This window comes from Bombina bombina, unplaced genomic scaffold (assembly GCF_027579735.1).
Source record: "Bombina bombina isolate aBomBom1 unplaced genomic scaffold, aBomBom1.pri scaffold_767, whole genome shotgun sequence".
Classification (NCBI taxonomy): Eukaryota; Metazoa; Chordata; class Amphibia; order Anura; family Bombinatoridae; genus Bombina; species Bombina bombina.
In genome coordinates this window covers 121,763-186,050 of record NW_026510922.1, presented here as the reverse complement: position 1 = coordinate 186,050, position 64,288 = coordinate 121,763, and the positions used below count along the sequence as shown (strand labels likewise).

At 38.0% G+C, this 64,288-nt stretch overlaps 1 protein-coding gene across 1 annotated transcript; it reads left to right on the top strand.

Annotated features, from left to right (window-relative positions):
- The first annotated feature begins 23,792 nt into the window (after positions 1-23,792).
- On the top strand, positions 23,793-24,776 carry LOC128643527 (olfactory receptor 56A4-like). The gene has a single exon (XM_053696369.1). It carries the CDS (start codon positions 23,799-23,801, stop codon positions 24,774-24,776), a length of 978 nt encoding a protein of 325 aa, XP_053552344.1. The 5' UTR covers positions 23,793-23,798.
- Positions 24,777-64,288: the final 39,512 nt, after the last annotated feature.

Genomic DNA, 64,288 nt, shown 5'->3' with positions numbered 1-64,288 from the left:
GATACACCAGATATGAGTGGTGGCACTGGCAAGTTGGCCTGGCACTCACGCTGGCAGGCAAATGCAATTAGATTACACTAGCAGACTGATGTTTCAAATCAAAAAAGTTTTTTGTTTTTAAATTTACACTACTGTTACACCAGATATGAGTGGTGGCACTGGGCAAGTGGGCCTGGCACACACGCTGGCAGGCAGGCAACTGCAATTAGATTACACAAGCAGACTGATGTTTCACAGTCAAAAAAGTTTTTTTTTTTTAATTTACACTACTGTTACACCAGATATGATTGGGGGCACTGGGCAAGTGGGCACAGTATACGCTGCGAGCCTGGCACACACACTGGCAGGCAGGCAACTGCAATTAGATTACACTAGCAGACTGATGTTTCACAGTCAAAAAAGTTTTATTTTTTTAAATTTACTCTACTTTTACACCATATATGAGTGGTGGCACTGGGCAAGTGGGCCTGGCACACACGCTGGCAGGCAGGCAACTGCAATTAAATTACACTAGCAGACTGATGTTTCAAAGTCGAAAAAGTTTTTTTTTTTAAATTTACACTACTGTTACACCAGATATGAGTGGTGGCACTGGGCAAGTGGGCCTGACTCACATGCTGGCAGGCAGGCAACTGCAATTAGATTACACTAGCAGACTGATGTTTCAAAGTCAAAAAAGCTTTTTGTTTTTAAATTTACACTACTGTTACACCAGATATGAGTGGTGGCACTGGGCAAGTGGGCCTGGCACACACACTGGCAGGTAGGCAACTGCAATTAGATTACACAAGCAGACTGATGTTTCACAGTCAAAAAAGTTTTTTTTTTTAAATTTACACTACTGTTACACCAGATATGAGTGGGGGCACTGGCAAGTGGGCACAGTATACGCTGTGAGCCTGGCACACACGCTGGCAGGCAGGCAACTGCAATTAGATTACACAAGCAGACTGAAGTTTCACAGTCAAAAAAGTTTTTTTTTTTAAATTTACACTACTGTTACACAGAATATGAGTGGGGCCACTGGGCAAGTGGGCCTGGCACACACGCTGGCAGGCAGGCAACTGCAATTAGATTTTACTAGCAGACTGATGTTTTACAGTCAAAAAAGTTTTTTTTTAAATGTACACTACTGTTACACCAGAGTGGTGTGGCACTGGGCAAGTGGGTCTGGCACACACGCTGGCAGGCAGGGCACTGCAATTAGATTACACTAGCAGAAATCAGAGGAGTCCTTCAGGACTGTAGTGGACACTGAATACACTAGCCTAGCTATCAACTTCCCTATTAAATCACCAGCAGCTACACTGTCCCTCCTCTCACTAACAATGCAGCTTCCGAATAAATCTAAAATGGCTGCTGTTCAGGAGCTGGGAGGGTCTGGAAGGTAGGGTCTGCTGCTGATTGGCCGGAATGTGTCTGCAGACTGTGAGATACAGGGTCAAAGTTTACTCAATGATGATGAATAGGGGCTGATCGAACATCGCATAATTGTTCGCCAGCAAACTATTCGCAACATCACTAATTGGGACCTCTCAACGCTGCTTTTTATGGCTAACACACAACTCATAATCTAGCCGTTTGTTTTGTAATGTTTTGAATGCGTTGTTATGATGCTGGTATCCTTAAAGGGATAATTAACCCAAATGTTTTCTTTTATGATTCAGAATGTCAGTATATTTATGAAAATCTTAGCAGTGCTATCCAAATAATATATATAAGTTATGGCAGGGTTATAAACACAATACAAAGAAATAGAAACCCTTATCAACCATGCACCTACTAGACTATACAATTAATATAAATATCTGAATTCTTTTATTTAGTTAATATCCATAAACATATTGAAGTATATTTGCAATAAAAGGAAATGAAACAAAATTTATATGCGTTAAAACCAACTCTTAAGATATGCTATCCTTCTTACAAAACCCAGAAAAATATACCTTCACAATTCAGCCTTTTATTTATTTAACACAATGGGACTAAAAACCTTTAACATCCAAGCAATACAATTCTAAACAGTGTTTATAAAACAATAGGATAATATATATTCTGCTATTTAATTGCAATTTATCCTAATACAAAATTAACTGACAATATCAGAACTTGCATAGATAAGTTACTTATCCAATCAGACACAGATTTAAACAACAATACAATATATAGGCTGTGACTAGCAATTTGAAATACAATATACACTTCTGAATTATTATTATATATTTGCATAGATAAACAATTTAGGATTGGGATTAGTATAATAATACATAGGCTATGAAATGCTAACTTGAAATATTTCCTTAACTCTGCTAAGTACAGCAATAATAAATGTTTAATTTAAATGCTTGCATATAAACAGGCAGGCTAAGAGCTATTTAAGGTTATATAATACAATCTAAAAGCCCAATTTGTTCTTTCCAATTCAAAAATTGTAATTTTACTGTAGTGGCTATGCTTATAACTTATCTTACAAAAACCTTGTATACATCACCCAAATAAACAGCAATCCAGTTCCAATGTTTTGCAACAGATCCAATTCACCTCAGAAATTCAAAATTGGGGTAAAGCATATGGAGTCCAATGGTAGATGTGTGCTTTTGATTAATAACTGCCGCAGTTACTCCTTTCTGGATCAAAATAACACAACCTTTTTAGTCTCTATGCTGGGGTTTTAAATCATCTGATCTCACCCCTCCCCTTTTTGATTATTTATCAGTCATTGGTGAATATTGGAAACGCCCACGGCCTTGTCTTGGATTAGTTCTTTGCAACTGAACATGGATTGGTTTATTTGGTAAATGTGTTGTCAAGGAAATGCATTCTTTGCAACAACCAATCATCTCATGGTTGCAATTCCGCATCATAACACTAGGTGGCAGCAGACGTACAAACAAACAAATACAACAAGACCATCTCTAACATTTTTAAGCAAGTTAAAAAAAAATTTCTTTCATAAAATGGTTATTTAATCAGATCACACTCTCTGCATTAATCATATATAACCCCAATTACAGATGGTTAATATTAGGTTATTTTTTTCTGATTATTCTGATACCAAATATGTTATATTATTAACATTTTATTATATTAAGGTAATTTAACACTGCCAATTACTAGCCCAAAATGCATCACAACTTTGTCAGCATTCTGGCACTTCTTTGCAAATAACAGCCTATTTTTATTTCAGTATTGTACTGTATTCCAAGTGAATCCTGTCTATGTAGATCTGAAATAAAAAAAATAAATGTCAATAATCACCTCTCCTCAGGTCCACAAACATCCACTCATGTTTTCAAACACACAGAGGCCAAGATATTCATGCCTTCAAAATATACACATATATGTACACACACACATACATATATATATACACATATATATACATATATATATATATATATATATATATATATACATATATATATACACACATATACACATCTCATATCCATTAAAATATATACAGTTGTTTTAAAATCATAATGTAAGTCATGTGCCTTCACTGTATTATCCTAACATAACGTTCTAACTGCCCTTTCAGTAACTTCAGACTCCCTGTCTCCCATTCACTACATGGGGTCCCCTGCATCAAAGGGCAGATGCTGAAAATCTCACATGACTTGTCACCTGAGTTAGATTCCTAGGTATATTGGGAGGGGTAAATAGATTTTATCTCACATTCCCAAGCAATCATACATATGGTCTTCTGAAACTGTGGCTACATTTTAATTAAACCAAATGTTGTATTGTCAAGCTTTTGGAGACATCCTGGAGATGTGTATTCAGAATTTTACCTGTGTTAATTGAAGAAGTGGGGGAAGAGCTGAACATGATTGAAGTCAGTTTGTCTGAGAGGAATGAATCAATTTTTTTTTTCTGATCAGTGAAATATCTGATCAAAAATACAGATTTATTAATCTTGAGATATATGATTAAAATATATATTTATTAACCTCACATATACCATGACATAAATCCCCCTTCCAATTTTAAATAGATGTAGGACACATGTATTTAAATTGGCCTAAAGTCAATGGTATTTGATGAGGATCAACCGTATATCTCAGTTCATTTTATGACACTTCATTCTCCCTCTATAACTTGTAGTTGGGATCTGGGATGACATGCTCGCAGTTGATTTATATGGACCCATTTATCTATGAAACTTTCATTTTTGGGGATCCGTATTTTATAGGCCACTGGAGATATTTTGTCAGTAATGACGAAAGGACCTTTCCATGAGGGAAGAAATTTCTTCTCCCTAACCTGATCTCTTCCAAAGTTATAAAGATAAACTTTATCATTTATTTCATATTCCTTTTTGGATGTTTTGAGATCATAATAGGTTTTAGTGGCAGTTGCGGCTCTTTCTAAATTCCTTTGAGCAAATGCAAAGGCATATTGCAGGTGTTTTCTTAAGTTCTCCACATATTGATGTGTATTGGCAGTGTTTATCAAGTTTTGGTCTGATGTACGGTATAGCAGATGCTGAGGTAGAACCATTCTTCTACCAGTCATCAGTTCAAAAGGTGACATCTTGGTAGCACTACTTGGAGTTGCTCTTAATGCCATTAAGACAAGAGGTAGTTTTACATCCCAGTCTTTACCTGTTTCACTCACAAACTTTTTGAGGATTTTAACAATGGACTGGTTGTAACGCTCTACACCACCACTTGAGGCAGCTCTATAAGCAATATGGAGCTTTCTTTTAACCCCTAGTATTTTCCACATTTTTGTCATCACTTCGCTAGTGAAGTGGGTCCCCCGATCTGACTCGATTCTTTGGGGCAGACCAAATCTGGAAAATACATGGTTGATGAGCAATGCTGCACATGTTTCCGCACTATTGTTAGGTGCACTAATGCACTCTACCCATTTAGTGAACAGGCATGTCACGGTTAACATGTATTTGTTACCTCTTGATGACCTTGTTACCGGACCAATAAAATCAATTTGTATATCTGACCATGGCATTACCATCCCCCTTTTCTGCAATGGCGCTCTATGCATTGGTGCAGTGGGTTGGAGCTGTGGGCAGATTAAACACCCTTGACAGTAGGTTTGAACATCTTTCAACATGTGTGGCCAAAAAGCATAATCACGCAATATTTCATACGTGAGTTTGGCACCGCGATGACCAGATGTGGGAGCATCATGGGCATGTTGAAGCATTAGACCTCTGAACTTGGTGGGTACTACCCACTGCTGGATGCCAGTTTTGGAGGTTCTAATTAACAAACCATCCTGTAACTTGAATTGTGATCTAGATTTTATTATGATTCTCAGATCTTCTTTGCCAATACAATCATCTTTTGAGATGGGGTTGCTTTCAGGATCTTCTATGTGTTTATAGAAGATGCCTACAATGGGGTCTTCTTTTTGACTAGTGATCAGGTCCTCACTAGGAGAATCCTGACTCCATTGTACCAAGTTAGGCTCACTCTGTTGTTTTGCCTGGTTTCTGGTAATGGCTTCTACCTGAATTGCACCCATTAAATGGTCAATATTAAGGAGTTCTCCAGTTATGGCTCCTTGTTTGGCTAATGAATCCGCAAGGTCATTGCCTTCCTTATCAGGACCTAAAACTCTGGAATGACCCTTGGTCTTTTTCCAGTGTATGGTTAAATCATTGGATACTACTTGATTATCAATCTCGCAGAACAACTTGCCATGCTTGACTGGTTTGTTATTGCTTTTCTGCATGCCATTTCTTTTCCAAGTTGGCAGGTATTCAACAAAACTGTCACGCACATAATTTGAGTCAGTTATGATCACAAATTCATGAATACCATGTTCAATAGCCATTCCAATGTGTCAGCCGCTCTGGAATCAATCCGGGATGTAACCCAACTGCTAGCGTGAATTGAAAGCACACGCTAGCACACTGAGAAATATCCAGGACGTGACCCACTCAGGAAGCAGATTAGAAGATAACAAAAATGAATATTGTTCCAGAATGCAGGAAAGCCACAAAGGATAAAACGTCCCTTTAAGTAGTACAAAGAACAAAAAGGAAATGCTCTTACTTTGAAGCTTCTGAAAAAGGTCCTCTTTAGCAGGCTTGTAAAACAAAGGAAAAGTTCTCTTTTGCAGCTTGTAAAAGTATAATGTCCCTTTAAGCAGGTTTATAACAAACAGAAAGGCAAAGTTCTCTTTTGCAGCTTGTAAAAGTAAATGTCCCTTTTAAGCAGGTGTATAACAAACAGAAAGGCAAAGTTCTCTTTTGCAGCTTGTAAAAGTAAATGTCCCTTTAAGCAGGTTTATAACAAACAGAAAGGCAAAGTTCTCTTTTGCAGCTTGTAAAAGTAAATGTCCCTTTTAAGCAGGTGTATAACAAACAGAAAGGCAAAGTTCTCTTTTGCAGCTTGTAAAAGTAAATGTCCCTTTTAAGCAGGTCTTGTTTAACAAAGAATAGGTTTAAAGGTAAAGGCCAAAGCAAGGTCAGGCAGGCAGAAGTCGGCATCCAAATATCAGCAAAAGGTATAGGCAAAAGACAGGGTCAGGCAAGCAGAAGTCGGAACACAGAAGAATAAAACTGATATGGTACTCACAATCCAGGGAAACAAACAAACGGGCCCAGATTCAGATCTCCCGCCGAGATTTAAAGGGCAGGAGCGTAACCGTCATCAGAGGGGTGTGAGAGAAAGCGTCATGTTGCTAAGCAACATGACGTCAGAGACACAGAGGAGTTCCGGGAGCCGCGGCGACACGGCGATGAACGGAAGCGCTCATGACAGCACCCCCTCCTCAAGGGCCCCTCCGGGGGACAGGACCAGGTCTATCAGGATGAGTCTTGTGGAAGGTCTTGACCAATATTGGAGCATTTACTTGATGAGCAGGTTCCCAAGAACGTTCCGTGACTGGATAACCCTTCCAATGAATGAGATAATACAATTTCTTGCCCCGCAATTTGGAATCTAGAATATGGCTGATCTCAAACTCAGGATGTCCATGCACCAATAACGGTGGAGGTTTAGAAAAAGGCTTAGAATACCTGTTAATCATCACAGGTTTTAAAAGAGAAACATGGAATACCGGATGGACTTTGAGAGACTTGGGTAAAGCTACCCGATAAGCAGTGGAACATACCTGACCCAGTATTCGGAAAGGACCCACATATCGTGGTCCCAATTTGTTAGAAGGTTGTTTCAGGCGAAGAAATCGAGAGGAAATCCAAACTTTATCACCAGGGCGATATTTGGGAGCCTTTTTCCGTCGAAGATCCGAAAAGAACTTGTAACGTCTAGAAGTTACAGAAAGAATACGATGTATCTTCTGCCAATGTCGAGTTAATCTTCGGGCTGTAAGATCAGAAGCAGGATTCACTGTGGAGGAAGTATGCAAAGGGAACGTCCTAGGCTGATATCCGTAAGCTGCATGAAAAGGAGAAGTCTGAAGGGAGGAATTGTACCGGGCATTATGGGCCAATTCAGCCAAAGGAAGGTAAGAAGTCCAGTTAGAATGATAATGATCCACATAATGTCTAAGATATGTTTCAAGACACTGGTTTACTCTTTCAGTCTGACCATTCGATTGTGGGTGGTGAGAAGTAGAGAGAGATATAGTAGTACCAAAATGTTTACAAAGTGACCTCCAAAATCGAGAAACGAATTGTACCCCTCTATCTGAAACAATATCAAGAGGAAATCCATGGATTCTTACAATATGTAGAATAAAAAGTTCAGAGAGTCTTTTGGCAGATGGTAATCCTGGCAAGGGTACAAAATGAGCCGTCTTAGTGAACCTGTCGACCACCACCCAGATAGTATTGTTCCCAGTGGACAAGGGAAGATCGGTAATAAAGTCCATGGATACATGAGTCCAAGGCTGGTGAGGTATAGGCAATGGTTGGAGTAATCCTGAAGGAAGTTGGCGTGGAGTTTTGTTCATGGCACATTGTGTGCATACTGAGACGTAATCCTTCACATCTTGAGAGAGTGTAGGCCACCAGACATGTTGTTTGAGGTTTCGAGTGGTAATACTGATGCCAGGATGTCCAGAAAGGGGACTATCATGAGCCCAAAATAAAATCTTGGAACGAAGGCGTTCAGGAACAAAGAGTAAACCATTGGGAGGTTTACAGGACAAAGGAAGACGCTCTTGAGCGGACTGTAATTCTTGTAACCAAGAAGTTGTTAACTGGGCAATGACTTCATGAGGTTGGAGAATGGTACCAGACTCAGGAACTGGGGTATCTTGAAATTGTCTGGAAAGTGCGTCTGCTTTAATATTTTTTGAACCAGGTATGTAAGACAAATTATAGTGAAACCGAGAGAAGAATAAGGACCAGCGTGCTTGCCTGGAATTTAGTCGTTTGGCTGTTTGGAGATACAGAAGGTTCTTATGATCAGTAAGTATAGTAAATGGCAAAGAAGTACCTTCCAGCCAATGTCTCCATTCATCCAATGCCATCTTGATGGCAAGCAACTCTTTATTCCCTACGTCATAGTTAAATTCGGAAGGAGTGAATTTTTTAGAGAAAAAAGCAACAGGATGAATCCTTCCAGTCTCTGGTATTCGTTGAGACAGAACCGCTCCAGCAGCAACAGAGGAAGCATCCACCTCCAGAATAAATTGAAACTCAGGATTTGGATGACGAAGGATAGGAGCTGAGGAAAAAGCTTCTTTGAGAGATTCAAAAGCTTCTATAGCCTCAGACGGCCATACTTTACAGTTTTGTCCTTTTCTTGTGAGAGAAGTAAGAGGAGAAGTAATAGTAGCAAAATTCTTGATGAACTTTCTGTAATAATTGGCGAAGCCTAGGAAACGTTGTAAAGCCTTCAAAGAATCAGGTCTAGGCCAATCCAAAATGGCAGAAAGTTTAGTAGGGTCCATTTCGAATCCAGATGCCGATATTACATAACCCAGAAAGGGTATGATTTTTGATGGAAAGAACATTTCTCCAGTTTAGCAAACAGATGGAATTCTCTTAGACGTTGAAGTACTTTCTTGACGTGGTGCACATGATCTTGGTGGTTCTGAGAAAAAATTAAGATGTCGTCCAGGTATATGATAACAAAAATATTCAAAAAATCACGAAAGATCTCATTTACAAAATGCTGGAAAACCGCCGGAGCATTGCATAGCCCAAAGGGCATGACCAAATATTCATAATGCCCAAATCGAGTGTTAAAGGCAGTCTTCCACTCATCTCCTTTGCGTATACGGATCAAGTTGTATGCACCACGTAGGTCGAGTTTGGTGAAAATGGTGGCTCCCTGAAGATAAGTAAAAAGTTCAGGAATAAGGGGCAGAGGATAACTGTTCTTGATGGTAATCTGATTCAATCCACGATAATCAATACAGGGTCTTAATCCGCCATCCTTTTTTCCCACAAAAAAGAAACCAGCCCCTACAGGGGAAGAGGAGGGTCGAATAAATCCTCTAGCCAGATTGTCTTTTATATATTCTTCCAGAGCCATGTTTTCTGGTTTAGAAAGTGGATATGTTTGCCTCGAGGATAGGCAGCCCCAGGAAGGAGGTCAATGGGACAATCAAAAGGGCGATGAGGAGGAAGACGTTCCGCTTCTTTTTTGGAGAAGACATCCACAAAGTCATGGTAATGCATAGGTAAGGATTCCGGAGTTTCAACTGTGAGAGCAATAGTGAGTGGTAACTTAGTAATCTCTTGAAGACATTTAGTCTGGCATGTAGATCCCCAGGAAGTGAGTTCACCGAAAGTCCAAGAAAAAATGGGATTGTGAATCTGGAGCCAGGGTAATCCCAAGATAATGGGAAATTGCGGAGTGGGAATGACATCGAAACAAATTGTCTCAGAATGAAGTATTCCTACGGTGAGGATTAAGGGTTGAGTAGAAAACTGAATGTATCCAGAACCCAAAGGATCTCCACTGACCGTAGAGACTGAAATGGAATACTCCTTCTTTAGTAAGGGTATAGAATGAGTAGAAACAAATGTAGAGTCAATGAACACACCTCCAGCACCAGAATCAATTAGGGCTTGGGTATAGATCTTCTTTTGTCCAATTAGAAGAGTTACTGGAACAAAGAGTTTCTTGTATAGGGAATGACCACTATTTTGGCTTAACTCAGTTCCCTGGACTAGAGTTAAGCCCTGGCTTTTACTGGCCTAGTAGGACAATCCCTTAATAAATGTCCTTTAAGGCCACAGTACAGACATAAGCCAAGAGTCCGTCTTCTTAAGCGTTCAGTCTCAGTTAATTTTATACTTCCTACTTCCATGGGTTCAGCCTGATCAGTAGTAGGAGAGGCTGGAGTGACTGGACTAGAAAAACGAGGAGCTAAACGAAAAGGAGTTCGAGTGGCAGTCCTCTGTGTTCTATCCTTTTCTTGTTGGCGTTCACGAAACCTGGCGTCGAGACAGATACAGAGATTTATTAAGGCTTCTAAGGACTCTGGAAGTTCACGATACACCAATTCATCCTTGAGACGCTCAGAAAGTCCTTTACGGAAAGCGGCTCTGAGTGCTCCCTGATTCCAAGTGGTTTCAGAGGCAAGGGTGCGGAACTCAATTGCATATTGAGAGACTGGTTGATTTCCTTGACGTAAATCCAGGAGAGTTGCTTCAGCAGCGGATGACCTTCCAGGTTTATCGAATACGTTTGAGAATGTAGATAGAAATGTATCAACATCCAACAGTATAGGATCATTCTTTTCTAGCAAAGGTGACACCCAAGCCAAGGCTTTTCCTTTCATTAAGGAAATAAGAAACGTGATTCTAGAAGAGGCAGTAGCAAAGAGAGTAGGGCTATTTCGGAAATGAAGACGGCATTGATTCAAAAAGCCTCTACATTCTTCAGGATTCCCATCATATTTATCCGGAAGAGGAATCCTGGGACTTAGTTGTACCTGAGACTGATTGTTAGGAATCGGAGGAGGTAATGCCTCAATCGGATTTGGATTGGGATTAGGATTGGGAGGTGCGGTAGCAACCAAATTTTGTAATAGAGCAGTAATTTGATCAAGTTTAGTGTCCAGAGACTGCAAGTGAGTGGCATGAGAACCCAAGAGCTGTCCCTGGTGAGCCACGGCCATAGATAATTCAGTGGGGTCCATTTTTATGGCCCGTTTGTAATGTCAGCCGCTCTGGAATCAATCCGGGATGTAACCCAACTGCTAGCGTGAATTGAAAGCACACGCTAGCACACTGAGAAATATCCAGGACGTGACCCACTCAGGAAGCAGATTAGAAGATAACAAAAATGAATATTGTTCCAGAATGCAGGAAAGCCACAAAGGATAAAACGTCCCTTTAAGTAGTACAAAGAACAAAAAGGAAATGCTCTTACTTTGAAGCTTCTGAAAAAGGTCCTCTTTAGCAGGCTTGTAAAACAAAGGAAAAGTTCTCTTTTGCAGCTTGTAAAAGTATAATGTCCCTTTAAGCAGGTTTATAACAAACAGAAAGGCAAAGTTCTCTTTTGCAGCTTGTAAAAGTAAATGTCCCTTTTAAGCAGGTGTATAACAAACAGAAAGGCAAAGTTCTCTTTTGCAGCTTGTAAAAGTATAATGTCCCTTTAAGCAGGTTTATAACAAACAGAAAGGCAAAGTTCTCTTTTGCAGCTTGTAAAAGTAAATGTCCCTTTTAAGCAGGTGTATAACAAACAGAAAGGCAAAGTTCTCTTTTGCAGCTTGTAAAAGTAAATGTCCCTTTTAAGCAGGTCTTGTTTAACAAAGAATAGGTTTAAAGGTAAAGGCCAAAGCAAGGTCAGGCAGGCAGAAGTCGGCATCCAAATATCAGCAAAAGGTATAGGCAAAAGACAGGGTCAGGCAAGCAGAAGTCGGTACACAGAAGAATAAAACTGATATGGTACTCACAATCCAGGGAAACAAACAAACGGGCCCAGATTCAGATCTCCCGCCGAGATTTAAAGGGCAGGAGCGTAACCGTCATCAGAGGGGTGTGAGAGAAAGCGTCATGTTGCTAAGCAACATGACGTCAGAGACACAGAGGAGTTCCGGGAGCCGCGGCGACACGGCGATGAACGGAAGCGCTCATGACACAATGGTTTTGAAAACAGCAGTTAGTTCAGCAACTTGACTGGATCTTGGTCCAATGTTGAAACCTATAGATATATTTGGGAATCCATTTGCCCCCGTTATACCAATGCCAGCGACTAATCTGCGCTCATTATCAATAGTGGCATGGTAAGAACAACCATCAACATAGACCCAAGGTAATGTTTGACAATGGTCCTCATTGTACCATTTTATATGGGGGAAAGCAATTGTTCTTCCCAGAAAATCATCTTCTGATAATTCTTCCCCAGGAATCTCTAGCAGTACAGTCGTGGAGCTCAGCAAGCCCTTGTGCGACTGGATTCTTTTTATTCTGCTTGTAGCGAATTTCTAAGGGCCAGCCTTGTAAGGAAAGAGTCCACGGCTGTTATGCGGCTATTAGACAAATTCCCATCTCTTATTCTCTCACTTGCAAATATAGCAAAGGCTGGTGGGCCGTTTCCACAATAATTTTCTCGCCCTGTATATAGCTGCGGAAATTTTGTAGAGCCCATACAGTAGATAGAGGGCCTTTTTCGCAATCGCTAATTTTTATTTCTACTGGGGATAGATTTTTGCTCGCATAAGCAATGGCTGTTGTTCAAATTTCATGCTTTTGGTATAACACAGCACTTCATGCTTATATCTGTGTAACCCTGTCTCTAAGAAGAAAGGTTTGCCACCTTCAGGGTACCTTAAGCAAGGGTGCTTGAGTGGAGTTTTCTCTTCAGCTCTCTGATGGCTGTCTCTTGAGACTCATCCCAGTGCCATTTCACATCTTTCTTCAGAAGAAGCAGTAGTGGTTTTAGCTTAATTCCGCATAATTATCAATGAATTTGCGAGAATAATTTGGTCATACCCAGGAATGATCTCAATTCCTTTAAGTTAGTTGGGGTTTTTAGAATTCACTATAGCTTCCACCTTTTTTCTTTTGGGGGATTTAATCCTTCAGAGGGTAACTTCATGTCCCAAGAAGTTTACAACGAGTGCGGCACCATTGAGCTTTTTGCAGGATAATTTGACACCTGCCCTTTTAAGTTGGGCTGAGGACGTGTTTAAGCTCTGCGATGTTGTTTTTCAAAGTCTGTGCTTTTGATTAAAACATCATCAACATAAGGTAAGGTCCCCCTTTCAGTGCATCAGGCATAGCCCTTATGCCTGAATACAGCAAATTCTTGTCCAGAATTTATGTATCCAAAAGGAAGTCTTTGAAATGCATATTGGACCTTTTGGAAGGAGAATGCTAGCTTATATTGGTCCTCCTTCATGTACCCTTTATGGTCCAATATCCCTGTGCACAATCAATGGCAGTGATTATTTTGGATCCTTGCATTTGTGCTAGGCACTGGTCAATGTATGGTACAGGGCCACGCAGACATGGTATACTCGTTTGTTTAGCTGTCTTAAGTCAGCACACAAACGCCATTGGTCCATTTGGGCTTAAGGACACCCTAGAATAGGATTATTATAAGAGCTGTGCACCCTGTCTGATAATACCTCTTTCTTCCAAATTCCTTATGATCTCCTGCAAGAGAATCATATGAGGCCTAAGGTAAGTCTGTATTGTTTGACAATACAGGTGGGCGCATTAGGATCTGTTTGTATTCTTGCAATGTGCAAGTCAGTAGTCCCACAGTCATAAGATCATTTAGCGAAAATATCCTTGTATTCCATTAGGAGTTCTCGCAGCTGTTGGCGTTCGTCATCGGCTGGAACAGCCCATTAGCTAAGGATATTTGCTCTTTGACTATTTGCTGAAATCCCTGGAAAGATTTCAGGCTGTCCTATTTCTTAGGCTTCTTCCAATCTAGAGGTGAGATCCCCTTGATTATAGTTTACATTGCTCCCATGACTCTGGGTATTGGGGTATCTTGCTGTTTGATTGGCTGATCAAACACTAGAGAGGCTTCTTCAATTTTACAGATGCCATCCCTCTGAGCTGAAGGGTAAATAGACTGAATATTAAATGAACCCTCTGGCATAGATGCAAAGGATTGTTCTATTAATTGTTCTTCAGTTAAATATCCTTCAGGTATTAGCCCAATTACATTATTCTGGAATCCAAAAGTGTAATAACTTGATTCCAGAGCATATCCTATGGTAGTTCCCTTGGATAAGGTTATATCCTGTGGGGTCATGTTAGTGTACAATAATATGTATTGGAATAGTTCAATATTCACCATAGGAGTGTAGGTCACTGTGACAACCCAGATTTTTGTATTCTATGGGAGAGGCAATTAGTGTTCAGAAGTTTTTAATTTCTGACCTCTCTTTACCTGTAAGGGTAACAGAAATTTATCAGCCCAGCAGGAATTATAAACATCGCTAGATACCTGCATATTCACAGCATATGGCAATTGCTGGTTTGATTTCAGGGCTGCATTTTCATCCTGAAATACTTCAGGGTCCCCCTTTAACCTGCTCCAGAGGCAAGAATTAATCAAATCTATTTGTATGGCATATCTATGTAAGATATCATTGCCAATGTATATTTGATTATGGGGAGTATTTTAAAACTAAAAAACAGGTGCTTCACTGACTTATTACCGATAGAGATAGATAATAAGCACTTAGCTGTGATGTTATAGCTTTCAGACCTGTCATCCAGGCCGTTGACACTGTGGTCTTGGGGAGAAAGATATTTAATCACTTTAGGTTCAGCTATTTGCGCTAATAAACCTTCGCTTATATAGCTAGCTTCCTGTTTTAAGTTTATTTTAGCATACTTGGTTTTACCAAGGTCATGCACTTGTATAGGGATAAATAGATCCTCTTTAACTCTCTCAATCCCTGTGAGGTATTGAGCGTGGCCTCCCCCCTTAGGGATTTTATGATCCCCCTTGTGGAGTGATATGGTTAATACATCGCCATCTAGGGAAATATTCGCTATCTTTCCAGGCGAAATTTTAAAAGTATTACCATCAGAGCCACTAAAAGGAGTCTGATCATCTATTTGTAGAATAGTGATTTCAGGTACAGAGTTATTTCTGAAATGAATCTCCAGAGCATCTGGTTTCTCTTCCACCACGTGACAGCTATGTCGGGCGTGAGATATACCAGATTTTTCATAATTGATAGGCCGTTTAACTTGTGACCAAATTACATTATTTATGCAATCAATTATGGTGCTTAATCGTTTCAGGAGATCACTACCAATAATTAAACGATCAGTTGGCAGATCCACTATAATGACAGGGTGTCTTATGACCCTGTTCCCCAATTTAAATTTTAACCAGGCAGTACCGTAGACTTTTAGGGAGTCACCCCCAACACCTATTAGAGAACCGTCAAATTCTTTTATTTTAGGTTTGTGGGGTGTTAGCTCATTTAGCTGTGTGTAGTACCTGTGGGATAAGATAGTTGCCTGTGACCCAGTGTCCAATTAATCCCCTGATAGGGTTGGAGACTGAATCTTGCAGCTCAACTAGTACATAATATCTTCCTGCAGTTTCTATCATTTCACACATAAAATTTGCATTCTTGTACATCTGTGGGCTTCGCCACGTTTTACCTGGATCCGCTGTGTCATTCGATTGCAGAGGAAATTTCATACCTACCTGTTTCCCCTATGACAAGGTCAGCTGGGTTCTTGTGTACTGCATCTGTGGAAATAATGTTAAGAGAACACTGCAGAGGAAAAGTTTGGTTAATTTTTCCCGGCTGATGTCGCTCATTGTCACAGCTAATTTGTCCGTTTCCGGTCTGTGGGGAGATAACATGATTAGTATCATTGATATTTATTACTACATTTTGTATATCTCTCCCCTCCCCTTCAGGTGATACTGCAGTATTTATGACTCTGCCTGTGGTCCACTGCTGACCACTGGCTGTACCCCTAAAAAAGTATTGTTCGGTTGCTGAGCCGTAGATTTTTGACTCATATTAGCGATTTGTTCGCTCAACCGATTTAATTGGGTAAACAGCATATCTACCTGATTGTACAAGTTACCTCTACCCCTGGGCCTATCTCTTGGTGCCCCATTGTACTGATTCCTGGACCATTGGGTTCCCTCAGAATCAGGGCCCACTATTTATATTCTGGCGTGGTTGCCCCTGGGGTTCAGCTTGTTCAGCATTAGTACTTTGGGGAGCATTATATACCTGGGGTGTCTGGTTATCCTGAGAATATCTTCGCCGTCTATTGTATCTACCCTTGCGCGGATACCAATTATTTGGTGAGTATTCTCTTTGTGAGTAATTATTCACCTGATTATGTCCCCCGCTTTGGTTATAGTCTCCCTGCGCCTCAACCTGTGTAGGGGGAGGGGCAGAATTAAACCTCTGCTGGAGATGGCCTGTTTTGACTGGCCACCTCTGCAAAAGTCCTCTTGTTAGACTCCAAATTGAGGGGGCTAGGTGACACCCTAGTTTCTGCCACAATTTTGGGTTTTGACTCCTTTTTAACCCCCTGCTCACTGGACTGCTGAATAGAGTATAATTTTGTACTCTCTTTGATCAGCCATTCCAATGAGCAGTCCTCATCAAAATCTCTAGCTAAGTTGATTTTGATGGGTGTAGGCAATGCTTCAAAAAATAAATTTACAAATTCTGAGCCATCAAATCTGGGATTATCTTCAGCCATACTGTACGCATTTTTCAATACAGAAAGGAATTCGATTGGACTCTGATTCGCACGACACTTTAAACCATATACCGCTATCTTCGCGGCAGTTTTAGTGCGATATTGCCCGAATTCTTTTCTGCATTGTTGTTTTACCCCATTCCAGGAATGTGAAGCAAAGAATTTGTGATGCTTACTGTCAAATACCCAAGGCAGAAATTCAATTTTTCAATTTCTCACTTGTAACATTCATTATAGCTAACGCATTTTCAAAAGCCTGTAAATGATCAATTACAGATGTTGTTCCCTTATTGGAGAATATAGGTACTGCGCGTTGTACGAAGGTGATTATTTTTATGGGAATCATAGACTTTATCAGACTTATTTTGGGATTCTCTGTTAGAGTTTCCCTCCCCCGCATCAGCTGCAATACAGCTGTCCTCTGGATTTACATCCTGAGGGGATTGTCTATTTGGGAAATCTACTTCTGACCAGTTAGGGGTCATTTGTCTATGTTGTTCTATATATTTTCGTACCTCGTCCCTGACGCGTTCGCTAAAGGAGTTAGCATTATCTGTATTATTCTCACTGCTAATATAGGGGTTTTCATTATGGCGATATGACCTTTTTAAATCGCTTAATTCTCTCTGGCTTTGCGCAAGCTGTTTATTTAAATCTTGTATCTGCGCAATTAAGTCCATATTGTGCTTATCTAAGGTGGCTAGGTTTTGGGCAAATTCATCCATTTTATTTTTGGCTGTTTTTAAACCCTCTTCGCGTCTGCGCGAGGAACGAATACTATTTTCTAGCTCCTGTATTTGCAATCGTTTGTCTGTGACACAAAACGACATTTCGTCAATTATGCATATTAAAAGGGGCCAAGATTTTAGTATTAGTTCTTCTCGCTTTTTGGGATCTTTGCATTGATTAATCATTAATAATTCCTGGAAGAATTCATTCTCTTCATTCCACATATTATTATTAACGGTAATATTTTTAGCCCTAGTTTCAAGCGTATCCATAAAATCATTTAATTCACCCGCAATATTAAACTTCCCTTTAAGGTAACTTAAGATATCTTTCTTAAGGACCTGACCTTTAGTAATAGGTATGGTTATGGGACCAATTTCATTGCTATGTATAGAATTAAATGAGTCACTTCTGGCTACAGACATTATTATATTGGTTTAGTACTTAGTTAAACTAAAACGCTAATACAATTTTTGCCAATAAAAAGAGAGAAGGAAAATTTTTATATTTAAAAAAAAATATATATTATTAATTTTGAAATATGAAAAATTAATATTCCAAAATATGAGAAATTCATATTTTTGATTAACTTTGAAAATATGAAAAATCAATATTTTTGATTAATTTTGAAATATGAAAAATTAATATTTTTATTAATTTTTTCAAAATTAATCTTTAATAATATTTCAAGATATTAATGTCAATCTCGAAATATGAAAATTAATATTTCAACTTTTCAAAAAAAAAATTATATCTTCAAAATATTAATATCGAAATATGAATTTTTTTTTTTCTCTTTTATAATAATTTCTATTTACTTACAAATATATTATATCAATTATGATGGAATATTAATAAATCTCTGCAGTGCCTCCAATTATTATGTCAGTATATTTATGAAAATCTTAGCAGTGCTATCCAAATAATATATATAAGTTATATGGCAGGGTTATAAACACAATACAAAGAAATAGAAACCCTTATCAACCATGCACCTACTAGACTATACAATTAATATAAATATCTGAATTCTTTTATTCAGTTAATATCCATAAACATATTGAAGTATATTTGCAATAAAAGGAAATGAAACAAAATTTATATGCGTTAAAAACCAACTCTTAAGATATGCTATCCTTCTTACAAAACCCAGAAAAAATATACCTTCACAATTCAGCCTTTTATTTATTTAACACAATGGGACTAAAAACCTTTAACATCCAAGCAATACAATTCTAAACAGTGTTTATAAAACAATAGGATAATATATATTCTGCTATTTAATTGCAATTTATCCTAATACAAAATTAACTGACAATATCAGAACTTGCATAGATGAGTTACTTATCCAATCAGACACAGATTTAAACAACAATACAATATATAGGCTGTGACTAGCAATTTGAAATACAATATACACTTCTGAATTATTATTATATATTTGCATAGATAAACAATTTAGGATTGGGATTAGTATAATAATACATAGGCTATGAAATGCTAACTTGAAATATTTCCTTAACTCTGCTAAGTACAGCAATAATAAATGTTTAATTTAAATGCTTGCATATAAACAGGCAGGCTAAGAGCTATTTAAGGTTATATATTACAATCTAAAAGCCCAATTTGTTCTTTCCAATTCAAAAATTGTAATTTTACTGTAGTGGCTATGCTTATAACTTATCTTACAAAAACCTTGTATACATCACCCAAATAAACAGCAATCCAGTTCCAATGTTTTGCAACAGATCCAATTCACCTCAGAAATTCAAAATTGGGGTAAAGCATATGGAGTCCAATGGTAGATGTGTGCTTTTGATTAATAACTGCCGCAGTTACTCCTTTCTGGATCAAAATAACACAACCTTTTTAGTCTCTATGCTGGGGTTTTAAATCATCTGATCTCACCCCTCCCCTTTTTAATTATTTATCAGTCATTGGTGAATATTGGAAACGCCCACGGCCTTGTCTTGGATTAGTTCTTTGCAACTGAACATGGATTGGTTTATTTGGTAAATGTGTTGTCAAGGAAATGCATTCTTTGCAACAACCAATCATCTCATGGTTGCAATTCCGCATCATAACACTAGGTGGCAGCAGACGTACAAACAAACAAATACAACAAGACCCTCTCTAACATTTTTAAGCAAGTTAAAAAAAAATTTCTTTCATAAAATGGTTATTTAATCAGATCACACTCTCTGCATTAATCATATATAACCCCAATTACAGATGGTTAATATTAGGTTATTTTTTTCTGATTATTCTGATACCAAATATGTTATATTATTAACATTTTATTATATTAAGGTAATTTAACACTGCCAATTACTAGCCCAAAATGCATCACAACTTTGTCAGCATTCTGGCACTTCTTTGCAAATAACAGCCTATTTTTATTTCAGTATTGTACTGTATTCCAAGTGAATCCTGTCTATGTAGATCTGAAATAAAAAAAATAAATGTCAATAATCACCTCTCCTCAGGTCCACAAACATCCACTCATGTTTTCAAACACACAGAGGCCAAGATATTCATGCCTTCAAAATATACACATATATGTACACACACACATACATATATATATACACATATATATATACATATATATATATATATATATATATATATATATATACATATATATATATATATACACACATATACACATCTCATATCCATTAAAATATATACAGTTGTTTTAAAATCATAATGTAAGTCATGTGCCTTCACTGTATTATCCTAACATAACGTTCTAACTGCCCTTTCAGTAACTTCAGACTCCCTGTCTCCCATTCACTACATGGGGTCCCCTGCATCAAAGGGCAGATGCTGAAAATCTCACATGACTTGTCACCTGAGTTAGATTCCTAGGTATATTGGGAGGGGTAAATAGATTTTATCTCACATTCCCAAGCAATCATACATATGGTCTTCTGAAACTGTGGCTACATTTTAATTAAACCAAATGTTGTATTGTCAAGCTTTTGGAGACATCCTGGAGATGTGTATTCAGAATTTTACCTGTGTTAATTGAAGAAGTGGGGGAAGAGCTGAACATGATTGAAGTCAGTTTGTCTGAGAGGAATGAATCAATTTTTTTTTTCTGATCAGTGAAATATCTGATCAAAAATACAGATTTATTAATCTTGAGATATATGATTAAAATATATATATTTATTAACCTCACATATACCATGACAAGATAGAACATCTAATTTTAAGCAACTTTCTAATTTACTCCTATTATCAATTTTTCTTAAGTTCTATTGGTATCTTTATTTGAAAAAGCAGGAATAAAAGCTTAGGAAACGGCCCATTTTTGGTTTATACCCTGGAAAGTGCTTGCTGATTGGTGACTACATTTAGCTTCCAATCTGTACCCAGGTGCTGAACCTAAAATGGGTTGGCTCCTAAGTTTCCATCCTGCTTTTCAAACAAAGATAATAGGATTACATTTAGAAAGTTGCTTAAATTTGCATGCTCTATCCGAATCATGAAAGAAAAAATGTGGGTTTAGTATTCCTTTAAAAGTGGAACACATTTCATGTGCCAAGAAGTTTGCAGGTCCATGATATTTGCAGCTCTGTTGATTATAATGGAGCTAATCTCATAAATCTGCAACTAGGTGTTGGTATGAAGAAAAAAGATTTGTTCCAAAACCCAATGGCAAATAAATCCGTACTGCTGACACTCTGGTTGTATAAAAAGATTTAAACTTTATTGTGGTAATCCATAGACATACAGCTTGACACCAGGATTAAAACAGGGTGAAAAACAGCGTTTGACCGGTTTCGGTCCTTAGACCATAGTCATAAACCTGAGGTTTATGACTACGGTCTGAGGACCGAAACCGGTCAAACACTGTTTTTCACAACAGTGTTTGACCGGTTTCGGTCCTTAGGCCATAGTCATAAACCTGAGGTTTATGACTACGGTCTGAGGACCGAAACCGGTCAAACACTGTTTTTCACCCTGTTTTAATCCTGGTGTCCAGCTGTATGTCTATGGATTACCACAATAAAGTTTAAATCTTTTTATACAACCAGAGTGTCAGCAGTACGGATTTATTTGCCATTGGGTTTTGGAAAAATTTCTGGGACTCCTCTTCAGCGCACACAGGTTCCTGTATACCCTGAAGGTAGTTGACAAGGGAGCTGCTAACACCGGATGCTGCAAGGAGGAGCTTAGGGACCGAACAGAGTGAGTGTGTGTGTGGCAAGAAAAGTCAGTGAGGACACCGGTACTGCTAGCCGCAAACTGCAGTGGATTATCGTTGGTACAAAAAGGACTACGCACAATTGTGAGTATTCACTGAACTGTGACTGCCATTTTCTACGAATTTAGCCTGTTTGTGGGAGCGGAGCCTTAATATCAGGAGCACAAGTTACAGGTGGCTTTCTATGTCCTACGCCAATAAGATCATGCTAAAGTGTGAATTCCAATAGGACTAACAGTACTGTCAATGGTGCCACTCATTTTCCTTATCGTTTACATTATCTACTGGCCAAATTCCAGTGGTGTGAGCGGTTTATGTTTTTAGAGCGAGCAGTACTGTGGGGATGTTTTGCTACTAGTAACAATAAATTAAAATAAATTAACTCTGCACGGCTGCCTGGTCAGCGGGGAGTGTGGAGCGATTGTGTTTTGCTACTTGTAATAATAAATTAACTTTGCACGGCTGCCCGGTCAGCAAGGAGTATTTTTTACTTTCCCCTGGTGCTGCTATAATCCTGTCTCTCTATATATGCACTGTCACTTTTGGAATACCTCACCATTATATATTTCTCGCTTTGTGCTAGCAATACAGCATACAAGGGCTTTGAATTTCTATTAGACACAAGCAGATACGTGTGTTATGAGGATCAAGCTACCCCATACGTATTTTTTACAGCTTCAAGTGGCTCTGTTCTATAACCTTGTATGCTAAGACCAGCATTTGCACCTTTATCCACCACACACACAATCTACATATCTAATAACTGTGCAAATATAAATAAGCCCTCATAATAGCTCCTCTGCTATCTACCTACCTGACCACTGCTCTTAGTTACAAATTGTGCGGACTCCAGTACATTATTGTTTCATATATTAGGTGTTGGTATAAATGTCTTTTAGCGACATTGGTTTCACAAATGAGATTTATTATCAATAGACCAATGACTACATTGACATAGAATACTTTAGTTAGCACTTTTCTGTTGCTCGTATTACAAGTTGAAAGTAAATGCCTCGAGCTCTGATTAACTGTTTCGCAAAACAAATAAATGAGACAAAACACTTAAAAAATACAATGAAAAGTACAGTCACACTCATAATAACACCATTTGATAATAATTATTTTAAAAAAAATGCACAAAAAGTTACATTGGCTCAAAGATATGAGGTCTCAGGTGTTAGAAAAAGGGTGCAAAGGGCTTTAACATTGATATATATATATATATATATATATATATATATTCATCTCTAAATTTGTGTATGTATGTGTTTATATATATATATATATATATATATATATGTGTGTTTATATGTGTGTACCTATGTATTTATATGTGTGTTTATATGTGTGTACCTATGTATTTATACGTGTGTTTATATGTGTGTACCTATGTATTTATATGTGTGTTTATATGTGTGTACCTATGTAATTATATGTGTGTATATGTATTTACAGACAGATATACACATATTAACACATAAATACATATGTATGAATAAATAGACATATATATGTAAGTGCAATGGAACCCCTTGCAGTTAAGTAGATGAAAACATAAAAAAAATCATGTTTTATGCAATATTCATATTTGATAAAATGTTATGCTGTATATTTTCTGTAAATATTTCACATTCCAATGTTCTGCACATAGCATAACATGTTCTATATATTTATAAATAGATATTCACATATATCTGTATATATATATATATATATATATATATATATATATATATATATAACCATATATAAATAGGTATAGATATATATTTTAGCAAACTACCACCATATATATGTAGAAATATGTATTTATTAATAAATAGAACATATTCTGGAATGTGAAATATTCATATCTTCATGTCAGGTTATCACACTTGAAAATATGTGATTGGGTTTTTGCGCGAGTAGGATGTTTTTTTGCTCCAGTTAACTTTTTTTGGGGTGGGACACATTGACGCACGTGATATACTAAATTCAGATTTTTGAACGCATAGGGTTTGCGCTTGTGCAAAAACAATTTACTTTCAACTTGTAATACTAGCGCTGCCCAACTCACGCAAAAAGCTTACTTCTAGTGGAGTTAGCGCACGAGAATACAAGTGTATTTTTCACTTATTTAAATTGGAGGATTTACCTTCTTTTTTAATGTAGGTCTTTGCTTCTATAATTGTATTTTATGTATTAGAAAAAAAAAACTCAGAATTTTAAAGATTACATTAAAACTATTTAGACCTCATCATTTATTTTTTTATTTTTCAGAAACGTTTATTTGAAGATTTTCTTCATTCGTCGATGGCCAACAAGTCTCATGTGACTGAATTCATCCTCCTTGGCTTTCCTGGGCTCCCTCAAAAGTTTGATGTGCCTATATCTCTAGCTTTATTTCTCAGCTATCTCATATCTTTGTTTTCAAACACTGCTGTGTTAACTCTGATCATTTTCAAAAAGCAGTTACACCAGCCAATGTATATCATCATTGCCAACCTTGCACTATCGGATATATTGTTTGACACTGCAACTTTACCAAAAATTATTGCTAAATATTGGTTTGGTGCCGCTTCAGTATCCTTCGCTGGATGCGTCATCCAGTTGTTTTGTGTTCACTACCTTGGTAGCTTTGATTCGTGTATTATTATGGTAATGGCAATTGATCGCTATGTTGCCATCTGTAATCCTCTCCGATATTCCTCGATAATAACTAATAAACGTACAGTTCTTCTGTGCGGCTTTTTCTGGTTACTAACATCTATTGTTGCCTCGGTAATAGCTGGCTTGGATTCTAGTCTTTATTACTGTGATGGAAATCAAATCAAAAGCTGTTTCTGCACCAACATGACGTTAATCGCCTTATCGTGTTCAGATATCACATTTGTGAAACGATTTGTGTTTGGACTTGCCATGATTGTTCTTTTGTTACCTTTGTGTTTTATCATATTCTCATACATGATTATAATCAAAGTAATACATTCAAGGACTGAATCCGAAAGATGGAAAAAAGCTTTTTACACTTGTTCTACGCATTTGTTTGTTATAGGTTTATATTTTATTCCAAGATTATTCGTATATATCTCAAATCAGGTCAATTTAATTCTTAATGGAGATGTGAATGTTTTGTTACTCTGTGTATATTCATTTGTGCCACACATGGCTAATCCCATTATTTATTGTCTTGGAACAAAAGAAATCCGAAGGATTCTTCGAAAACTTGTCAAAAAGAAATTCATTAAGAAATTTGAACTCAAGCCTACTATAAATGTTATTTCAAATTAAAACATATTTAAATTTCTTTCCTACATATATAAATAAAGTATTTTTAATAAAACTAATTTGTGTTTCAATTCACTTGCCTAGAATCTACCATATAAACAATAAGAGCTCTCGGTTACATAAAAGTTCACAATGGGGAGCTAGGACCGCCATTTTTGATGGCTGCTCCTCTGTAGTGCTCCTGAGAGTGGTAAATGGCAAGCAAAATATTTAATATTTACAGTGACATTAGGATCTTTTAAGATATGTATTCTGTTATCTGAAAACACCAGACATATTGTGGTCTTATATATAGAGTTATAATATGCTGTTTCATCTGTGAAAGAGACTGAACACAATGCGATAATACATTAGCAACTGTAATTTTCTAACTGTCAAACAAGAATTGCAACTTCTTACAGGATATGACTAGGATTTTTTTAAGCAGCTACGATATCCCAATTGGTTATAACTGTGTTGAGCTGCTATTTTACAATTTTTACAATTTTCATATAACATCTATTGATATCTGAGACTCATAATTAATATAGACGACAATACAACTGATTAAATGTGAAGTTGAGTACTGAGAGGAGAAACAAGATTATAACGGAGCTTGATACTGCTTATTGTGCTGAGGTAATTTCTACAGTCAAACGTCAATGATTTGCTGTCAAACCCTGTTTATACAAAACATATTATTAATGTATGTGACAGGTAGGGTTGCCACCCGTCCCTTAAAATACAGAACACTTATAAGTTACACATGCTGCAGGAGGAATATGAATAGTGCTGTCCAGAAACACAATACATGTTCCTCCCTGCACACCCTGCAACACGTGTAACTCATAAGTGTCCAGGAAAACATGGCTGAGGTGGCAACCCTAATGACAGGTCTAATAATTAAAGTGGATTATAGTTCAACTAACTAAATGTGAAGTTGGGAGCTGTGAGGAGAAACAAAGTTATAACGGAACTGAAATCTGCTTATTGCGCTGAGGTGATTTCTACAGCCAAACGTCAACGATCAGCTGTTAAGCCCTGTTTGTACCTAGGATATTGTGAACGTTTATGTCGGATCTGAATAGCTAATATGGATGACAGTTCAACTGACTAAATGTGAAGTTGGAAGCTGTGAAGGGAAATAAAGCTGTAACGGAGCTTAATTCTGCTAAATGTGCTGAGGTGATTTTTATAGCTAAACGTTGTTGACCTGCTGTTGTATCCTGTTTACACCGGATATGTTATGATCATATATGTAAGATAATAGTTTATTATTTTAAAAGAGAAATATTGAAGATTGAATGAAACTAAGTTAACAAATATTACAAACATAAATGCCTAATTGAATGATATACAGTATTGTTCAGCGATTTGTACTTAAGACTGAGGGTTATGATGATCTATACAGTTATAACGAAGAGCTAACATGCAAATTATTACAACGATCTGAACTTTTAGCTGTGATTTATAATAAATTACAGAATTATATTGGAGTCAAATGCTTCTTAATATACTGGAGCAATTTCTATCATATGTCATTGATATTCAACTGTTAATTTCTTTTGCGGTCCCACATCTTTTTACAAGACAAGATTGAAAACTTTTATACAGCTTTGAATATATAAAAGGAGGAATTTATTCGACATCTCTTACTTAATTGTTGATCTTACTTGCTCTAAAATTACAAATTTTGACATCTGTCATTTGTATTCAACTGTTTTCAAACTTGCAAATTTCAATGATAGTTTTTTTTTTTAAATTCAAAGCCATATAACTGTCATTTTTGTTTATTCAACTGACTGGACTTAAGTTTGGGATCTGTGAAAATTATAAGATTGTATCAAAGTTAATAAATACACTGTTAATTTTGTTGAAGTGATTTCTGTCACCTGAAATAGTTTATCAACTGTTGAGACCTGTTTACTTCAAACATTGTATAAACTTCATTATTGAATAGTTGTTTATTATTTATTACTTCAGGGAAAAAGTTTAAACTCTTTGTGAAACTAAGTTGATAGCTGTCACTGTTTTACTAACATATATGTTAATACAATATTTTATATTTGTGTTTGAAATTAGTAATTAAATACAAATTTATTATAGAACCAAATACTTTTCAATATCCTGAGGTAATTGCTATCATCTGCCATTAACAATCAGCTGTTAATTCTTACTGCTGAATCAAAATAGATCTGAGAACTTTATATAGCTACGATTTGTCAATAAGTCAAAATTGTACTGAGCGATTAACTATTAAATCCTGTCTCAGAGCTGCAACTTTTTATTAGAATAAAAACTGTTTGTGGATACGACTTAACAGTTAATTATATTGCAATAAATATATACAAGGGATATATTGTGAACAAACAATATTTCTCACAGATTAAATATGTCAGTCAGAAAAGCCAATAAACAAGATAAAATTGTTAAACCTAGAACAAATACTACAAATAATACAAATTCTTTCCTAAAAAACATAAATAAACAAAAAAAATATGGAACATACTACAGATTCAAGTTCGTCAATCCATATTGATAATGTGGAGCTTGTCATTGCATCTCAAATAAATTATTCCGAAGTAGATGAAGGAGGTCCTGTTACCTTAAAGGCTATGGAATCACTTATTAACCAAATGAAATCCTGCATTAAGGAAGAATGTGCAAGTCTCAAAAAAGAATTAAATGACTTAAATGGAAGAGTTGAGACTCTTTAAACTGACAGAGAAGAAATAACATCTGATATACGAATGTTGTCTAATAAAATGTGAAATCAGCAAATTTATATACAAGATTTGGAAACAAAACTGGATGATATACAAAACAGAACAAGACGTAATAACCTAAGACTGAAAGGTATACCAGAATCTATTTTAATTTCTCATTTACGAAATTATTTAGATGGCCTTTTTAGATCATTACTTGGAGAAGATCATCCCAAGAATTCACCTATCCAGATGGAACGAGCACATCGCTCTCTAAAACCTAAACCTCAAGATAGAGATCCTCCTAGGGATGTTGTGATTTGTTTTACAAGTTTCCAAGAAAAGGAATTAATATCTCAAAAAGCTCGTCAACAACACAACTTTCAATATCAAGGTGTAAATATCAAATTCTTTGCAGATTTATCAGTAAGAACACTTCAAAAGAGAAGAGAATTCAATGTTTAACTCTTCACCTACGTAATTTGAATATTCCTTATAAATGGGGATTCCCAGTTCATTTACAAGTAATTAAAAATAGAAGAAAATATGATTGCACTAAACCAGAAGATACTATCACTTTCTGTAGAAGATTGGATATTCCTACACCTAACAGGACACAAGAAATTACTTCAATTCATCCAGAGTCAAAAAATACATCTCTTCAATCTACATCTACTAAAACATGGAGTGATGCTATCAAAAGTCCACCCAATAAAAAACATAAACATCGAGATATGCTTCAAGCAAATTCATCAAACTGAAATATATAAATATATTCTTGGTTTTGATACCATTTATGGAACTTTAAAGTTGTTATTAATCTGAAATATATTTGAAACTGTTTTTTCTTGTATGTTTTGTATTCAGATGTTTTGATTCTCTTACAGTTTGAAAATTCTTTAAGATCCCATGGAACTGCTTCATTTGAAGTTATTGTATGCAGCTCTTTATTTAGTCCTCAGACACTGTTATTTGAATGAATTGGTAAGTTATTAATATAGTTTTAATAGTTTTACTGTTATGCTTATTTTATTTTTTCAAAATATTTTGAAAGTGCTTATACCTTTGAAATTTCCTTTGTCTATTTCCAAATATATGTAACTCCTTTACAGTTTGGAAATTTCTTTAAGATCCCATATATCTGCTTCAACTGAAACTATAAAATGTATTGTAATGTTATATTTTTTCTAGTCCTCAGACATTGTTATTTGAATGAACTGGTAAGTTATTAACACTGTTCTAATAGTTATTACTGTTATACTAATTATACTCTTATATATTAAAGTTCTTATACCTCTGAAATTCCTTATATATGTCTTTCTTTTGAGACCTATACTGTTGAAAAATTTAGCCTTGCCAAGCCACTCCTTGACCCTTTTTAACTACATAGTTAATATTTTATTTTTTATTATTCTTTATCCCTTTTTATTACCCCTTTTTGGTAAAACTTAACAAACCCCTTTTTCCTGCATCAAAGATACATTTTCTTTAACCAAGAAATACTTAATTAGAATGTATTATCTATTCAATTTCATATAGAGACAAAACCTAATTTAATTATTATGTGTTCTAATACATCATTTTATAATCTAAAAATAGCTACCCAAAATGTAAAAGGCTTTTTATCTGCTCAAAAATGTTCAATAGCCCTTCATGATTTTTACAAGAAACATTTAGACATAGTATTTATCCAAGAGACTCATTTTAGAAAGACACACGAACCCAGACTTCCTACTTTCTATTTTGATAAACATTATCATTGCTCCAACATAACTAAAAAAAAATGGAGTTAGAATACTCTTTAAGAAAGGTCTTCCTTTTGAACTTATATATAAGAAACAAGATAATGAAGGTCGGTATCTTCTTATAGTAGGAACTTGTTACGGCAGACCGATTACCCTACTAAACATCTATGCACCAAATAGACCTAAGTCATCTTTCTTCAGAAAAGTTATGATAACATTACTTGATCAAGCTAAAGGACCTATCTTTATAGCTGGAGATTTTAACTTCCCATTAGAACCGGAGTTAGATGTTTCTACTAAGAAATCCTATATGTCAAATAATACAATTAAAGCTAATTGGCTTGCATTGCAAATTGTAACCTACATTTGATACTTGGAGATTAACACACATTTCAATTAGAGATTATACTTTCTTCTCTCACCCTCAAAAAACATACACACGTTTAGATTATATTCTCTGTGATCAATCCTCCCTACATCTTTTAATAGATTCCAAGATCTCACAAACTCCCTGGTCCGACCATGCAATGGTCATAAGCTCCTTTAAATGGCCCTCAAAACTGGAATCAGATATTCTTGGAGGCTTAATAATATGATTTTCTCTGACTCTCTTATCCTTCAAGATATTACTGACAAGACCACATTATTTTTCAATATTAATGACCCCAAACACACATCATATGTTAATAACTTGGAAACTTATAAGTGTTTTATTAGAGGAGAAATGATTAAAAAAACTTCACAGTAAATATTCAGAATTGGTTCGTGATCTAAAAAAACAAAGAAACAGTTCACAAAAATAATCCTACCTCAACAGATCTCTTAGATCAAGTGAATCGTGCCAGAGATGATTTAAATCAACATCTAATTAAAGATGCCCACCGAAGAGCTCTAGCATTAAATACAAAATTCTTTGTAGAAAAAGATAAAGCAGGCAAATTAATGGCTAGATCACTTAAAAAGAAAGCATATAAATCTTTTATCAGATTGATTAAAACTAAAAATAATCAACATTTACATACCAATCCCGAAATAGCAAATAGTTTTTCAGAATATTATAGTGGATTATATAATATGAGATCAAATGATACTCCTGAAGAGAAACTTAATCAGATCAATGACTATCTTTCACAGATATCTCTTCCTTCTTTAGACGATATGAGTAAAAAAGATTTAGAGTCCCCGTTTGATCTGAAAGAATTACAAGAAACTATTAAGATGTTGCCCACAGGTAAAGCCCCCGGCCCAAATGGGTTTACTCCCAAATTTTATAAATTTATGGCACCCCAGATTATTAAACATCTATTAGAACTTTTTAACTCCATAAATAGTTTGTCTCCTAAACAAATGTTAGAAGCCATTATAACTGTCATTCCCAACCAGATAAAAATCCCGAAATGGTTGAAAATTATAGACCAATCTCCCTCCTGAATATTGACCTTAAGTTATATGCTAAGCTCATAGCTAATAGACTCAAACGATACCTTCCATTTTTAATCAATGAAGACCAAGTTGGTTTCATTCCAACTCGTGAAGCTAAAGATAACACTACTAGGCTCCTTCAAATTATTCACTCTACATCGGTCAATAATATGCCAATCACTCTGTTATCAACTGATGCTAAAAAAGCTTTCGACAGAGTTGATTGGCAATTTCTGTGGTCTGTATTAATGAAATTCAGTATTCCCCAAAAATTCATAGAGAAAATATTACCCATTTATTCATTCCCCAATGCAAAAGTTATAGCCAATAACACATTTTCTTAAAATTTTCAAATTTCTAATGGAACTCGTCAGGGTTGCCCTTTATCTCCACTTCTTTTTGCTTTGTCAGTTGAAATTCTAGCAGCAAAAGTCCGAGCATCCCATGAAGTAAAAGGAGTTATATTTGGAACAAGTAATACTAAAAACCTATTATTTGCAGATGACATACTATTTACTTTGACTAATCCTTTGACTTCATTACCTTCTCTTGTAGACATTCTAACCGAATATGGAAGACTTTCTAACTTTTCAATTAATATGAGTAAATCAACTATCATGCCAATTGGAGTATCAAATGAAGAGACTCGGTTTATTAGAGACCACACACCCTTTGTTTTATCCAATAAGTTTACTTATTTAGGTCTTATCATTTTACCCACCATTTCTGATATTATTACAACTAATTATATGAGACTAAAACAAAAAATTGATTTAGATCTTAATTCATGGTATCGAACTGGTCACTTTTCATGTCTAGGTCGAATTAATGCCATTAATATTTTACCAAAAATTTTATATTTATTACAAACGTTGATTCTTGTCCCATTAATTTCATATCTTAATAATTTAAAAATATGTTTAAATAAATTAATTTGGTCCTTTAATAAATCAAGAATTTCAAGTCATACTTTATATTTATCCAAAGAACAAGGAGGTTTGGGAGTTCCCAACATTGTAAATTACTATATATCAACACATCTCTCTAAAATTGTAGCCTGGAATCAAATTATTTCCTAAAAGCATGGGTTACTCTGGAAGCACAAAATCTTGTACCCAATAAGTTATACGAAATTTGTTGGATACCAAATAAATGTAGGTCCTATTCTACTCCAGTTAACCCTTTTACAGCTGAAACATTATGTATTTGGGATAAAATTATTATCAACAATAAACAAATCTCTACTCTTTTTTCTCCTCTCACTCCCATATTAAACAATAACATTTTCCCTGATATTTGTATTAAAGCACCTGTTCAAATATTAAACTCCCAAGATTATATTCATATTTATTCTCTCTTACTGTCATATTCTCTGTCCCTTTAAGACATATTCTATTTGTATAATCTGCCCCTTTAAGAATACCTCTGCTGCAAACCGGAACATCTATTTAAGGAGGGACTCAAGCAATTTACAATTGCTTGATTATTGCAAGTGTGTGGTATCAACTTCTCCCTGAAACTATTAGATTACCGTACTCCTAAGTTCTACTCAAACTTATAATACCTTAAGGAATTTATAGACAAACTAACTCAGAGTCACCAACTCCCACCTTTCTAACGTATAACAGATTATCCTAAAAGTTTAAACCAAACCGCTTGTGTGTAAAGGCATATTCTCTCAAGGATAGTTTCCCTATAAAACAGGAGATCCCGGCGTGCGCTGACGTCATCACTCAGACAGCGTGTGGAGACTGAATACGTGACAACCTGCCTGTACAAGCACAGCTCAGAGTGGGTAAACTAAACAAACACTGGGTCTAAGGTTAGCCATCCTACGCTACCGGAACAAGACAGGAAAATCGCAAGTATCATTTACTTTTGAGACTTTAATTTACACAGTTACTCTGTCTGCATTTCCTACTTGACTGTATTAACACCGGAACTGCCGTTAGCCATCTAACCTAATTGTTTGTATACTGTGTCAGCCAACCTCTATCTCCTTCTCTCAAAGGGTTTCCCTACAAAAACTGTTTACTTCTGATGACAGTATCAATCTCTGAAAAGACTTATAAATACTGAGAGTTATAAGCAGCACTGAATTTAATTGCATTCATACCTACTTTATCCTGTAAACCCTGAATCCTCTGATTTATCTGATACTAACAAAGACTAAAACTCACATAACTAACACATGTGGGAAGAAGGATAATTCTGATGTTAGAAAAGATACTAATACAACATTATTCCTTTCCACCAAATTGTGAGTAATAATTGTCCAAGTATATACTACCTTATTACTTGTGACTCCAATATCACACCAGCTTATTATCTTCGGCCTAGATTTGGAAACGCCGGCTTTTTTCTGGCCGCACCATAAAAATAACTCTGGTATCGAGAGTCCACATAAAGGCTGCGTTAGGCTCCAAAAAAGGAGCGTAGAGCATTTTTAACGCAGCTTCAAATCTCGATACCAGAGTTGCTTACGGACGCGGCCAGCCTCAAAAACGTGCTCGTGCACGATTCCCCCATAGGAAACAATGGGGCTGTTTGAGCTGAAAAAAAACCAAACACCTGCAAAAAAGCTGCGTTCAGCTCCTAACGCAGCCCCATTGTTTCCTATGCGGTAACCCTTCCTACGTCTGCACTTAACACTCTAACATGTACCCCGAGTCTAAACACCCCTAACCTTACACTTATTAACCCCTAATCTGCCGCCCCCGCTATCGCTGTCCCCTGCATATTATTATTAACCCCTAATCTTCCGCTCCGTAAACCGCCGCTACTTACATTATCCCTATGTACCCCAATCTGCTGCCCCTAACACCGCCGACCCCTATATTATATTTATTAACCCCTAATCTGCCCCCCACAACGTCGCCTCCACCTGCCTACACTTATTAACCCCTAATCTGCCGACCGGACCTGAGCGCTACTATAATAAAGTTATTAACCCCTAATCCGCCTCACTAACCCTATCATAAATTGTATTAACCCCTAATCTGCCCTCCCTAACATCGCCGACACCTAACTTCAATTATTAACCCCTAATCTGCCGACCGAATCTCGCCGCTATTCTAATAAATGTATTAACCCCTAAAGCTTAGTCTAACCCTAATACTAACACCCCCCTAAGTTAAATATAATTTAAATCTAATGAAATTAATTAACTCTTATTAAATAAATTATTCCAATTTAAAGCTAAATACTTACCTGTAAAATAAATCCTAATATAGCTACAATATAAATTATAATTGTATTGTAGCTATTTTAGGATTTATATTTATTTTACAGGTAACTTTGTATTTATTTTAACCAGGTACAATAGCTATTAAATAGTTAAGAACTATTTAATAGCTAAAATAGTTAAAATAATTACAAATTTACCTGTAAAAGAAATCCTAACCTAAGTTACAAATAAACCTAACACTAGACTATCAATAAATTCATTAAATAAACTACCTACAATTACCTACAATTAACCTAACACTACACTATCAATAAATTAATTAAATACAATTGCTACAAAGAAATACAATTAAATAAACTAGCTAAAGTACAAAAAATAAAAAAGAACTAAGTTACAAAAAATAAAAAAATATTTACAAACATAAGAAAAATATTACAACAATTTTAAACTAATTACACCTACTCTAAGCCCCCTAATAAAATAACAAAGCCCCCCAAAATAAAAAAAATGCCCTACCCTATTCTAAATTACTAAAGTTCAAAGCTCTTTTACCTTACCAGCCCTGAACAGGGCCCTTTGCGGGGCATGCCCCAAGAAATTCAGCTCTTTTGCCTGTAAAAAAAAACATACAATACCCCCCCCAACATTACAACCCACCACCCACATACCCCTAATCTAACCCAAACCCCCCTTAAATAAACCTAACACTAAGCCCCTGAAGATCATCCTACCTTGTCTTCACCATACCAGGTTCACCGATCGGTCCAGAAGAGCTCCTCCGATGTCCTGATCCAAGCCCAAGCGGGGGGCTGAAGAGGTCCATGATCCGGCTGAAGTCTTCATCCAAGCGGGCCAGAAGAGGTCTTCCATCCGATTGAAGTCTTCATCCAAGCGGCATCCATCCGGAGCGAAGCGGCAGCATCCTTAAGACCTCCACCGCGGAACATCCATCCTGGCCGACGACTGAACGACGAATGACGGTTCCTTTAAATGACGTCATCCAAGATGGCGTCCCTCGAATTCCGATTGGCTGATAGGATTCTATCAGCCAATCGGAATTAAGGTAGGAATATTCTGATTGGCTGATGGAATCAGCCAATCAGAATCAAGTTCAATCCGATTGGCTGATCGGAACAGCCAATAGAATGCGAGCTCAATCCGATTGGCTGATCCGATCAGCCAATCAGATTGAACTTGATTCTGATTGGCTGATTCCATCAGCCAATCAGAATATTCCTACCTTAATTCCGATTGGCTGATAGAATCCTATCAGCCAATCGGAATTCGAGGGACGCCATCTTGGATGACGTCATTTAAAGGAACCGTCATTCGTCGTTCAGTCGTCGGCCAGGATGGATGTTCCGCGGTGGAGGTCTTCAGGATGCTGCCGCTTCGCTCCGGATGGATGCCGCTTGGATGAAGACTTCAATCGGATGGAAGACCTCTTCTGGCCCGCTTGGATGAAGACTTCAGCCGGATCATGGACCTCTTCAGCCCCCCGCTTGGGCTTGGATCAGGACATCGGAGGAGCTCTTCTGGACCGATCGGTGAACCTGGTATGGTGAAGACAAGGTAGGATGATCTTCAGGGGCTTAGTGTTAGGTTTATTTAAGGGGGGTTTGGGTTAGATTAGGGGTATGTGGGTGGTGGGTTGTAATGTTTGGGGGGGTATTGTATGTTTTTTTTTACAGGCAAAAGAGCTGAATTTCTTGGGGCATGCCCCGCAAAGGGCCCTGTTCAGGGCTGGTAAGGTAAAAGAGCTTTGAACTTTAGTAATTTAGAATAGGGTAGGGCATTTTTTTATTTTGGGGGGCTTTGTTATTTTATTAGGGGGCTTAGAGTAGGTGTAATTAGTTTAAAATTGTTGTAATATTTTTCTTATGTTTGTAAATAATTTTTTATTTTTTGTAACTTAGTTCTTTTTTATTTTTTGTACTTTAGCTAGTTTATTTAATTGTATTTCTTTGTAGCAATTGTATTTAATTAATTTATTGATAGTGTAGTGTTAGGTTAATTGTAGGTAATTGTAGGTAGTTTATTTAATTAATTTATTGATAGTCTAGTGTTAGGTTTATTTGTAACTTAGGTTAGGATTTCTTTTACAGGTAAATTTGTAATTATTTTAACTATTTTAGCTATTAAATAGTTCTTAACTATTTAATAGCTATTGTACCTGGTTAAAATAAATACAAAGTTACCTGTAAAATAAATATAAATCCTAAAATAGCTATAATATAATTATAATTTATATTGTAGCTATATTAGGATTTATTTTACAGGTAAGTATTTAGCTTTAAATTGGAATAATTTATTTAATAAGAGTTAATTAATTTCGTTAGATTTAAATTATATTTAACTTAGGGGGATGTTAGTATTAGGGTTAGACTTAGCTTTAGGGGTTAATACATTTATTAGAATAGCGTCGAGATTTGGTCGGCAGATTAGGGGTTAATAATTGAAGTTAGGTGTCGGCGATGTTAGGGAGGGCAGATTAGGGGTTAATACTATTTATTATAGGGTTAGTGAGGCGGATTAGGGGTTAATAACTTTATTATAGTAGCGCTCAGGTCCGGTCAGCAGATTAGGGGTTAATAAGTGTAGGCAGGTGGAGGCGACGTTGTGGGGGGCAGATTAGGGGTTAATAAATATAATATAGGGGTCGGCGGTGTTAGGGGCAGCAGATTAGGGGTACATAAGGATAACGTAGGTGGCGGCGCTTTGCGGTCGGCAGATTAGGGGTTAATAAGTGTAGGCAGGTGGAGGCGACATTGAGGGGGCAGATTAGGGGTTAATAAATATAATACAGGGGTCGGCGGTGTTAGGGGCAGCAGATTAGGGGTACATAAGGATAACGTAGGTGGCGGTCGGCAGATTAGGGGTTAAACATTTTTTTTAGAGTGTCGGCGATGTGGGGGGACCTCGGTTTAGGGGTACATAGGTAGTTTATGGGTGTTAGTGTACTTTAGAGTACAGTAGTTAAAAGCTTTATAAACCGGCGTTAGCCCAGAAAGCTCTTAACTACTGACTTTTTTCCTGCGGCTGGAGTTTTGTCGTTAGATGTCTAACGCTCACTTCAGAAACAACTCTAAATAACGGAGTTAGAAGAATCCCATTGAAAAGATAGGATACGCAATTTATGTAAGGGGATCTGCGGTATGGAAAAGTCGCGGCTGGAAAGTGAGCGTTAGACCCTATTTTGAGTGACTCCAAATACCGGCGGTAGCCTAAAACCAGCGTTAGGAGCCTCTAACGCTGGTTTTCACGGCTAACGCCAAACTCTAAATCTAGGCCTTCATTTGTTATTCCTAAGAGGTATCAGTTCTCATTACTCATTGAGAATTGTATAAATAGGAATATCTACATATATACCTTTATCCTAAAAAAGGGAATTTAGGGATATTGCACTTACAATATGGTCATATTAAAACATTTCAAGAAATTCAAGAAGAGTTTGGTCCCCCATTTAATACTTGGTTTTCTTACTTTCAATTAAGACATTTTATAATGAATTATTCAAATAAAAATCAGTTTACAAGAAACTATACTCCATTTGAATTATTATGTCTTTTACCTAAAACCCTTAAACATCTGATTTCCTCTGCATATAAATTCTTGCAACAACATGACTCCCTAAACCCCTCATCCTTTAGAATACAATGGGAAAAATAATTAAATATGTCCCTTAATTATATTAATTGGAAACGATGTTTCACATCTATTAAAAAATCCTCTATTTCAATGACTATTGTTGAAACCAATTATAAATTACTTTTTAGATGGTACTTAACTCCTACACGTTTACACAAAATATATCCATCAGCATCTCCTAATTGTTGGAGAAATTTTGGAGCTAGTGGAACGTTATCCCACATCTGGTGGAATTGTCCCATACTAAAGCTGTTTTAGTCTCAAGTAGAAGTTAGTATTAATACAATATTAAATTCTAATATAACCCCTGATCCTCAGATAGTAATTCTAAACCTAATTCCACAATTTTCTTGTCAAATAAAGAAAAATCTATTCCAAATTTTATTAAATAGCGCTAAAAGACTTATTCCTCGTCTTTGGAAAAAAATACAACCCCCTACTCTTCAAAATTGGTTTTGTGAGGTAAAACACGTTTTGTCTTTAAAAGAATTGTATCACTCTTATAATAACGAAGCTGATCAATTTTCTAATATATTATTCTTGTGGAATCAATTTATATAAAAAAAATAATATTATATAATATCTTTAGTTATGTTTAGTATTTGATGATTATTTAGTATTTATTTCTTGGTACTTTTCTTTTTACCAATCAAATTTTTTTGTCTTTGCCCTTATTATTATTATTATTATTATTATTATTATTTATTTATTATTTATTTATTAATTATAAATATATTATTATATTGTTTTTATTTTTATTTCTAAATATATTTAACTGCATATAAATTTCTGTATGCATTGTGAAATGATATACCTGTTGTATGTATCTTATTGTAATTTCAATAAAAAACATTTAAAGATAAAAGTTCACAATGAAGTACGAAGTACAGAGTGAGACAACAGCGTATGTATAAACTTTAATATTACGCCTAATACAAATAAAATTATGCTGTTTTCAGTGCACTTTACTTTGAATTCACTGTTATTTTCAAACGCAAAGGTTTTCTTCTTAAATTAATTTGTTTTTTTTTATAAAAGCTCGCCAGCTTTTAGTTTGCAAGAAAAAAACAGTTAGATCTGTAGGGTGGAAATGTTTACAGAATTCGCTGGGATTTAAGAACCAATTTTATATACTCCCATGGATCACCCCTGTTCAGCCCATTTTACAAAAAGACAACAATTACACTTTGTATTTTGCACTTTAAGTACAAATGTCCTGCTTTTTTGCACATCCAGTGTACTTAAATTACAATTTACACTGTGCATAGTTAATATGATTTATTCCTGTGTAATTTACCTACAAATTTTAAGTTTTTGCTAACATTCTTGTTAGGATTTTTGATGCACCTTAAAAATACAATTCTTTCCTGTGTATTTTTTGTGTGAATGGTTAAATTATTAATTTGTATGATATTTAAATAACCATTTTCATTGTGGACTTTTGTAATATATGCATCTCCTTCCCATGCGCAAATGCAGTATACGCCCCTTAGCGAGACAGTTCTGTTTTCGGGGTAAAAAGTGGTTTTATAAAGTTCAACTAAGGAAATAGAAAGACTCGCGAGCATTATTATAGAATCCATTTTAGAATCGGGCCCTTAATGTCTTTAACCACTCTTTACATTTCTATGTGAGCTCTTTAACATAACAAATACAAAGGGGCCAAATTATCAAGCTTCGACCTCTGCTCCATAACTTGTCCGCCTGCTTTGAGGCTGCGGACATCAATCCAGCCGATCCTATACGATAGGGCTGATTGACACTCCCTGCTAGCGGCCGATTGGCTGCAAATCTGCAGGGGCGGCATTGCACAAGCAGTTCACTAGAACTTCTTGTGCAATGATAAATGCTGACTGGGTATGCTGTCGGAATTTATCAATGTGCGGCGGACATAATACGCTACATTGTATCATGTCCATGTACTATCTCCATAAATCAGCCCCATAGTATGAACTGTCCACAGTGAGATCATAACATGTGACATTTAATATTAAAAATTGTAGTGTTATGTCCTTTTTCCCTTTTGCAAGTTTACATCTCACAATGACATCAGAAGCAGATCATCAGTCCATCATAGACACAGGTTAAAAGTGTTGCTTTAGGATCTTTCAAGTGTAAATAAATCAGTTTTAGTGGACTTAAAGACAATTTTAAGGGACATTTTTTATAATCAAAATGTTTAAGTAATTTGAGGGATTGGATTTTAATAGGAGTTTACTGTTGGGCTGTTTCTCTAAGGCGCTTACCAAACTACAAAATGCAAAACACTAAATATACAAATCAGTGTTTTTTAAATCCCATAGAATTAATAATACTAATAACAATTATTAAAACATAGGGTTTGAACTAAACTGGGAGATTCATAAATATTTTTTTTTCTGTTCTAAGGATTTATTTTAATATACTTATTACTATAAATATGCAGTAAATCTTTAAAAAATCATTAACAGGTAATCATAACTACAACAAGCAAAACAAATGTTTATCTTGTGCTTCAGAAAAAAGGAAAAAAAAACATTTTACATTCCAAAAGCAAAATGAGGGAAAAATATTTGTTATTCCATAGCAACATCTGCTAAGTGTCAGGGCAAAATGTATGTGCCAAGATTTATGGTTACTGAGGACTAAATGAGACATGTTCTGTCAGGTGAAAAAAAAAAGAGGAAACTCACTCAGAATTAGGTGTTGCTGTGCTAGTGTGATCGGTTTCTATAAACAGACTAAGGGATTGATTCTACACTTAGGGCTAAGTGACAGAGCAAGAGGCATTATCTTTTGCGTGACTTTGCACAAAGAATTAACGCTCAATGTGGTATTACAACTCAATGATTAAATATTTACATTAAAGCATCTTAACGTGGCCGAAGGTTTTCCCTATACTTTTAATGGAGAGTGCAGGAAGATCTATTAGCATAGGGAGTGCTATTAAAGGGACATGACACCCACATTTTTTCTTTCATGATTTAGAAAGAGAATGCATTTTTAAACATCTTTCTAATTTACTTCTATTATCTAATTTGTGTTATTTTCTTGATATGCTTTGCTGAAAAGCATATCTAGATATGCTCAGTAGCTGCTGATTGGTTGCTGCACATAGAAGCCTCGTGTGATTGGCTCACCCATGTGCATTGCTTTTTCTTAAGATAAGATATCTAAAAAATGAAGCAAAATAAATAATAGAAGTAAATTGTAATGTTCTTTAAATTTGTATGTTCTATCTGAATCATGAAAGAAAGATTTTGGGTTTAGTGGCCCTTTAACTATTACAAGTGGTCAATTAAAGGAACAGTATACACCAAATTTCATATAACTGCATGTAATAGACACAACTATAAAGAATAATATGCAAAGATACTGATATAAAAATCCAGCATAAAACCGTTTAAAAACTTACTTAGAAGTTCAAGTTTAGCACTTTTGATTAGGTTGATTGGAACACCCAGTGAAAGCAGACACTGCGCCCTTCCTCTGCATATGAAAAGACCCCTTACACAAACAGACGCAAGCTGGAGTAGGTATACATCAGTATACTCCAAAAACTAAGGGGCTTGGTTAGGAGTCTCAAAATCAGAACAAAGTTGTTTTAAAAAAACAAAACTATACATTTAAAAATAAAATAAAAAAGAGCATTTTAGGCTATATAAATGGATCATCTACAAAACATTTATGCAAAGAAAAATCTAGGGTATAATGTCCCTTGAAGTGCTGCGCTCAAGTGCAATCCAAAATACCGCTGTAAAATGTAGTGTTTTTCAAGACTATTATTATTAGAGATGTGCATGAAAAATTAACAATTGATCGTCAAAATCGATTTGTTCATGAGGTTTGGCGTAAAAAAAAAGTGCTTGAATGAACGTAAGGAGCTGTATTGCTTGGCTAAAAAGCTTTTTTGTGTGTAATGATGTACAGGGGGTCTTACCATTCATTTTTCCATTGCCCCCTGTCCAATCATGCTTTAGCATTACTAATGATTAATGTTAATGACAGGTTTTTAGGCACTAAATACTGGATTTCAGTTAGGAATGTGCATTTGTTTAGTTACCAATGTTACCAATAAATTTTTAACAAAAACACGTATATTGGTTTTGTTTTCACAAAATGAATATCTGTACAATTGCACTAACTAAATTTAAAGAAAACAAAGACATGCAGATGAATAAAAGTACCCCTAGTATGCAGGAGAGCGGCTCTAATCCAGTCACTTCTGCACAGAGTCCCAGACCATGCCAAGGTCAGCACAAAAGAACAAAGAAAAGGAAGCGCTACAAAAAGCTAAATCCAATATAGATCCAAATATATCAAGAGATAATACTCAGGTAGTAAAATAAAATAAAATATATACCAAGATAATACTTATAAAATAGAATGTTTTATTCTAGATGTAGAAAAATATATGAAAATACAATGGTTTAGTGTAGTGATAAAATATGACAATTCAAAAAAGCAAATTGTCCAAAATGCTATGTGCTGGCATGAAATAGCATACAGCCCATGAAATAGCATAAAACACATTTACTTATAAGAATCATTCAAAAGCAAATGTAAGAGCTGCGTACGAGGAAAAAAAGGCACAAGAACAATAGTGTATAAGAAGAACAGGTCCATAAAACAAAAGGCACAAGAGCAATAGTGTATAAGAAGAACAAGTCCATAAAACAAAAGGCACAAGAACAATAGTGTATAAGAAGAACAAGTCCATAAAACAAAAGGCACAATAACAATAGTGTATAAGAAGAACATGTCCATAAAACAAAAGGCACAAGAACAATAGTGTAGAAGAAGAACAAGTCCATAAAACAAAAGGCACAAGAGCAATAGTGTATAAGAAGAACAAGTCCATAAAACAAAAGGCACAATAACAATAGTGTATAAGAAGAACATGTCCATAAAACAAAAGGCACAAGAACAATAGTGTATAAGAAGAACAGGTCCATAAAACAAAAGGCACAAGAGCAATAGTGTATAAGAAGAACAAGTCCATAAAACAAAAGGCACAAGAACAATAGTGTATAAGAAGAACAAGTCCATAAAACAAAAGGCACAATAACAATAGTGTATAAGAAGAACATGTCCATAAAACAAAAGGCACAAGAACAATAGTGTAGAAGAAGAACAAGTCCATAAAACAAAAGGCACAAGAGCAATAGTGTATAAGAAGAACAAGTCCATAAAACAAAAGGCACAATAACAATAGTGTATAAGAAGAACAAGTACATAAAACAAAAGGCACAATAACAATAGTGTATAAGAAGAACAAGTCCATAAAACAAAAGGCACAATAACAATAGTGTATAAGAAGAACATGTCCATAAAACAAAAGGCACAAGAACAATAGTGTAGAAGAAGAACAAGTCCATAAAACAAAAGGCACAAGAGCAATAGTGTATAAGAATAACAAGTCCATAAAACAAAAGACACAAGAGCAATCGTGTATAAGAACAAGTACATAAAACAAAAGGCACAATAACAATAGTGTATAAGATGAACAAGTACATAAAACAAAAGACACAATAACAATAGTGTACAAGAAGAACAAGATCATAAAACAAAAGGCACAAGAACAATAGTGTATAAGAAGAACATGTCCATAAAAAAAGGCACAAGAACAATAATGTATAAGAAGAACAAGACCATAAAACAAAAGGCACAAGAACAATAGTGTATAAGAAGAACAAGTGCATCAAACAAAAGGCACAATAACTATAGTGTATAAGAAGAACAAGTACGTACAACAAAAGGCACAAGAAAAATAGTGTATAAGAAGAACAAGTACATACAACAAAAGGCACAAGAACAATAGTTTATAAGAAGCACAACTCCATAAAAGAAAAGGCACAAGAACAATAGGATATAAGAAGCACAAGTCCATAAAACAAAAGGCACAAGAGCAATAGTGTATAAGAAGAACAGGTCCATAAAACAAAAGGCACAAGAGCAATAGTGTATAAGAAGAACAAGTCCATAAAACAAAAGGCACAAGAACAATAGTGTATAAGAAGAACAAGATCATAAAACAAAAGGCACAAGAGTAATAGTGTATAAGAAGAACAATTCCATAAAACAAAAGGCACAAGAACAATAGTGCATAAGAAGAACAAGATCATAAAACAAAAGGCACAAGAACAAAAGTATATAAGAAGAACAGGTCCATAAAACAAAAGGCACAAGAGCAATAGTGTATAAGAACAAGTCCATAAAACAAAAGGCACAAGAGCAATAGTGTATAAGAAGAACAAGTCCATAAAACAAAAGGCACAAGAGCAATAGTGTATAAGAAGAACAGGTCCATAAAACAAAAGGCGCAAGAACAATAGTGTATAAGAAGAACAAGTCCATAAAACAAAAGGCACAAGAACAATAGTGTATAAGAAGAACAAGTACATAAAACAAAAGGCACAAGAACAATAGTGTATAAGAAGAACAAGACCATAAAATAAAAGGCACAAGAACAATAGTGTATAAGAAGAAAAAGACCATAAAACAAAATGCGCAAGAACAATAGTGTATTAGAAGAACAAATCCCTAAAACAAAAGGCACAATAACAATAGTGTATAAGAAGAACAAGTCCATAAAACAAAAGGCACAAGAACAATAGTGTATAAGAAGAACAGGTCTATAAAGCAAAAGGCACAAGAACAATAGTGTATAAGAAGCACAAGCCCATAAAACAAAAGGCACAAGAACAATAGTGTATAAGAAGAACAAGTCTATAAAACAAAAGGCACAAGAACAATAGTGTATAAGTAGAACAAGATCATAAAACAAAAGGCACAAGAACAATAGTGTATAAGAAGAAGAAGTCCATAAAACAAATGGCACAAGAACAATAGTGTATAAGAAGAACAAGTCCATAAAACAAAAGTCACAAGAACAATAGTGTATAAGAAGAACAGGTCCATAAAACAAAAGGCACAAGAGCAAAAGTGTATAAGAAGAACAAGTCCATAAAACAAAAGGCACAAGAACAATAGTGTATAAGAAGAACAAGTACATAAAACAAAAGGCACAAGAACAATAGTGTATAAGAAGAACAAGACCATAAAACAAAAGTCACAAGAACAATAGTGTATAAGAAGAAAAAGACCATAATACAAAATGCGCAAGAACAATAGTGTATTAGAAGAACAAATCCCTAAAACAAAAGGCACAATAACAATAGTGTATAAGAAGAACAAGTCCATAAAACAAAAGGCACAAGAACAATAGTGTATAAGAAGAACAGGTCTATAAAACAAAAGGCACAAGAACAATAGTGTATAAGAAGCACAAGCCCATAAAACAAAAGGCACAAGAACAATAGTGTATAAGAAGAACAAGTCTATAAAACAAAAGGCACAAGAACAATAGTGTATAAGTAGAACAAGATCATAAAACAAAAGGCACAAGAACAATAGTGTATAAGAAGAACAAGTCCATAAAACAAATGGCACAAGAACAATAGTGTATAAGAAGAACAAGTCCATAAAACAAAAGGCACAAGAACAATAGTGTATAAGAAGAACAGGTCCATAAAACAAAAGGCACAAGAGCAATAGTGTATAAGAAGAACAAGTCCATAAAACAAAAGGCACAAGAACAATAGTGTATAAGAAGAACAAGATCATAAAACAAAAGGCACAAGAGTAATAGTGTATAAGAAGAACAGGTCCATAAAACAAAAGGCACAAGAACAATAGTGTATAAGAAGAACAAGTCCATAAAACAAAAGGCACAAGAGCAATAGTGTATAAGAAGAACAGGTCCATAAAACAAAAGGCGCAAGAACAATAGTGTATAAGAAGAACAAGTCCATAAAACAAAAGGCACAAGAACAATAGTGTATAAGAAGAACAAGTCCATAAAACAAAAGGCACAAGAGCAATAGTGTATAAGAAGAACAGGTCCATAAAACAAAAGGCGCAAGAACAATAGTGTATAAGAAGAACAAGTCCATAAAACAAAAGGCACAAGAACAATAGTGTATAAGAAGAACAAGTACATAAAACAAAAGGCACAAGAACAATAGTGTATAAGAAGAACAAGACCATAAAATAAAAGGCACAAGAACAATAGTGTATAAGAAGAAAAAGACCATAAAACAAAATGCGCAAGAACAATAGTGTATTAGAAGAACAAATCCCTAAAACAAAAGGCACAATAACAATAGTGTATAAGAAGAACAAGTCCATAAAACAAAAGGCACAAGAACAATAGTGTATAAGAAGAACAGGTCTATAAAGCAAAAGGCACAAGAACAATAGTGTATAAGAAGCACAAGCCCATAAAACAAAAGGCACAAGAACAATAGTGTATAAGAAGAACAAGTCTATAAAACAAAAGGCACAAGAACAATAGTGTATAAGAAGAACAGGTCCATAAAACAAAAGGCACAAGAGCAAAAGTGTATAAGAAGAACAAGTCCATAAAACAAAAGGCACAAGAACAATAGTGTATAAGAAGAACAAGTACATAAAACAAAAGGCACAAGAACAATAGTGTATAAGAAGAACAAGACCATAAAACAAAAGGCACAAGAACAATAGTGTATAAGAAGAACAGGTCCATAAAACAAAAGGCACAAGAGCAAAAGTGTATAAGAAGAACAAGTCCATAAAACAAAAGGCACAAGAACAATAGTGTATAAGAAGAACAAGTACATAAAACAAAAGGCACAAGAACAATAGTGTATAAGAAGAACAAGACCATAAAACAAAAGGCACAAGAACAATAGTGTATAAGAAGAAAAAGACCATAAAACAAAATGCGCAAGAACAATAGTGTATTAGAAGAACAAATCCCTAAAACAAAAGGCACAATAACAATAGTGTATAAGAAGAACAAGTCCATAAAACAAAAGGCACAAGAACAATAGTGTATAAGAAGAACAGGTCTATAAAACAAAAGGCACAAGAACAATAGTGTATAAGAAGCACAAGCCCATAAAACAAAAGGCACAAGAACAATAGTGTGTAAGAAGAACAAGTCTATAAAACAAAAGGCACAAGAACAATAGTGTATAAGTAGAACAAGATCATAAAACAAAAGGCACAAGAACAATAGTGTATAAGAAGAACAAGTCCATAAAACAAATGGCACAAGAACAATAGTGTATAAGAAGAACAAGTCCATAAAACAAAAGGCACAAGAACAATAGTGTATAAGAAGAACAGGTCCATAAAACAAAAGGCACAAGAGCAATAGTGTATAAGAAGAACAAGTCCATAAAACAAAAGGCACAAGAACAATAGTGTATAAGAAGAACAAGATCATAAAACAAAAGGCACAAGAGTAATAGTGTATAAGAAGAACATGTCCATAAAACAAAAGGCACAAGAACAATAGTGTATAAGAAGAACAAGATCATTAAACAAAAGGCACAAGAACAGTAGTGTATAAGAAGAACAGGTCCAGGACTTCCGGTGGGAGGAGCAACGGGAGAGCAGCAAGAAATGTGAGCTCCGCTAACATCTTCAACAAACCCAACATTTAGCTGCTTCCCATTACTCCCACGCAACTCCATTGTGGAATCCTACCTTGGGGACATCACCAAGCACGGATATCGACCTGGCATGAAAGCATGAGGGCGCAGAAACTGCCCTGACCACGGAAGCTGAACCTGAGGAGAACGGACCTGCAGGCGCCATCTTGGCTGCCTCGCGACGACACACATCACATAAGCTGGCGAATACCAAGAAATAAATAGTCACCCATATCACACATCAAGCTCCTGCCATACCTACACATAACCTGATAAGACCCTCAGGAGAAAACATAATTTATGCTTACCTGATAAATTTATTTCTCTTGTAGTGTATCCAGTCCACGGATCATCCATTACTTATGGAATATATTCTCCTTCCCAACAGGAAGCTGCAAGAGTCCAACCACAGCAAAGCTGCTATATAGCTCCTCCCCTAACTGCCATATTCAGTCATTCGACCGAAAACATGCAGAGAAAGGAAAAACCATAGGGTGCAGTGGTGACTGTAGTTCAAATGAAAAAAATTACCTGCCTTAAAGTGACAGGGCGGGCCGTGGACTGGATACACTACAAGAGAAATAAATTTATCAGGTAAGCATAAATTATGTTTTCTCTTGTTAAGTGTATCCAGTCCACGGATCATCCATTACTTATGGAATACCAATACCAAAGCTAAAGTACACGGATGATGGGAGGGACAAGGCAGGTACTTAAACGGAAGTTACCACTGCCTGTAAAAAAACCCTTTCTCCCAAAAATAGCCTCCGAAGAAGCAAGGTATCAAATTTGTTAAATTTGAAAAGTATGAAGCGCAGACCAAGACTCCGTCTTGTAAATCTGTTCAACAGAAGCCACATTTAAAAAAGGCCCAAGTGAAAACCACAGCTCTAGTAGAATGAGCTGTAATCCCTTCAGGAGGCTGCTGTCCAGCAGTCTCATAAGCTAAATGAATTATGCTTTTTAACGAAAAAGAAAGAGAGGCTGCTGAAGTCTTTTGACCTCTCCTCTGTCCAGAATAGACAACAAACAAGGTGAACGTTTGATGAAAACTGTAGTAGCTTGTAAGTAAAACTTTAAAGCACAAACCACGTCCAATATTGTGTAATAGACGTTCCTTCTTTGAGGAAGGATTAGGATACAAGCATGGAACAACTATCTCTTGAGTGATGTACTTGTTAGATACCACCTTAGGAAAAAACCCAGGTTGGTACGCAGGACTACCTTATCCGTACGAAGGACCAGATAAGGAGAATCACATTGTAACACAGATAACTTGGAGACTCTACGAGTCGAGGAATTAGCTACCCAAAAGGAACTTTCCAAGATAAAGATTGATATCTATGGAACAAAAAAGGTTCAAACGGAACTTCTTGAAGAACCTTAAGAATCAGGTTTAAGCTCCATGGCGGAGCAACAGTTTTAAACACAGGCTTGGATCTAACCAAAGCCTGACCAAATGCCTGAACGTCTAGAATACCTGCCAGACGCTTGTGCAAAAAAATAGACAGAGTAAAAATCTGTCCCCTTTTAAGGAATTAGCTGACAACCCTTTTCTCAAAAACATCTTGGAGAAAAGATAATATCCTGGGAATCCAGACTTTACTCCATGAGTAACCCTTGGATTCATAACAATCAGATATTTACACCATATCTATGTTCAATTTTCCTAGAGACAGGCTTTCATGTCTGTATTAAGGTATCAATGACTGACTCGGAGAAGCCATGCTTTGATAACATCAAGCGTTCAGTCTCCAGGCAGTCCATCTCAGATTGATTCTATTTAGATGGTTGAAAGGACCCTGAGGTAGAGGGACCTGTCTCAGAAGCAGAGACCGTGATGGAAAGGATGACATGTCCACCAGATCTGCATACCAGGTCCTGCGTGGCTACGCAGGCGCTGTCAAAAACACCAAAGCCCTCTCCTGCTTGGTCTTGACCTCCGGAGGAAATCCCACTCCCCCGGAAGAAAAGTCTGACGACTTAGAAAATCCACCTCCCAGTTCTCAACACCTGGGATATGGATAGCTGATAGACAAGAGTGAGTCTCTGTCCAGTGAATTATTGTAAGACTTCTAACATCGCTAGGGAACTTCTGTTCCCCCTTGATGGCTGATGTAAGCCACAGTCGTGTATATTGTCCGACTGAGTATGATGTACCTCAGAGTTGCTAACTGAGGCCAAGTCTGAAGAGCATGGAATATCACTCCCAGTTCCAGAATATTTATTAGAAGGAGGGTCTCCTCCTAAGTCCACTATCCCTGAGCCTTCAGGGAGTTCCAGACTGCATCCCAACCTAAAAGGCTGGCATCTATTGTAACAATTGTCCCATCTGACCTGCGGAAGGTCATACCCTTGGACAGATGGACCCGACATAGTCACCAGAGAAGAGAATCTCTGGTCTCTTGGTCCAGGTTTAACAGGGGGACAAATCTGTGTAATCCCCGTTCCTCTGACTGAGCATGCATAGTTGCAGCGGTCTGAAATGTAGACGTGCAAACGGTACTATGTCCCTTGCCACTACCATTAAGCCGATTTCATTCATGTACTGAGCCACCGAAGGGCGCGGATGGGATGAAAAAACATGGCAGAAATTTAGAAACTTTGACAACCTGGACTCCGTCAGGTAAATTTTCATTTCTACAGAATCTATCAGAGTCCCTAGGAGGGAAACCCTTGAGATTGGGGATAGAGAACTCTTTCCTTGTTCACTTTCCACCCATGTGATCTCAGAAATGCCAGTACTACGTCCGTATGAGACTGGGCAATTTGGATGTTTGACGCCTGTATCAGGATGTCGTCTAAATAAGGGGCCACTTCTATGCCCCGCGGTCTAAGGACCGCCAAAGCGACCCCAGAACCTCCATAAAGATTCTTGGGGCTGTAGATATCCCAAAGGAAAGAGCTACAAACTGGTAATGCCTGTCTAGAAAGGCAAACCTGAAAAATGATGGTGATCTTTATGCATCACAATGTGAGGATAAGCATCCTTCAAATCCATTGTAGTCCTCTATTGACTCTCCTGGATCATAGTTAAGATGGTACGAATAGTTTCCATCTTAAATGACGGAATTCTGAGGAATTTGTTTAAGATCTTTAGATCCAAAATAGGTCTGAAGGTTCCCTCTCCTTGGGAACCACAAACAGATTTGAGTAAAAACTCTGTCCCTGTTCCTCTCTTGGAACTGGATGGATCTCGTACACAATGTAAGAATGCCTCCTTCTTTATCTGGTTTGCAGATAATTGTGAAAAGCGAAATCTCCCCTTTTTTTTGGGGGGAATCTTTGAAATCCAGAAGATATCTCTGGGATATAAATTCCAATGCCTAGGGATCCTGGGCATCTCTTGCCCACACCTGGGCGAAGAATGAAAGTCTGCCCCCTATAGGATCCGTTACCGGATAGGGGTCCGTTCCTTCATGCTGCCTTAGAGGCAGCAGCAGGCTCCATGGCCTGCTTATCTTTGTTCCAGGTCCGATTGTCTCCAGACCGCCTTGGACTGAGCAAAAATTCCCTCTTGTTTTGCCTTAGAGGAAGAGGATGCCACACCTGCCCTGAAGTTTTTAAAAGGCACGAAAATTTTTTTTTTTTTTTTTTTTGGCCCTTGATTTGGACCTATCCTGAGGAAGGGCATGACCTTTTCCTCCAGTGATATAAGCAATAATCTCCTTCAAACCAGGCCCGAATAGGGTCTGCCCCTTGAAGGGAAGTTAAGTAGCTTATTTATTAAAGTCACGACAGCTGACCATGATATAAGCCATAGCGCTCTGCGCGCCAGTATAGTAAAAAACAGAATTCTTAGCCGTTAGTCTAGTCAAATGAACAAGGCATCAGAAAACAAAGGAATTGGCTAGCATAAGCTTGTCAAATATATTCATCCAATGGAGTCGCTTAACTGTAAAGCCTCATCAAGAGACTCAACCCAGAACGCCGCAGCAGCAGTGACAGAAGCAATGTATGCAAGGGGGCTGCAGGATAAAACCCTGTTGAATAAACATTTTTTATCCATTGGATCTAAAAAGCACAACTGTCCTCGTCAGAGGTAGTGGTACGCTTAGCTAGAGTAGAAACTCTTCTCTCCACCTTAGGAACTGTCTGCCAGAAGTCCTGTGTGGTGGTAACTATTAGAAAACATTCTTCTAAAAAATAGGAGGGGAAGAGAACGGCACACCTGGTCTATCCCATTCCTTATTAAAAAAAAAATTTAGTAAACCTCTTTAGGTATTGGAAAAACATCAGTACACACCGGCACTGCATATTATTTATCCAGTATACACAATTTCTCTGGCCCTGCGATTGTACACATTCATTCAGAGCAGCCAAAGCCTCCCTGAGCAACAAGTGGAGGTTCTCAAGCATAAATTTTAAATGTAGAAATATCAGAATCAGGTTAAATCATCTTCCCTGAGTCAAAAAAAATCACCCACAGACTAAGCATATTGTGAGGTAGTATCATACATGGTTCTTAAAGCGTCTGTATGCTCTGTATCTACCCCAAGAGCTAACTGCTTTCCTTTAATTTCAGGTAGTCTGACTAATACTGCTGCCAGAATATTATTCACCACCTTTGCCATGTCTTGTAAAATAAACGCTATGGGCGCCCTTGATGTACTTGGCGCCATTTGAGCGTGAGTCCCTGAAGCGGGAGTCGAAGGGTCTGACACGTGGGGAGAGTTAGTCGGCATAACTTTCCCCTCGACAGAATCCCCTGGTAAAAGAAACGCTATGGGTGCCCTTGATGTACTTGGCGCCATTTGAGCGTGAGTCCCTAAAGCGGGAGTCAAAAGGTCTGACACGTGGGGAGAGTTAGTCGGCATAACTACCCCCACGACAGAATCCTCTGGTGATAATGTTTTTAAAGACAAAAAATGATCTTTATTGTTTAACATGAAATCAGTACATCTGGTACACATTCTAAGATGGGGTTCCACCATGGCTTTAAAACATAATGAACACAGAGCTTCCTCTATGTTAGACATGTTAGAACAGACTAATAATGAGACTAGTAAGCTTGGAAAACACTTTAAATCAAGTTAACAAGCAAATATATAAAACGTTACTGTGCCCTTAAGAGAAACAAATTTTGTCAAAATTTGAAAAACAGTGAAAAAAAGGCAGTAAAACAAACGAAATTTTTACAGTACATGTAATAAGGTAACAGAGCATTGCACCCACTTGCAAATGGATGATTAACCCCTTAATGCAAAAAACAGATAAAAAAAAACAAAAAACGACATAGACGTTTTTAAAAACAGACACAACAAACTGCCACAGCCAACAGTGGGAAGCTTCAGTTAACTGTTTCTATGCAAAATTTAAGCCAGCCATGTGGAAAAAACTTAGGCCCCAATAAGTTTTATCACCAAACATATGTTAAAAAAAGATTAAACATGCCAGCAAACGTTTTAAAACACATTTTTATAAGAGTATGTATCTCTATTAATAAGCCTGATACCAGTCGCTATCGCTGCATTTAAGGCTTTACTTACATTACTTGGGTATCAGCAGTATTTTCTTAGTCAATTCCATTCCTAGAAAAATATTTTACTGCACATACCTTATCTGCAGGAAAACCTGCACACCATTCCCCCTCTGAAGTACCTCACTCCTCAGAATGTGTGAGAACAGCAAATGGATCTTAGTTACGTCTGCTAAGATCATAGAAAAACGCAGGCAGATTCTTCTTCCAAATACTGCCTGAGATAAACAGCACACTCCGGTGCCATTTAAAAATAACAAACTTTTGATTGAAGAATAAACTAAGTAGAAAGCACCACAGACTCTCACGACCTCCTATCTATGTTGAGGCTTGCAAGAGAATGACTGAATATGGCAGTTAGGGGAGGAGCTATATAGCAGCTTTGCTGTGGGTGGACTCTTGCAGCTTCCTGTTGGGAAGGAGAATATATTCCATAAGTAATGGATGATCCGTGGACTGGATACACTTAACAAGAGAAATACAGCTACTGCCACATACATGCTGCGGGAGCAGGAGACCAAGAGAGGGTAACGTAACTCAGCACCTGCATCCACCAAACACACCCACATGGCCAGACATCACCCTTAACTTAACAAACCCCTATTAAGACTGTATCCTCATGTGACTACACTCACTCAAAGGGGAAAAGGAGACAAGCTACCCCGCATACAGCGATGTCTGTTGGGAAGGACGAGGGCCATGTTGGTGAAAGACTGTGACATACTATGATTTAAACCGGGCTTGCTATTTTTTATACTCCTCCTCCCCTAACCGCCGGCCTATGTGAGGAGCCTGCTCTGTAGTTACGCTTAGCCTCAATAGCCACAGTGCTGCAACTCTTGAAAAGGCTCTGTCCTGCAGCTGTTAAGTTTATCAAGGTTTCATATATACAAGGCTGAATTGAATACACATCACTGAGGGCAACATAGGGCCAAAAGCCAGACGGACAGCGCATGCATAAATACTACAGCAGTTTACATAAAACCACTAACAAAATGGCGTCAAAGAATAAGACCGCCGACAGGCACACTAAACATCATGCAGAGGTACATTCTTTATCCCTGGCTCCCCCCGACTCTGAGGACCTACCGAACCAAGACACACACCCCAATGTGGCCCAGATTTCGGCCTTGTTTCTGCCTAAAATTGAACAGCTCCAAATGGGAGTGGAATCGCTCTCTACAGACTTTAAACAATTCTCCAGAAGGCTGACCCATGTAGAACATAGAGTCTCTGAACATGAAGATCGACATAGAGAGATATCAAACTCTGTATCTAATCTCCAGAAGCAAAACTTAGATCTGAAGGCTCGCCTCGATGACCTTGAAAACAGTGGTGCGAGTGGTGGTACTAAAAGAGTCAGTACAGAGCACCTCCCTGCTTCATTTTGCAGAAAACCAGCTGCCACAACTGCTTAAAATACCCGACTCGGCACGGCCATGTGTTGCCGAAAGAGCGCACAGGGTGGGTCAGCCGAGATCAGAGCAGCAAAACAGAGAAACACCACGACACGTCCTAATCAAGTATCTAAACTTCAAAGATAAGGTGGAACTCCTTAGAGCATACCGCAAGATGGGCCCTATCCCTTTCGAAGGGAAAAGATTGCTCATATTTCAGGACTACTCAACAGAGGTTACCAGGAGGCGAAGGGAATTCTCACCCTACTGTCAGAGGCTAATTAAAAAGGGAAGGACGGTTGCTTTGCTGTTTGCAGCCAAGCTACGATTACAGACACCAGGAGGGCCAAGGTTTTTTGATACCCCTGGACAACTTCAGAAATATCTACAGTCGGAGGATGGAGAACAATCCAATGAAGAGCCAGCCATACCATTAGAACCAGAGTGAACAGTGTCACTGTGCACTCTCTGACCTTAACGTTTGATCATCTTGTTTTATAGACATAAGACTGTCGATTTCTTACAAGTCAGGACTGGAGTTCTGTGAGAGCCATGATCACATTTCATATAAGGGTTCCCTCACCTTCAGTCAGTTAACATCTTCCTGTAGGGGAGGGGAGTTTTAGTTTAAGTCTGAGTTTGAGTTAGGGTATAATCTTGAGTCTAAGCTTAGGCTAGGACCAGTTTAAAAAAATTAAAGGAAAAACATTGGGCAAATGCTATCTATTTTACTTAGCTATGACCATATTGTTGATTGTGATGACTGTTATTACTGGTTTTTTTTTTTTTTTTACTCTTGTTTTGTTCCGATATTTTGCAGTCCTTGTCACATACAGTGAACACAGAGAAAAGTTTCTGACCATGTCTCCGAGCCACGGCAGGAAGGAGCTACGGACAGGGGGATACACCTACAACGAAGTGAGATGGCTTCTCTTATCTAGCCCAGAATCACGTCAGGATCAGATACCCAACACTCATACACTACACTCTAGATCTCCCGGGTTCTATAATTGGATAACATACAAGGTCTATCTCTTACACACAAGGGTTCACCATGGCTAACACAAAAGCAAACATAACAACATGGAATCTGGGAGGGATCACCTTCCCTATCAAAAGAAAGTGTATCCTGAAGTTACTTAGGCAAAAGGGAACAGACATTGCAGTATTGACAGAGACACATCTTACTGCTGACGAACACGCCAAGCTAAAACAGGGTTGGGTGCAGGAGGTCATTAGCTCATCTTTACCAGGGAGTCGGGCCAGAGGAGTAGCTATTCTCTTTAAGAAAGGACTAGCTTACAAAATAGCACAAAGAGAGGTAGATGCTGAAGGTCGCTATGTGATATTACATCTAGACTTAGGAGACATATCCTTTGCGTTGGTGGGAGTGTATGGCCCGATAAGTAAAAAAGAACCCTTTTGGACAAAGCTACAGGCACAACTTTTGAAGTCCATGCACCTTCCTATAATAATTGGGGGAGATTTCAACATAGCACCACATGTCCCGCTCGATCGGTTTAAAAACCCAGACCATGCTTTGACTAAAGTAACGGTTAACACTAACTCTAACAGGGAGACAAGAACACTCAAGAAGTTCCAGAAGGGGCTCGGTTTAGTGGACATTTGGCGCCTGCGTAACCCAGAGGCAAGGGACTACACTTGAATATCTCCCTCTAAACACACTCTATCCCAAATAGATTACTTCCTAGTCACCAAAACCCTAGTCACCTATATTACGGAGGTGATAAATGATGTAGTCACTCTCTCAGACCATGCCCCAGTCAAACTCACGATTAATACTAAAAAAGATTTGCCAAGACACAATAGATGGTTTTTCCCCAACTATCTGGCTAAAGACCCCAATCTTCTAAATTACCTTATTGGGGAATGGAACGCATATCACAATATCAATAGACAGCACTTATCGAACCCTCTGCTGTTCTGGGAAACAGCAAAGGCAGTGCTGAGAGGGATGATTTCAAACTACGCTGCAGGTATTCGGAAGAGAGGCAGGGCACGCGAAGAACTTATGTTCAAGCAGTTGATGAACGCACAGAACAAATACCTTAGAACCCCTAACATGGAGAATAGAAATGCCTTAAGACTCCTCAAGGCAACCAGAGATAGTCTACTCCTACAAAACACGCTAAAAGCTAACACTAAATTGCAGGCTAAGTTTTACCGGTTCGGGAACAAGACCAGTAGATCGCTTGCACTTCTGACTAAACTGACTCGACCCCCAAGTGTTATACAGGCTATTAGGAAAGCAGACAAAATACACACACGAACGGACGAGATACAAAAAATATTCACGGACTATTATACAACACTATACAGCCCACAAGAAATAGAGCACAATAAGGTTCATACATTCCTAGAAACACTACATTTACCTAAACTTACGGAGGAACAATCACAGGTATTAAATGCCCCTGTTTTAGTCACTGAATTTAGTAGAGCCATACAAGACCTACCGTCGAGCAAGACCCCTAGCCCTGATGGTATGCCAGCGGAGTTCTATAAACTATTAAGAGCTGAAATATCAGATACATTAGCACTCCTATATAACTCCATTCTGACAGGACAGACTATACCCAATAGCAACTTCGCTGAAGCCCAGATTAGCATAATATTAAAACCAGGGAGGGACCCACTAGCACCAGAGTCTTACCGTCCAATTTTGTTATTGAATACGGACTACAAGCTCCTAACAAAAATTTTACCAAACCGACTGAGTTCGGTTATGCCATCTTTAATCAACGAAGACCAAACGGGCTTCATACAGGGAAGGTCCTCTGTATAAAACATTAGAAAGGTCCAACTGGTTCTATCCTATTATTGGAAACACCGAAAAAAACACACTTCACTCCCGGATACTAAAGCATGCATGATTGCCCTTGACGCCGAAAAGGCATTCGATAAAGTAATTTGGGAATACCTTTTTTTAGCCTTAAATAAATTTGGTATAGCAGGCAGCTACCTGCGAGCAGTACAAAGCTTATATCAAAACCCTATGGCTGCTGTTATTATTAATGGCAGAGTTGCCCCCCATTTAGACCCTACAGAGGCACGAGACAGGGATGCCCACTCTCGCCGCTCCTATTCGACTTGGCGATAGAACCCCTCACCCAAGCAATCCGAGAAACAACTCAGGGACTGAGGATAGGGAGCTCGACCATTCACCTTTCTTTATACGCAGACGACATGATTCTGTTCGTCCCAGAGCCAAGACAGAATCTCTCCAAGGTTCTTACTCTCATTCACAAGTTTGGTACATTCTCTGGTTACCTTCTCAACCAGGATAAGTCAGAGTTGATATGGCTAACTTCACAAGGCCTCAGGGACCCCCTAGATTATGATTTTATGGTAGTTCCTAATGACTTCAAATACCTGGGAATAAAACTGTCCCCGAACCCCCATAACTGGTATGAGATCAACTATGCCCCCCTCATTAAAAAATTACTGAGTCAGTTGGAGAGCTGGAGAGGTTTGCCCCTATAACTTTCAGGTAGAATAAACCTCATTAAAATGATTACCTTCCCTAAATTGTTATACATCTTCCAGATGCTGCCAACCATGTTAAGAAAAACAGACGAAGCTGATAAACACTAAAATACTAAACTTTATATGGGTGGGAAAGAAACATCGAATAAGCTCTCAGAAATTGTCCTGCTCAGTGTCATTTGGTGGACTCGGTCTGCCGGACCTCATGCTCTACAATTGGGCGGCTGTCTCCAAGATAGAAATAGACTGGCTGAGCCAAAAAGACCATTTCACCTTTAAAAACTTAGAGGAAGAATTAGTGGCACCTTACTCATTGTCAGTACTACCACATTTGACTAGGCAACAGGTTCAACAACATGTGGGAGACCTGCTTCCAATGACTGAGCCCTTACGCACATGGAGGGCGCTTTGTAATTGGCTCAAGATCCCACAAACATGTACTAGATACCTACCACTATTAGGAAATCCCAACTTCATAGCAGGTCTCACTACACAGCCTTTCAGGGACTGGCGACAACAGGGATTACTAACTATTCAACACTTTTTAGACGATGCAGATAATGTGATAAAAAGTTTTAGAGCCCTGCAAGATCAATACTCCCTACCCAACACACACCACTACGCCTACCTTCAGACGAGGCATTACATCACCAGCATAATCCAAAAAGGGGAAACTCTAAAAAAAACACGACCCATTGAGCAGATGGTCTCACTATTTTCACAAGGAATATTCTCAATCTCCCCAATATACAGAATGCTACTAGAGCCCAATAACACACGAACCTTAGAATATATTGCACAATCATGGGCCTCCTCTCTAGAAATACCAATTGACAATAAGACAATCCAGACCAGCATAGAAACGCTAAGACATAGCACCCTATCACAGGACCTACGGGATTCACACCTACGACTTCTACACAGGACTTACATCACGCCGAAAATGTTTCAGAAGTGGGCACCACATATAGAGAACATCCGCCCCAAATGTCAAAAATATAACCCAGACCTATCCCACCTGACGTGGCGTTGTCCACGATTAGTACGATAGCACCACTCATATCTTGTTTAATAGTAGTGTAAGTGTACATTTAAAACAATAAAAACTTTTTGGACTGTGAAACATCTGTCTGCTTTTTTGTGTCAGGCTCACAGCGTATACTGTGCCCACTTGCCCAGTGGCACCACTCATATCTTGTTTAATAGTAGTGTAAGTGTACATTTAAAACAAAAAAAAAAACTTTTTGGACTGTGAAACATCAGTCTGCTTTTTTGTGTCAGGCTCACAGCATATACTGTGCCCACTTGACCAGTGCCACCACTCATATCTTGTTTAATAGTAGTGTAAGTGTACATTTCAAAAAATAAAAACTTTTTGGACTGTGAAACATCAGTCTGCTTTTTTGTGTCAGTCTCACAGCGTATACTGTGCCCACTTGCCCAGTGCCACCACTCATATCTTGTTTAATAGTAGTGTAAGTGTACATTTAAAAAAATTAAAACTTTTTGGACTGTGAAACATCAGTATGCTTTTTTGTGTTAGGCTCACAGCGTATACTGTGCCCACTTGCCCAGTGGCACCACTCATATCTTGTTTAATAGTAGTGTAAGTGTACATTTTAAAAAATAAAAACTTTTTGGACTGTGAAACATCAGTCTGCTTTTTTGTATCAGGCTCACAGCTTATACTGGGCCCACTTGCCCAGTGTCACCACTCATATGTTGCTTAATAGTAGTGTAAGTGTACATTTAAAAACAAAAAAAACTTTTTGGACTGTGAAACATCAGTCTGCTTTTTTGTGTCAGGCTCACAGCTTATAATGGGCCCACTTGCCCAGTGCCACCACTTATATCTTGTTTAATAGTAGTGTAAGTGTACATTTAAAAAACATAAAAACTTTTTGGACTGTGAAACATCAGTCTGCTTTTTTGTGTCAGGCTCACAGCGTATACTGTGCCACTTGTCCAGTGGCACCACTCATATCTTGTTTAATAGTAGTGTAAGTGTACATTTAAAATAAAAAAAACTTTTTGGACTGTGAAACATCAGTCTGCTTTTTTGTGTCAGGCTCACAGCGTATACTGTGCCCACTTGCCCAGTGGCACCACTCATATCTTGTTTAATAGTAGTGTAAGTGTACATTTAAAAAAAAAATGACAGGCAGAGGCAGGCCACCCCGCAGGTGCCGTCGTGGTGCTGTGATTCCCTTTGGCCATACAATAATGCCCAGTGTTCAGAGGCCACGTCCCATGAACTCGAAAAGTTCTGAGGACATAGTTGACTTTTTAACACAGGACACCCAATCTTCTATAGCTTCCGCTCTGAACCTTGACGCACCATCCTCCTCCAGCTTATCTTCGGGCACCTCTCAAGTTACCACTCGTCCGCCTGCCACCACCACCAACACTAGCACCACAGCCGCTTCACTTGATCTGTCAGAGGAGTTATTTACACATCAGTTGGGAGTAATGACTGATGCACAACCATCATTGACAGAGAATGTAGATAACAGTGATATGTCTCAGTCAGGCAGCATTACAGACATGGACGTTCGGTGTGATGATGATGATGTTGTACCCGCTGCTGCTTCCTTTGTTGATTTGTCAGATACAAGTGAATTGGTTGATGATGACGATGCGTCCGTGGATGTCACGTGGGTGCCTGTTAGAAGATAAGAAGAACAGGGGGAAAGTTCAGATGGGGAGACAGAGAGGAGGAGACGAGTTGGAAGCAGGGGGAGGTTGTCGCAAGGAGCTTGTGGCACAGTCCGACAGCATGCATCGGCTCCCGGGGTCAACCAGACAGCACGCCAATCAACGCATGCTGTTGCAACCACCAGAATGCCGTCATCGCAGAGCTCAGCATTTTTTTTGTGTGTCTGCCTCTGACAACAGCGATGCCATTTGCAACCTGTGCCAAAAGAAACTGAGTCGTGGGAAGTCCAACACCCACATAGGTACAACTGCTTTGCGAAGGCACATGATCGCACATCACAAACGCCTATGGGATCAACACATGAGTAGAAGCAGCACACAAACTCAAAGCCGCCATCCTCCTCCTGGTCCAGCATCTTCAGCCACATCAACCACTGCTGTCCTCCTTGCCCCCTCTCAACTATCCACCACTTTGTCTCTCTTCCGGAGCAGTTCCTGCTCATCTGTCTACAGTCAGGTGTCTGTCAAGGACATGTTTGAGCGTAAGAAGCCAATGTCACAAAGTCACCCCCTTGCCCGGCGTCTGAGAGATGGCTTGTCTGAAATCTTAGCCCGCCAGCTTTAACCATACAAGCTGGTGGAGTCTGAGGAGTTCAAAAAATTTGTAGCTATTGGGACACCGCAGTGGAAGGTACCCGGCCGAAATTTCTTTGCACAAAAGGCAATCCCCAACCTGTACTCGATTGTGCGAAAGTAAGTAATGGCATGTCCATCTGACCCCTGATAGCTGGTCTGCAAAGCATGATCAGGGCAGGTATATCACCTACACTGCGCATTGGGTAAACCTGCTGACGGCTGCCAAGCACGGAATGCGTGGCTCTGCAGAGGAGTTGGTGACACCACCACAACTTGCAGGCAGGCCTGCGGCCACCTCCTCTACTCCTCCTACTCCATCCTCTTCCATAACCTCCTCGGCTGAGTCCTCTTCTGCTGCTGCGGCACCCCCCCCAGCTCTGCAGGTACTATTCCACATCCCGGATACGGCAGTGTCACGCTGTCTTGGGGTTGACTTGCCTGAAAGCAGAGAGTCACACCGGACCAGCACTCCTGTCCACCCTGAATGCACAGGTGGATCAGTGGCTTACTCCGCACCAACTGGAGATCGGCAAAGTGGTTTCTGACAACGGAAGTAATTTGGTGGCGGCATTGAAATTGGGCAAGTTGACACATGTGCCGTGCATGGCACATGTGTGTAATCTGATCATACACCGCTTTGTGCATAAGTACCCAGGCTTACAGGACATCCTGAAGCAGGCCAGGAAGGTGTGTGGCCATTTGAGGCGTTCCTACACGGCCATGGCGCACTTTTCAGATATCCAGCGGCGAAAAAACATGCCAGTGAGGCGCTTGATTTGCGACAGCCCGACACATTGGAATTCAACACTCCTAATGTTCAACCGCCTGCTCCAACAAGAAAAATCCGTTAACGAGTATTTGTATGACCGGGGTGCTAGGACAGCCTCTGCGGAGCTGGGAATTTTTTGCCACGTTACTGGGCGCTCATGTGCAATGCCTGTAGGCTCATGCGTCCTTTTGAAGAGGTGACAAACCTAGTCAGTCGCAACGAAGGCACCATCAGCGACATCATACCATTTGTTTTCTTCCTGGAGCATGCCCTGCGAAGAGTGCTGGATCAGGCCGTAGATGAGAGTGAAGAAGAAGAGGAAGATTTGTGGTCACTATCACCACCAGAAACAGCCTTATCAGCATCGCTTGCTGGACCAGCGGCAACGCTGGAAGAGGATTGTGAGGAAGAGGAGTCAGAGGAGGAATGTGGCTTTGAGGAGGAGGAAGACCAACCACAATAGGCATCCCAGGGTGCTCTTTGTCACCTATCTGGTACCCATGGTGTTGTACGTGGCTGGGGGGAAGAAGATACCTTCAGTGAGATCACTGAGGACGAGGAACAGGACATGAGTAGCTCGGCATCCAGCCTTGTGCAAATGGGGTCGTTCATGCTGTCATGCCTGTTGAGGGACCCTCGTATAAAAAAGCTGAAGGAGAACGACCTGTACTGGGTGTCCACGCTACTAGACCCCCGGTATAAGCATAAAGTGCCTGAAATGTTACCGAATTACCGCAAGTCATAAAGGATGCAGCAGTTCCAAAATAAATTAAAAAGTATGATTTACACAGCGTATAAGGGTGATGTCACAGCACAACGGGAATCTAACAGGGGAAGAGGTGAAAATAATCCTCTGACTCCCACGACCATGCCGGCAAGGACAGGATGCTTTACAGACGTGTTGTTGATGGAGGACATGCAGAGCTTTTTAAGTCCTATGCATCGCCACAGCCCTTCGGGGTCCACCCTCAGAGAACGACTCGACAGACAGGTAGCAGACTACCTCGCCTTAACTGCAGATCTCAACACTCTGAGGAGCGATGAACCCCTTGACTACTGGGTGTGCAGGCTTGACCTGTGGCCTGAGCTATCCCAATTTGCGATAGAACTTCTGGCATGCCCCACTTCAAGAGTCCTGTCAGAAAGGACCTTCAGTGCAGCAGGAGGTATTGTCACTGAGAAGAGAAGTCGCCTAGGTCAAAAAAGTCTAGATTACCTCACCTTTATTAAGATGAATGAGGGATGGATCCCGAAGGGACTGACATTGGGCGATACATTCGAGTAAAAAACAGAATTTATGCTTACCTGATAAATTACTTTCTCCAACGGTGTGTCCGGTCCACGGCGTCATCCTTACTTGTGGGATATTCTTTTCCCCAACAGGAAATGGCAAAGAGTCCCAGCAAAGCTGGTCACATGATCCCTCCTAGGCTCCGCCCACCCCAGTCATTCGACCGACGGACAGGAGGAAATATATATAGGAGAAACCATATGATACCGTGGTGACTGTAGTTAGAGAAAATAATTCATCAGACCTGATTAAAAAACCAGGGCGGGCCGTGGACCGGACACACCGTTGGAGAAAGTAATTTATCAGGTAAGCATAAATTCTGTTTTTTACTCGAATGTATCAGGTCACCTAAACGGAAGGAACCACAGCTTGCAAAACCTTTCTCCCAAAAATAGCCTCCGAAGAAGCAAAAGTATCAAATTTGTAAAATTTGGCAAAAGTGTGCAGTGAAGACCAAGTCGCTGCCTTACATATCTGGTCAACAGAAGCCTCGTTCTTGAAGGCCCATGTGGAAGCCACAGCCCTAGTGGAGTGAGCTGTGATTCTTTCAGGAGGCTGCCGTCCGGCAGTCTCATAAGCCAATCGGATGATGCTTTTAAGCCAAAAGGAAAGAGAGGTAGAAGTCGCTTTTTGACCTCTCCTTTTACCAGAATAAACAACAAACAAGGAAGATGTTTGTCTGAAATCTTTAGTAGCCTCTAAATAGAACTTTAGAGCACGGACAACGTCCAAATTGTGTAACAAACGTTCCTTCTTTGAAACTGGATTCGGACACAAAGAAGGTACAACTATCTCCTGGTTAATATTTTTGTTAGAAACAACTTTAGGAAGAAAACCAGGCTTAGTACGCAAAACCACCTTATCTGCATGGAACACCAGATAAGGAGGAGAACATTGCAGAGCAGATAACTCTGAAACTCTTCTAGCAGAAGAAATTGCAACCAAAAACAAAACTTTCCAAGATAGTAACTTAATATCTATGGAATGTAAGGGTTCAAACGGAACCCCTTGAAGAACTGAAAGAACTAGATTTAGACTCCAGGGAGGAGTCAAAGGTCTGTAAACAGGCTTGATCCTAACCATAGCCTGAACAAATGCTTGAACATCTGGCACAGCTGCCAGTCTTTTGTGTAGTAAGACAGATAAAGCAGAGATCTGTCCCTTTAGGGAACTTGCAGTTAATCCTTTCTCCAAACCTTCTTGAAGAAAGGAGAGAATCTTAGGAATTTTTATCTTATTCCATGGGAATCCTTTGGATTCACACCAACAGATATATTTTTTCCATATTTTATGGTAAATTTTTCTAGTTACAGGTTTTCTGGCCTGAACCAGAGTATCTATCACCGAATCTGAAAACCCACGCTTTGATAGAATCAAGCGTTCAATCTCCAAGCCGTCAGTTGGAGGGAGACCAGATTTGGGTGTTCGAATGGACCTTGAACAAGAAGGTCCTGTCTCAAAGGTAGCTTCCATGGTGGAGCCGATGACATATTCACCAGGTCTGCATACCAAGTCCTGCGTGGCCACGCAGGAGCTATCAAGATCACAGAGGCCCTCTCCTGATTGATCCTGGCTACCAGCCTGGGAATGAGAGGAAACGGTGGGAATACGTAAGCTAGGTTGAAAGTCCAAGGTGC

Coding starts and splice junctions, on each gene's coding strand:
- LOC128643527 (XM_053696369.1), top strand. CDS start 23,799: ATGGCCAACAAGTCTCATGTGACTGAATTCATCCTCCTTGGCTTTCCT.